This window comes from Saimiri boliviensis, chromosome 13 (genome assembly GCF_048565385.1).
Source record: "Saimiri boliviensis isolate mSaiBol1 chromosome 13, mSaiBol1.pri, whole genome shotgun sequence".
In the NCBI taxonomy this organism is placed as follows: Eukaryota; Metazoa; Chordata; class Mammalia; order Primates; family Cebidae; genus Saimiri; species Saimiri boliviensis.
Window position 1 is genome coordinate 102,147,590 of NC_133461.1, and position 72,089 is coordinate 102,219,678.

Here is a 72,089-nt window from a genome sequence, read left to right on the forward strand (position 1 = left end):
CAAATTGTCTCTATTTGCAGACAACATGATTGTATATTTAGAAGACCCCATCATCTCAGCCCAAAATCTCCTGAAACTGATAAGCATCTTCAGCAAAGTCTCGGGATACAAAACTAATGTGCAGAAATCACGAGCATTCCTATACGCCAATAACAGGCAAACAGAGCCAAATCAAGAGTGAACTCTGATTCACAATTGCTACAAAGAGAATAAAATACCTAGGAATAAAACTAGCAAAGGATGTGAAGGAGCTCTTCAAGGAGAACTACAAACCACTGCTCAAGGAAATGAGAGAGGACACAAACAGATGGAAAAACATTCTATGCTCATAGTTAGGAAGAATCAATATTGTGAAAATAGCCATACTGCCCAAAGTAATTTATAAATTCAACACTGTTTCCATCAAACTACCAATGACCTTCTTCACTTTCATTCTTGATTATATTTTCACTGGATATAGAATTCTGGGTTGCAGTTTTTAATTTTTTTATTCTCCACTTAAAAAGTGTTGATCCACTGTCTTCCAGCCTTATGATTTTTTTTTATAAATCAACCACTAATTGAATCATTGGTCCCTTGTTTGTAATACATCAAGATTTATTCCTTTGTCTTTCAACAATCCGATTATATGGTGTTCTTTAACATGGACTTCATTGTATTTTGTTTTGCTTGGTATTTATTTAGCATTTATGTCTACACATATCTGTTTTTCATAAATTCAGACAATCTTTAGACTTTCCTCAGCTGGGATCCTTTGCAGCTCTTCCACACATACATGCTTCAGGGGTTAGTCAGAGATTTGGCAGAGAGAGAGATTGGGGATCCCCTGTCTGGCTTGTTCCCCTACAGGATTCCCCCACTCTCTTCAGCTTTCACAATTTTATATTTTCTCTTTTTTGGTTGACAGGACAGAAAGAACATAGTTTTTTCCACATGAGCTCCTGCCTGTGTTTTGTGCTTTGTGTAGATTAAACTTAGTCTTGGGCTAAAAGCCTGAGGAATGGAAATTTACTCACATATATTTCTCTAAAAACATACAAATATTTTTAGAAATGTAGTGTAACCTAAGTGTAGTGTTTGTAAAGTCTGTAGTAGTGTACAGTTATGTCCTAGGCCTTTACATTCACTCACGCCTCACCCACTGGCCCCCTAGAGTAGCTTCCAGTCCTGCAAGCTCTGTTCATACCAGGTTCCCTAGACAGGTGTACCATGTTTTATCTTTTGTGTTGTATTTTTACTGTGGTTAGATGCACAAATACTTCCCATTGTATTACAGTTGCCTATAGTATTCAGTATAGTGACATTCTATACGGGTTTGTAGCCTACAAGCAATAGACTATATCATGGAGCCTTGGTGAGTAGTAGGCTATACCACCTAGGTTTGTTAAGTACACTCCATGATGTTCACACAGTGATAAAATTGCCTAATGATGCATTTCTCATCATATATCTCCATTGTTAAGTGATGCAGGACTGTACTCTGCACTCAGCAAACATTTTATCTGCTTAGTGTTTTTTATGTTAAGAAATGACTTAATATTTATTCCCCCAAAATCTGAATCCTTAAGAGTCCTTTGTGTATGAGTTTGCTAAGGTCTTATGTTGAATTTTACTAATGGAGGTGCCTTAGATTTCCCATAGTAATAATAATGAATGACAGTCATACGAGTGCGAGGAAAATGATAGTTTGCTCCCATTATGTAGTAATAATCTGATTTCCCTTCACAATGATGACCAATCACTCTAGCCAACATCTAATATCCCCTTTTCCCAAAAAGTTTCTTGTTTCTTGAGTAGTCTCAAATGACCAGTTTAACCCCTTGTTGAATGGAAATATGTGTGGCCCCAAAAGGAATATTCTCTCTTGGAGACAAAGACTCTTAGCGTATGAGGAGAAAATATTTTGCAAGTGATCTATTGAGATCATAACAAGAAATGCCATTTTATCTTTAATTTGGGGTTTACTATATCCAAGTATTTTGGCTGTCAGAAAAATATCCTATAGATTTCTTGTTCAAAATATATACTGTGTGCTATAGAAAACTATGTCTCAGCATTATAATGTATTATCTGTATTATGTCAGTCAAGTATTATCTGAGACCATTCAACTCTACTCTAGAGTAAGCTGATTTTGGTAAATGGGAAGACCAGAAAATCTCATGAATGTAAGGCTATTGTGTTACCTCTTTCCTATAAAATATCTTCCTTTTTCAAAGCAGTGTTGTGTGAAATGCCATGATGATGATCAAGGTATTCAGTAAATCCTTATGTTACTAGTGGCAGGAACATCATGTGCAGTGAAGGCAAATATGCAGCCAGGATATGTGTCTAGTCCAGTAAGGGCAAATCATAGTCCCCTCCATCATAGAAGGGGTATGATATGCTTAACCTGCCACCAGGTGGAGGATCACTCCCCTGAAGGTATAATGTGCCAATCAGGATTGGCTACTGGTCCTGACAAGTTGGTCCCTGGGCAATGGTGGTCAGGATGGCCTTGGAAAAGGGGAAATATATTGTTACACATGACATTAGTAATGTGCCCTTAACCACTGGACACACTGCAAGACATCACTGCATGGAACAGAAAACCAAATTTTGCACATTCTTACTTTTAAGTGGGAGCTAAACACTGCATTCACATGGACATAGACGGGAACAATAGACAATGGAGACTACTAGAGGCAGGAGGAAGGGAGAGGAAAAGGAGTTTAATAACTGCCTGTTAGTTACTATGCCCACTACCTGGGTGATGAGATTATTTCCCTCCTAAACCTCAGCACCACGTGATATACCCATGTAACAAACCTGCACATGTAACCCCCCAGTATCTAAAATAAAAGTAAAAATAATTTTAAAAAGACTTCAGCAGACTGAGACTCCACTTCAAAAAATAAAATAAAATAAAAGACTCCATTTCATTGCAAAGCCATAACATTGTTATGTTTTTCATCCTCAGCTATACACATCTTTAAGAGGCATGTAAGTACCTGCTCTTTTCTGCTCTCAGGTTCCATCATCATGTCATTCCTGTCACAGAAGGCCAGGGTGATGTTCAGGCATGATGATGAGATGGTCAAGGCTCCTAGAATTTGTATTGTGATACAGAACTGAAAATTGCCCTAAAAGACATCAAAGAGTAATAGTGGGGTCCTGATTTTTTTCTTGTAAGAGCAAGCTTTTTCTGGGTTCTCTGCATATTGGTATTGAAAAAACAGAGACAAAAATTTAAAAGCTTATGAGTAGCTGCGTACAATTGTTAGGAGCTACAATTGCTGCTGTCACCTGATTTACCTTGCCATAATCTGTCATCTTCTAAGATGCTTCCATATTCTTCACAGGTCAGTTGGTGAGTTTAGATGTAAATATGATACCACGCACTATCCTTGCAACTTTCAAGTCTTTGGTGGTGACACTGATCTTGACAACTTTACCCGTTTGCAAAGAAACTTTAGATTTACGATTTTGGAGGACAAAAAGAGTTCCACGGGTTCTTATTTGGCTATTTCTATCATAATAGGCCCTACTCAGTGGATCAGTGAGCCAGGCACTTTTCTCTAGTCATGCACACAGGAACCGGGAAGGACAGCCTTGGAGTTCTACTCTCCTCATAAGGTAGACTCCAGGCAAAATGACATTTCTCAGATGGCCTCCATAGCAAAGTTGGTAGACTATAGTGATGTCATGGGTTCCCAGACTTGTTGCACCAGTGTTCAATAATCTCTAAAACAACTAGGTGTTTTTCTTTATTATTGCATGGGCTCCCTAGTAAAAGGGCTCAGGTCTCTTTGGGGGAAGGGTAGGAAGAACAGTGACCACATGTACTTGTGATGTTGTCAGGACTCCAATCACCTCTTCATTCAAAGGGCTATGAGTTTCTGAGCTGATTCAAATGCAGGAATTGGGTAAGAGGCTGTTACTCTCTCTTTGATGCTAAAACCAGACCTTTGTTTATCCATCCTGAACTTTTCTATTACACAGATCTAATAGGACATTTGTAAACTATCCGTGAATTTTGTGTCCAGAGACTTTACTATCCCCTAACAAGCAGTAAAGATCCCTCTTTGTTGAAGCATGTTCTTCCCACTGTGGCCCTGCTGCCTAATATTTGGTCCTCACCCATCTTATCTCTGACAGTTGGATGCTGCTATTTGACCTCTAGAAAGACCATGTCAGTGGTAGTAGCATCTTCTACTCATAATACCAGCCTAAAGAAAGCCAGTTACAGAGATTTTTATAGATGTTGATACTCCTCTCCCATATGCAGTTATCTACATCCTGGTAGGAGCCTTGTCTTCCAGGTTCATTGGGAGATAGGATTAGTGGACAGTTCACAGTCCAGTCTTCTACATTCTTATCTCTCTAGGACTTTGTTATCTTTCCTGCTCATTACACTGAGGAATTTCTGGCATATCAATTTCTCTTAGAGAAGGCCACCACTGAGTTCAGTTTCCTTCTGTCAAAAGAGCAGGTTGCTAGAGGCACTTCAGGGTGGTCAAGCTACCTCATTTAACCTAGACTACCTTTGAAGAGCACGCCTAGGGAAATATTTAGCCTAATCCAAAACTGTGTCCAGCCCTCACTAGCCCAACTCCCTCAGAATCTGTAAATTGCTATTTGGGGCTTATGCTGGGCCCTGTTGGCCAGTGCAGGTTGTCAGGTTTAGTCTGGTAGGACAAGACACTGGCACAAGTGAGGCCAAGCAACTTTATTACTCACATGTAGACACAAGGATCAACACAAGACTCAGGTCCTCGGTGAGCCAGGCTTTCAGTGCTAAGGAAAGCGGTACGAAGCAGATGGAATCTCATCTGCCTGTGTTCCACGTTCCACTGCAGCTGAGGGACCCTGAAAATGCTTCATTCTGGGTTTTATACCCTGGGTGCAACTCGGATTGCTAAACCTAAGTACTGCAGAACTTCCTAGTCTGGTAAGAAGAAAGATGCAGCCTGGGATGTTCTGGATATTTCCTTATCTCAGGATGTTGCATTGCAAGCAAGAGGGTAAAGAGCTCGGCCAGCCAAGGCCGTCCCAGGACCTGTCCCCCTGCAGTCGGTACTAAAGCTTTCTCAGTTACATAGACTTAATGGGACCTTAGAGAACCATCCATTATATATTTTTTCCCCCTAAAGACTTTACTGTCCTTTAAAAGTCTGTGTGAAACATACATCTTTGAAAGTTTCTGTTAATGGGCAGTTCTTACAAATCGTTGGTGTGTAAACCTTTTCCCAGATACAATTTGTGTTTTGCGTTTCCAGGGTCCTCAAGGCTCTGCATCTAGTTATAGGTTAGAGACAATTTTGGGGAGGGGTGGGAAAAAGGCCTGGAGGACCTTTTAAGAGGTTAATGCTATGAATGGAGCCATTAAGAGGTCTTTAAGCCAGGCAGGAAGAGGATCATCAGATTGGGAAGGAGGGGTGTTTCCCATTATTCACTGAGCCCCAGGTCTTTGAGGGTTAGGAGTATAAGGCCCTCAGATCTTTGGTTCCAATTCCCATATTCAAGATTATAGTCATTCCTCTTTGGTGCCTTAATATCCACCGATTAAATCAGGCAATACTGTGACTTCCTCTGACTCTGAATTTTGGCAGCCCTCAGACTCAAACCTTGAATTTGATTTTTGGCTACAGCAGCCCTTTGTCTGCTGTAAAGATAAGTGATTCTTTCAGCACAGCCGTAGAAATCAAAGAAAGTCCCTGGTTTTCTGACCATGCCTTGGGCTAACAAATAAAGACTTGGGAAATTGTTTTCTTTCTTTAAGCTCTTCAGCTCAGATGCAGCCAGCTTATCTTACCATCTTTGCATTCTATTTATTTGAAGGCTTGGTGACAGCAGACACTTCTAGAATCAATTACTCCACCCATTGGGGTTCTAAGTTGCAAAGAGCAGAACTCACTGGAGCTAGTTCAAGCAGCAAACTAATTTATTAAGTATATGAGAGGCTCCTGGAGGCTGCAGATGGGCCAGAGAGCAGCTTGAACAATGGCATAGACAGCTTGCTCCAGGGGAAATCTGACCGGTGCCTCCATGCACAGTGTCCTGGCCTGCACCATGATGCTGGGGGAGGGGGTGCCACCACTGGGACCTCGTCCTGTTATGTCTCAGCCAAGACCCACTGGCCTCCCTGAAATGGTTTGAGGGCATCACCCCCTTCACCTCACCCTTTTCTGAGCTGGAGTCTCCAGTGGGTGCACTGGATTGGCAGAGTTTATGTCACATGCCTGCACTCTACTCTCAACGAGGCTAGGAAAGCAAGGTGTTCCTTTGACTGTGGATGAGGGCACAAGGTGAGAAATTCTGCAAACTTTAATTGGGATTTGAAAGGTATTATGAATACTTTACAAATGTGAAGGCAGCTGTGGACGTTAACCAATGCCCACTGCAAAGAGCCAGCTCCAAATGTTACCTGCCCCAAATGCTGTCTCCTATCGCCCAATCTAAATTGGCTCACACCCAGCTTACCCTCCATGCCTATTCACATCTTTTAAGGCATATATCGTATTTTGCAACTATCTTGCTGATGTATTTATTTGCTCTTTTTCTGTCTCTCACCTAATTAAAATGTAAAGCTCTAGAAGAGCTTAGCACAGTTCCTGGCAGATGGTTGGTACTCTGTAAATATTTGTTGAATTAATGTAGCTGTAAAATAAGATGTTTCTGAATAATGATTGCAGTGCTGGTTTTCAAACTGTCTGACACTTTTTCCCCAAGGTGCTGCTGGACGGCCACCCACGTGGGGGGTCCCCATCTGGGGCTGGGCTCTGATCTGACCCTGCCCCTGCATCATCCCAAGAAGTTTAATTTCTTCATTGTCAGTGAAATGATAAACATTAGGGTTTTAAAAATTACTTATTTACCAGATTTTTTTTTTTTTTTTTAGTCAGAGTTTCACTCCTGTTGCCCAGGCTGGAGTGCAATGGCATGATCTTGGCTTACCACAACTTCTGCCTCCCAGGTTCAAGCAATTCTTTTGCCTCAGACTCCTCAGTAGATGGGATTATAGGCAGGTGCTACCATACCTGGATAATTTTGTATTTTTAGTAGAGACGGGGTTTCTCCATGTTGGTTAGGCTAGTCTTGAACACCCAACCTCAGGTGATCTGCCCGCCTCAGCCTCCCAAAGTGCTGAGATTACAGGCATGAACCACCATGCCTGGTCAACAGTGATTTTTTTTTTTTGACACCACAAATTGTAAAGTATTTCCTCCCTGAGTTAAGTCATTTATATAGGAATGCTTGGTTTGCTGCAGTAAAGTGATATAGGTGGCCTTAATGATTTTGTATTCCTGAAATCTTTACCCTGAATTGAAAACCTACTAGGTTTTTTGTCTGTCCGGAACTCTACAAGAGCTTGCCATTCCCTGGAATACCAACTCCCCCCAGCACTCAGAGCCCCCGACAACTTGCTGTCCCCTTTCTTCCCATCTTTGTTTTCTTTCTGTCCTGCACACTGAGCTCACATTTTAATCCATGCGTGATGAACACACTCTCAGAATGCCAGAACTGAAAAGGACTCCAAAAGCAATCTTGTCAAACCTCTTGTTTTAAAACAGGAAAATGCTAAACCCCAGAGAGGTTAGCTGATAGTAACATAGTACACACTAAATATTTCATGGACTGAGTAAATTTCCAAAGATCATACTCCTACATAGTGGAATAGCTGAACTTTAAAAGCAGCCTCTGAGCATTTTTATCCAGTGTTTAAGTTTTTGTTGTGGTCCTTTTAATAGATGACATTTACTGAGGACTTACTAAGTGCCAGTTATATATAGGAGCACGTATAATCCTTGCAATATCCTTATGGAGAAGGTTACTATTGTTATCCCACTTCACAGTTGAGAAAACTGAGGCACAGTAAAAGTTATGTAATTTAATCATAGCTGCCTAGTTGATAGGTGCCAGAGTGGGGATTTGGACTCCAGAGCCTGTGTGCATAATGACTGGGTGATGCTGCCTGCTGTGGGCTGAACTATCTTTCCTCAGAATTTGTGTGTTAATTTTCTAACCCACAGGAACTCGTAATGTGATTAAGTTGAACTTTGACAGGATCTTTAGAGAGCTAATGACAGTAAAATTAGGTCACTGGGATGGACCCTAATCCAATAGGACTGATGTCTTATAAGGAGAAGAGATTAGGACACAGGCATGCACAAAGGGAAGACCATGTGAGGACACAGGGAGAAGGTGGCCATCCAGAAGCCAAGGAGAGAGGCTTAGGAGAAACCTATCCTGCTGACATCTTGATCTCAGACTTCCAGCCTCCAGAACAGTGAGAACATAAATTGCTGTTGTTTAAACCAGGGGGTCCCCAGTCCTCAGACCACGGACCTGTATTGCTCCGTGGCCTGTTAGGTGAGTGACTGCCGATCAGCGAGGGTTATGGCCTGAGCTCCGCCTGCTGTCAGATCAGCAACAGCATTAGATTCTCACAGAAGCAAAAACCCTACTGTGAACTGCACATGCGAGGGATCTAGGTTGCATGCTCCTTGTGAGAATCTAACTAATGGCTGATGATCGGAGGTGGAACAGTTTCATCTTAAAACCATCATTCCCCCCTCTACACCACCCCCACACCCCGCCATCTGTGGAAAAATCGTCTTCCATGAAACCTGTCTCTGATGTCAAAAAGGTTGGGTGGGGGCCGCTGGTTTAAACCACTCAGCCTATGACACTTTGTCACAGCAGCCTGAGCAAACTAAGACACTGACTGCCCTCACATGGATACTGACTCCCACATCCCCCAAAGCCTTGGCATCTTCTTTCGTGTCATTCCCTCCATCTCCAATGTTCTTTGTCCCACTTTTTACCTCCCTTCTTTCATACCTCCACCATGTCCCTATTGTATCTGAACCACCTTAGTTACTGTCTCCTCCATGAAGTTTTAAAAAATTAACCCCTAAAGTACACAGTTGCTGTATTCTTGGAATTCCTAAACCTTCTCTGTCTCTCTATGGTGGGCTTAATACATTCTGCCTTGATTTATGATGAATCTGTGCAACTGCTTTATACCTCTGTACTAGATAATGAGTTATCTAAAGACAATGGCTAGGAGGAATTTGTCTTTGTTCAGTCCAAGTTGTATTTACAAGGCTCCTGCTGGATGCACCCAGCACTATGCCAGGAGGTCAGAGCACAAGGCTAAGGCATGGTCTGTGTCCTGAGGCACCCACTGTCTAGTAAAGGAAGCTTTAAGTTCTTAGCAATACCCATACTACCTCACATTTATTTATTATCTAATATGGCTTGGTTGCATTTAATTGAAAATTGATTTACCCCAAAGAAGATAAAGATGTAAATGAGAGCAGATTGTTTTATAAAATAGCACCAGCCTCTGAGGCAAGAGATCTTTATTCCTGGTTGATAAGCTGGGTGTGGCCATCCAGGGAAGGTGGCCACAGACACCCCAGGTAACTCCTTGGCAAGTGCATCTGAAGCCTGGGATATCACTGTCAGACTAACATAAAATCCAGAGATCTCCTTGAAACGACTGTGTAGCAGAGGCTTTCATTAGACAAACTTGGATCTGACGACTTATGCAATGACCAAGCAAGCTGGAGACTCCTATATCAGAGCACAAAGCCCCTGCCTTGTGGTAGGCAGCTGAGGCTGGATCAATGTGTGTGTCCGATCATCTCAGACTCCGTAAGACCCGACCTTCCTCTTTGATGCCACCTCAAGATGAATGCTGATGGCAGACAGACTTCTGTGTCAATTATGAAAGACTGATTTCATTATATCTACTCAGAAGTCACCTGTCTCTGGTACCCAGGTATAGGGTGGTGTAGGACAAGTGAAGGGATGGAAAGAGCTCCTGTGTGCTTCATATTTGACCTTGCTTGTGGTTTTGTTACAAAAGCCTGGACATTATGAGTCAATAATAAAATCTATTCCATCCTTGTTAGGGAGAATATTATATTCCCATTTATTTCATGAGAGCTATATAATGTTTTATTAATGACTCCAATCTAGCCTAACATCATTCCAAAACAGGTTAAAAGCACTCTTGAAATTGCTGCAAACTAAAAATGTAAGGTAGGCATGGCCAACAAAGTTCCAAATATTCTACGTGCTTGGACCTTGAAGTGAGAGTAGTGGGAAGGAAGGATAAAGAGAAGTGGAGGAAGACAAGATAGGGAAGAGGGGAGGGGACGTAGAGGAGAAGGTCTGGTCAGGTGTGGTGGGATCACACCTGTAATCCCAGCACTTTGGGAGGCTGGGATAAAGGGTCACTTGAGCTCAGGAGTTCAAGACCAGCCTGGGCAATGTAAGAAGACTCTATGTCTACAAAAAATAAATTAGTCAGATGTGGTGGCACACACCTGTGGTCCCAGCTACTCAGGAGGCGGAGGCAGGAGGATCTCTTGAGCCCAGGAGGTCAAGGCTGCAATAAGTCATGATTACACCACTGCACTCCAGCCTGGGAAACAGAGTGAGATCCCTTCTTTAAAAAAAAAAAAAAAGAGAGGCTGGATCATTCTCACTTAAGGAGATTCTCCTGCCCTTTTTCAGAATCTTCACACTGAAGGTTAGATTGGATCTCTTTCTTCTATTTATACCTCTGTATCAGGACCCTTCTCACTGGCTTTTGAAGATGGTCCTTCACTTACATCCACTCCATGGAGTCCTGAGTCCATTTATAGACTCCAAGTAGAGAAGTTGATGAAAAATTTGGGATAAACTTCAGAGAGGGAGGAGGGTTGCCCTGTCTGCTGTGGAGAAACAGAAGCGGTGGCTGAGCAGGTGGTGGAGGGAATGTCAACTTTGTTCTGACAAGATTATGCGGGTAATAACACCCTGTAGGGAACACGGAATTTGGGTGATGTATTTTTAAAGCACATTAACCGTTACACACACACACAATGAAACGAACGGGTATATGCAAACGGTAATCTCAAGATGGGTTAATCCAGTTGTGGCCTCAATCATCAAACCTAAAACTTTCTGTTGTTTTATTGAAAGCAACCAATAATTAGGGATTCTTGATTACAGAAATACTTGCTAAAAAGAGGCAGAATGAAATCATTGTTAAACCTTACATTTTAAAGTTATATTGATGCTGGTTTTTTTTTTTTTTTTTACAAAGAAGCTGATGAAAGTGAGGTACTCCCCATTCCACCCTAAACCAGTATTTTTCTTGTTCCCTTTGGCATTGGCCTGTATCCTTAGTCTAATACTATCAGGATCTTCACAGGCTTTGGGCTCGTTAACTTTTTACTCTCAGAATCCTGTAGCTGATCCTCAGGAGGTGCATGTTGTCTGCCTCAGGCAAGCTCAGAGCTTCTGCAGACACTTTGTAAGCCAACCTGGCAGCCTTTTCCCATTAGCAGCAGGGCCTGGGTTTATACCTACCGCCTCCATGACTGATTTTATATCCTCTTTCCCACGTGTTCTGTCTTTGCTTCAGAGAACAGGGATCTGGCATGATCTTGGCTTCTCTAATGAGGTTATTCCATAGGCAGGCAGCCCTGAGTTGACTATGAACATGTACCTCGGTTACCTATGCACTGAAGTCATTTCTGTACACATTAAAGAATGGAAAGAGACAGGAGAAATAATCCAGTCCCATGATTCTCAATGTCCTAGTCTGTTCCAGCTGCTATAACTAAATACTTCAAACTGAGTGGTTTAAATAGCAAACTTATTTTTCACAGTTCTCAAGACTGGGAAGTCCAAGGTTAAGGTAGTATCTAGAGATTCAGTGTCTGGCAAGGGTTCTCTTCCTGGTTTGCATATGGCCACCTTCTTGTTGAAATTTCACATGGGAGAGAGAAAGGAAGTGTTTCTTCTTAGAGCACTGATGGCAGGCTCTATCCTGTGACTTAACTGTATCCCAGAGGCCCCACCTCCAGGTACTATCACATTGGAGATTAGGGCTTCAACATCTGAATTTGCGGGGAGGGGTGGAACACAAACTTCCAACATTCAGCCTATAGGATTCAATAAAGAAAAGCTGCCCACCTCCCCAGAAAGTGTGTTGGAAATTTGTGGAGACCTTTTTGGTTATAGAGGTTGGGGGTAGCACCAGCACTTAGTGGACATCTGCGACATTCTGCAATATACAACCTGGGGAAGCTTTCTCCCAGGCTGAGAGAAAACTACGTACTCTACAACTTTTTGAAATGCTCTACTGGACCTTCTTAGGACTTTTTATAATTATCCAAGCCTTGATTCTAGTTTACCTAAAAAGATAAAATATGTTTTATCTATACATGTGAATGAATTTGTCAGTTATAGAAACTGAGCGAGGAAAGTACTTAGCTTTCTTTTCAACTTCCTTGGATGTAGCAATATGCATTGATCTGTGTAGCTGCTATATTCACAGAGGTTCTGTGGATAGTTTCCCGGACTATGCTATTATATCATCCATCGCAGCTGGGTCTGAACATTTACACATGAAAATAACATTTTATAATTAATTATAAATTATATTTTTATATTATGGTTGGGACACTTAATTTTTTTAAATTATGTCTGGGCATCAATTACATTATTAATGAATTTCATTGCAAAGGGGCATTGCAAAATGTGTGTTAATAAAGGATACAACAGTTCAGATTCCATTCATGAATGTTTCAGCATTTATTTAACTAGTCTTTCATGGATGCACACTTGGGCTATTTCTAATGTTTTAATTTTACAAATTATGTTGCAGTGAAGAACTTCATAGATATTATTTCATAGGTTCACAGTGTTTGAATTTTATTAGTTAATAAGGTTAACAATCCAGGAAAATTTTCACATCAAGGTTTGGGTTTCTGCTTTCTGATAACAGTGAAATTCTAGCAATCCTGGAGCTTTCGTTTCTGCCTGGTAATGTCTGGGACTGAGAAGTAGGTGCCCACTTTTGACAAGCTGTGTTAGTCGGCTCAGGCTGCCGTAACAAAATATCACACACTGGGTGGCTTAAACAACAGAAAGTTATTTCTCACAGTTTTGGAGGCTAGAAAGTCCAAGTCAAGGTTCTAGCAAGGTAGGTTTTATTCTGAAGGCTCTTATCTTGGCTTGCAGGTGGCCATCACCTTGCTGTGTTCTCATATGACCTCTCCTTTGTGCACTCTCAAGGATAGAAAGGGAGACAGAGAGAGAGTGAGTTATCTAGTGTCTCATTTTATAAGGTTACCCATCTTATCAGAGTAAGGCCTCACCTTTATGAACTCATTGAACCTATCTCCAAATACAGTCACACTGGGAGTTAGGGCTTCAATATATGGATTTGGAATGGGAGGAACACAACGTATTCTATAGCACAAGGCACATCCCCTCCAGTTGCCATAGCGTCCATCACTCCTTATTATTTTCTTAACACTGGCTACAATCAGTTCCCATTCATTGTAACACATGGGCTGCTGTATTTCTTTTTTTGTTAGAAATTTCTTTATTATTACTTATTCTTATTAAATGCCAGCTTAATATTGCCAAAAATTTCACATCACCCCTGATAACCCACTTTCTTTTCTCCTACTCAAATTCTTGTTCAACAGTTTTTCAAGTAAAGACATGCTCTTCTCTCTTCTGTATAAAACTTTATGAAATAAAAGCAAAAGATTGTGTATATCTTGCTGAAAAATGCTGCCCAGGGCTCTGGAGGTGGTGGCTGCCTGAGCTCCCTTCACTGTCCAGATCCTGAAAGACTCTTGTTTGTGAACTGTCTCTTCACAAAGCAAGTCCACCACTTGCTGAGTTTATCATTCTGAGGATCGAAAACTTTCTCACAAAGTCTAAGTCCAGTCTCTTGCCTTAGCTATTGTAAACAGGCTGTCATCACTTCATCTTCCTGTTTGTTTGCAGGTTTGATGTAAATCACATTAAGTGGAAAACCAGGCTCTCCAGGAATGGGAAAATTAGTGATTCCCAGTGTTTACATTTCTTTCTCACCTTGGCTTTTGGATTGCACTTCAGGAGTTTCTTCAGACACTCAGAAATGTAGAGTTATATATATCAAGGTCCTATCAGCTTCATTCTTAATTTCATAGTTCTTGAAGAAGACATTGGCCTTGAAGTAATAGATGGCTTCATCCACAATATCTGTATCTTTTGTCTCTCTGGGGGCAGGTCCTTTGAATTGACTTCTGATAGGTAACAGTACCATGTTTCCAATGAGTTTGTTGTCAGGATCAATGAAAGAAGAGTGGTAAGCCAGCATCTTGGCAGCACCCGGGTTTCAACCCAGAAGAGCAGGATTGAGTTACAGCGGTGCACTCCCAGTCTGGCAGCAGGTTGGGCTGCTGTATTTCTTATAACAAAAACCAGAGGCAGGCCAAGGGCGGTGGCTCAAGTCTGCAATCTCAACACTTTGGGAGGCCAAGGTGGGAGAATTGCTGGAGTCCGGGAGTTGAAGACCAGCCTAGGCAACAAGTAAAACCCCGTCTCAAAAACAAATTAACAAACAAATAAAAAGAAGAAATTATGTCACTATTATGTCTATGGCTCTATCAAAAAGTTAGAAAATTCAAGAGAACCTATAATAGCCATGAGTTTCAAACAAAATGGGGGATACGTATTTAGTGGAAGTAAATATTTTTATGTGTATATTCAAACAGGATGTGGTTTTCGTCAAAGAATAAGACTTCAGGTGCCATTGTGATACAAACCAGCAGAAAAGCATGATCTTAGTCTGAATCACATAACTGGGTCATCTTGGTCCTATATACATCTGAGTTTGGGACCTCTGCATGATTCTATTTTGACTCCTAAAATATCTGCCTCCATTTATACTGCATTTCACATATCATGGAAATAACAAATATTGAGAAAAAACCAACAGAACAGATACTCCCCAGCCTCAGACACAGCAGCAAAATTCTAGCATGGATTCATTGTTTTTTGCTGTTGTCGTTGTTTTCATTTTTTGCTTTTGTTTTTGTTTTGAGGCAGAGTCTCACTTGGTTGCCCAAGCTGGAATGCAGTGTCATGGTCTCAAATCACTGCAACCTCCACCTCCCAGGTTCAAGGGGTTCTCTTGCCTCAGCTTCCCAAGTAGATGGGATAACAGGCATTCACCACCATGCCCAGCTAATTTTTGTATTGTTGGAAGAGACAGGATTTCACCATGTTGGCCAGGTTCTTTGCCAGGAGTTGGCCAAACTCCTGACTTCAAGTGATCTGCTCACCTTGGCCTCCCAAAGTGCTGGGATTACAGGTGTGAGCCACCATATCCAGCCTTTTCTTTTCTTTTTCTTTCTTTCTTTTTTTTTAAATGCTCTTAGAAATTTCTTGAAGTCTGTGGAACTGCCAGTCTTTGAGAAATGGATTGCTACGTTCTCTTTCCCTGTGCACTGCAGACATCATTTAATCGGTTTTCCAGTCTCATAAATACACTGGCATGTGAAGGATGGAAGCCATGTCCCTGTGCTGCTGCAGACTCAAGCTGAGCTGGCTGAGCTACTTGCCTTGTTCAGCTCCTCAGCTCAGAAGGAAGCCAGGTTATTTGTGTTTGTTCATTTCCTCTCCGAAACATGAGCTTGCTGCTTGCTGCAGTACAACAGGCTATGAATTCAAAATAGGATAGAGCTGTCCAGTGGGTTACATTTCAAATGCATGTTCAGTCTTGACCATGGCCTCAGATTATCTAAGCCACAAAATGGGGGAAGGGAGCAGCACACAGAGGAAAACAGGTTCCTGTAGAATTTCCAGATTTTCTTGAGCTTAATGGGGGCAGACGTTCTAAGGCGAATAATCTTTCTAGAGGCAAATCAACCCTCTTTTCAAGGTAAATAAAAGCGATGCTTGTTACAGTCTATGCAAATGCCATAAGCAACAGTTTCAAAGCAAAAACAAGGTGAACTAACATGTTTCCTATTTTCCAAGTCCTAGATTTCTTTTTTAGTCTCTGCATGTGGGACACAACAAATAACCCTTCTTTGTTGGAGTTGATCTGCAACTTCAACTTTAGTGAAGCTTGCCTTTTGTTCTGAAAGAAAAAGTTTTCCCCTTACTGGTGTCATTTTGATGTTGTAACAATCACAGTGCCACACCCCTGAGAACGTTTGCCACAAGTCTGAAAGAAAAAGGCATCAGCCAGGGAAGAAATTATTGCATGTTGGCTGTACATTACAAGGCATAGTACTACTGTTTCTGGTAGTGTTTATGAAGCCTGAAGAAAATAGGGCCATCATCTCAAAGCGGGGCAATTATTGAACATTTATATATAGTTTATCAAGTGCTTTATACACTTTTATCTCATTTAATCCTCCAACAGTTTAATAAAAATGGAAGCCATGAGAGATAAGTAATTATCCCAACTTTCTCGAGCTGCAGGTGGCAGAACTGAAATTCTGAGTCCAGTCTCTTTGTTCATTCATTCATTCATCCATTCATTCATTCCATTGCATTCAACAAAAATCGAGTTCATAATGTTTGTCTAACCCCAAAGCTTATGCTCTTTACCCTGAGGTCTTATGATTCCTTTAAAAAATCAAACTATGTCAAAAATAATATTTTACAAGGCTGTTGTGGTGTCAGAGAAGTGAGAGCTGGTGGAGTCATCGGGGCCAAAAGTCATCAACTATGAAGCAATCTTGACAGGTCAGGCTAGGAAAATCCTTTAACCCAGACTCTCAGTCCATCTGTGGGGAGTGGTAGATCATCTGAATAAATACAGATCGCTCTTAAACATACCACGGGATAATGCCTGTTTGTCCTGTAGGGTCCTTTGGCCCACTTACAGATTACAAGAGAGAAGGCAAGGCTAGCCAAGAGAAAGATGCTAATAAACTTGATACAGGTTGCTGCTGGATGTTGTTTGGATCTATTTTGGTTTTTTAAAAGCTGTCATCTACTTCAGTGGGCCAAAACAGTGAAGAGAAATTCAACATAAAATAAGAAATGGGTAAAAACTTGTGGTTCTTATCATAAGAACCAAAAGGACATTTTTTAAGTAATAAGATAGAGCTTACATTGGCCTTAAACCTGCTTATTTTCTTTAGCAAAAAGAAAACAAAGAGACTTAGAGTACAATAAATTCTTTCTTCGTTTGTTGCCATCTAAATATTCCATACACGTAGATATTTCTTTGTATTTTTTATGAATGACTTTTAAGATTTCCTTCAAGAAGATTAGGTTAAAATTAAAATTAATCCTCTGTCAATAGTGAAAGCAGATGATCTTACAGAAGAAAATCTATCTGATGGAATATTAGGCTGACAGGCACACTTTAATATTACAATTACAAAAGATAAATTCTTTTCCTTGCTTGGTATGGAAACAATGGAAGCCATAAAGTATCTGGATTCTTTTTGCATTACAGGAGTAATTAGAAAATGGACCAAAAAAAATCTCTCCTCTGTGGCAGTACAGCCTGGATTCTGAACATCAGGCATGTGCACGCCAGGCAGAAAGCACAGGAGACTTGACTTGACTGCTGAGATAATTCATTTTTTATTTCTGGCAAGTCTTACGTTTAAACACGAGGCTCAACCACACTGTTTCAGACAACATACCAAATGGCATGTCCAATATTTTGATTAAAAAAAAAAAAAAGCAGTTCTCAGTAATCACTGCCCCCCACCCCTTTTTTTTTTTTTTTTTTTGAGACAGGGTCTCTCTGTGTCACTGAGGCTGGAGTGCCATCTTGAACTCCTGGGTTCAAGTTATCCTCTCACCTCATCCTCCTGAGTAGCTGGGACTAGGCACCTGTCAGCATGTCTGGCTAATTTTTTAATTTTTTGTCTTGCTATGTTGCTCTGGCTGGCTGGCCTTAAACTCCTGGCCTCCACAGATTGTTGCACCTCAGCCTCCTGAAATGCGGGGATTACAGCTTTGAGACAGTGTGCCCAGCACATCACTGACTTTGTTATTTTTGATGCAACACGAAAGAAGGTGGAACAGAATCCCCCTCCCAGAAAAGACGATAGTTCCCATTTCTTCGTATTTGAATTTCCTGCCTTACTTTGGAAGAGGAACAGACGGCAAGGATAAAAGGAAAAGGTGATTAGAAGATAAATTAATTTGAAAATAAAAAAAAAAGTAAAAAATTTGTCTTCCAGTTGATGCAGCCACCAGGAAAGGCTGATGAAACAGCAGGTAGAGCCTTGGGGTTACCATTCTTAGACCTCAGTGAACAGGCAGAGCTGTGGGCAGCCAGAGCTCTGCCCACCAAAGGGCATCTGCTGTATCACTCTGCAAGCTTTAGCACAGGACAGTGTTAACTCAGGGCCTCCTGGGGAGTCTCAGGAAGGGTTGGAAATGTCTGAGATCAATTAAAAAACAATATTCACCTTCCAGAGTTAACTACAATTTTCCATGTTGGTTCTTTCCTGTAGTCTCTTCCTTTTGCAGAGTTATTTGCATTTTTAATACATTTTTAAGATTACTTCCATTTTTGTGATTGTTTCAAAACTAACATGCGTGAGTTATAGAGTTTATAAAAAACAGAGAAACAAATAAAAACAATTCACTTTTCAACCACACAGAAGAAATGCCCACAGTTAATGTGTGCAGGTGGTATTAATTTTTTCATGCTGTATATTGAGTGCCATTTTGGACAAAAAGAAACTGAAGTTCAAAAATTTCAGGCTTAAAAATGAACAAGGTTGGTATAGGAGATGGGGCAAAGCAAAAACAAAAACAAACTGGCTGATTTTTTCTTCTGTTCTCTCAACATTCGATACAAGACTGCTCTGTGACTAGATGTGTGTGGTTTTCTCCACATATGGAACAATTAATTCTCCAGCAGACTCCAGGCTCGACGTCCTAACGTGTAACTCAGTTCTGACACTGTCTATGCGGAGATAGTGTTGGATCCCACAGGCTAAGGTTTTTATATCATCAACGCAGTTTTCATGTTTCCTATTAAATAGTTCATCCTTTCTCCCACTTATCTGAATTTCCAGAAAAATTGTATAATAAATCTTGATTTATACATGCATCTATTTCTAGATGTTCTAACCTGGCCCATTGAGCAGTCTTTATTTCTGTGTTAACATACAGGAAATCTTTATGATTCGCAAATATAACCCTTAATATTGTCTTTCTTTCTTTCTTTCTTTTTTTTTTTTTTTTTTTTGAGTCAGAGTCTTAGTCTGTTGCCCAGGCTGGAGTGCAATGGCGCGATCTTGGCTCACGGCAAGCTCTGCTTCTCAGGTTCAGGTGATTCTCTTGCCTCAGCCTTCAGAGAGTGGCTGGGACTACAGGCATGTCTCACCACGCCTAACTAATTTTTGCATTTTTAGTAGAGGCACGGTTTCACCATGTTGGCCAGGCTGGTCTCGAACTCCTGACCCCAAGTGATCCACCTGCCTCAACCTTCCAAAGTGCTGGGATTGCAGGTTGCCGTGCCTGGCCAATGCTTAATATTTTCTTGAGGTTTTTATCCTCTTCCAACACATGTGGCCAGTCATGTGCACTGTCCCCCACTAGCACATTGGGACAGTTGGGCCTACATGAGCCAGTTGGCACTCCTATACTTCAAGTCTCAGAAAATGGTTCTAGAATTGTGATGTGACCCAAACTGGGCCTCAGGAGTTTTCAGCTGGAGCAGATGAGGAAGACTGCCCTGGCATTTGCAGTCTGGGTACTGGAGGGAAGTGATACCTTTCCAGCCACATGGAGGAAGCCCATCTGCAAAGAAGGGAGGAAGTGAGAACAAAGAGCAGGAGTGCTAAGCCAAATAAAAGAAGCAAAATACCTAGGCTGCATGGAGTCGGATTCAGTCTGGATTCTGTCATCTGATTTTTCTAGTTATAGGAATCAGTGAATTCCCTTATTTTTGGATGAGACTGGTTTGAGTTTCTGCCTTAGCTGATAACATCTGTCTAAGTGTTTCATACACAATAAGGGGCAATACAAATTTGAGATAGTGGTAACATCTGAGAAAAATAATCATTTCTTCTCATGTTAGTCATCCAAAAACTCTTAGTCCAAGTTTCTTCATATAGTGTAAACCACAGTTTAAACTCTACCTATATTGTAGAAGTATTTTATAGATAAATGAAAAATATATATGAAATCTAAAAACTGAAGCGATCAAAGTATTTTAATCAGGGGCATATTTTCCTTAACTTTGCCCATCTTATTTGAGAGAAATTACTTTCATGTCTTTATCTATGCTATAGCTTCCTAATAGGTTCATTATGGTTTTAAAGGTAAATTATAATTAGATGTCTATAAGGTCAACACTATTTGGAAATATTGGGAAAGAGCTGATTTGTATTATCTGCTTCTGTTCATGTAAAATTCACCACAAGAAGAAAGATGATTTTATTTTTCACTAAAAGCTGCCTAGTCTAAGCATAATCAATGGAGAAATGTCTCAGATAAATGGTACCTGCAGCTGTCACATCAAACAAGATAATAACAAAATCTCCATATACACCAAGGTGTCTAAATGTTCAATATATTCAAAGACTGCTTTCATTCCCAAAGTAGCTTTTACAGTGGTTCAAAACCCCAATTTATTTTTTGAGACAGGGTCTCACTCTGTCATGCACATTGGAGTGCAGTGGTGTGATCTCAGCTCACTGCAAACTACCTCCTGGGCTCAAGTGATCCCCCTACTTTAGCCTCCTGAGTAGCTGGAGGCATGCACCCTCATGCTTAGCTGATTTTTTAATTTTTTCGTGGTAATGGAGTCTTCCAGGATAAGCCCCATATTTCTCAAAGAACAGCACAATTAATGAGAAATGATTGTTAAATTATTTAATTGTCCCACACTGTAAAATAATTGATGTGTATAAGAATTTCTGTTAGTTGATTGAAGCAGGCAGAAAAATGATGTTTCTTTGTGTATAGTTTTGTTTTATCACCATGAGATACACTGGTTCTGCTTTATTCTCTTGAAAAAATTTTTGTTTGAGTCATAACATCTTTCTGAAGAACACCATGATATTTTAATGTAACAGGAATTAATTAATCTTTAAACCTCTAAAATTAATTCCATCTTTCCTGAGGAAAAACAAATGGAAATGGTCAGGATTCCCACAATGAAACACACAGGAATCCCAGCCCGATCCTTGCCTCTGGTTTTATCTGTTTAATTGGTTGGTTGTTTGTCTTAATTCTGAGATTATATATTCTTATACATAATCTTTTTAAAACCTCAAAACCATATTCCAGGGGAGAAAATAAGGTTTATCTCATAAACCTTATTTATGGAGAAAACCAGTTTCTGTGTCTTTTTATCTCTGCTGTGGTTGGTCGCTAAGGAGATGTAATTAGTCAATATCTTTGACTGGCCTGCTGTATTCATATTGAACAAAGGTTTTTCAGAACAACCATTGTGTGTCTAATGACTTGTTTTCACTCATTTTATCTTAATTTTGACAACAACCTTATGAAATGAGTATTTCATTTTAAGTGAAGAACCTTTAGGTTTAGAGCAATTTGTCCAAATAACCAGTAGTGAGATAACATCATTTGTTCAAGTTGCACAACTAAAGAGAGTCAGAATTTCAAATCAGGTCTTTCCAATCTATGTCGTGTACATTTTTGACCCTCTTTCCTCTGTGAGCTAAACTTTGAATAATTGAAAGTATCATGGATGATAAGTCTAATTTTGAGATTTGATGACTCTCAAATGCATTATGCTAAGCAAAAGAAGCCAGATACACAAAAGAGTATATACTATCTAAAGCCATGTATATGAAATCCAAATATAGACAAAACTAAGACATATAGATTGAACACAGACAGTGGTTGACACTTGCACAATGAATGCTCAGCAGGGTAGAGTAGACTGAAAGAAACACAGGGGAATTATTTTATGGGGGATGGAAGTGTTCTATATCTTGTTACTTGGATACACACAACTGTCAAAACTCTTTGAATGACTGAACACCTAAAACCTGTACTTTTCATTGTGCATGAATCACATCTCAGTTTTTTTTTAAAGAGAATATTCCACTTAAATGACCTGAAATGCAGTTTCAGGTACCTTTACTCTGGTAGTCTTCAAAGTTAATATATAGAAATTTCTACTTTGAAATAGAAAACAAAAAATAATGCTTTTAATGTCAACAATGTCTTTCACTACAAATTTGGTCATAATCACTGACTTAGGTTTAGTGAGAAGATTCAGGAGAAATTTGGGCTACGAGGCACAATCACCAGGAATTCTTACTTTTATCAAGCTTCTAAGTAATAATTGTATTAATGTTATTAAGCATTAACTGAACATTTTCTGAGCACCAGAAGTTAAATGCTTCACTGCCTCTTCTCACTTCATCCACACATCAATTTAATGAGGCAAGTAACATTATAATCACTACCCTCTGAAAGATAAACTCTCCGAGACTTAGAGAAGTCAGATGGCACATCCAAGATCCCAAAAGTAGGTGATGGGCTGGAAACTTGCCGAAGAGAATCTGAATCTTAGCTCTATTTCGTATACTACTTAATATTGCTTTCAATGACAGCGCTAACGAAAAATTCAAGGGAATGAAGAAAAATGTTGAATGGTTAGCATTAACTTTTGCCTTTTTCTACTCTTGTATTTTCTAGGTATTCTTCATTAAGTATGGGTTACTTTTTTAGGTAATAAACTAGTCTAAAATGTTAGCTAATAGAATTTAAGTGTGGGGTTGAACCTCAAAATATTTTGCAAGTTAAAAAATGAACTCTCATACAGACAATGTAAATATTCTGTTTCAGTGCTGTGGACTAAAGCTACATTTTTGCATTTCTCTGTGGCATCAGAAAGCTTATTATAAGTACATCACACAAAAGTATTATTTTTCTGGCTTGAAGAAAAATATCCAATGGTACCCCTATCGTGTAAAATTTAAAAATGAAGGATGAAGCCACATTATGATGACCCTGCCTGTGTGACATTTTCACCTTAGGACTGATGTCTTGTGTTTGAAACCTGATTCAATCTGATTAACAGATATAGTGATGGCTTACAATGATTTAGGGAATGATCCTCACAGAGGAAATTGATAACTCTACAATGCAAATCTTTATACTAATGGGTTAAGATGAAATACTATGAGGTTTCCTCAGCACTTACTATGCTTAGAATTTAGATAAGGGAGAAAGGAAGTCAGACATCTACAGCTGATGTCAATTCCAGCTACCGTGGCCCTAACATGATGGTATTTTTTTTTTTTTTTTTTTGCAGAAGTGTAAGGTTATTCTCTAGATTTACAAATCTAAAAATTATCAAAATGTTAAGGATTTTAAAACTAAATTACAGCCACCAGCCCATATTGTTCTTCCCTTTTGTTCCATCTGCCTGTCCATTGAATTCTCACTTTCAAGTCAATCTAATGCACTCAAGTTTTGGGAACCATGAACCTAGCATCATGACGAAAAATACGAAAGTATTTCAAAAGTACAGAAATGCTACATTGCTGATTCCCATCACACTAGTCATTTTCAGTTCTTATCCAGTTATTCTACCTTGGCCTTCCTCTGGTATGCTGGTGCGGTGGCTCAAGCCTGTAATCCCAGCACTTTGGGAGGCCGAGGTGGGTGGATCACGAGGTCAAGAGATCGAGACCATCCTGGTCAACATGGTGAAACCCCATCTCTACTAAAAATACAAAAAATTAGCTGGGCATGGTGGCGCGTGCCTGTAATCGCAGCTACTCAGGAGGCTGAGGCAGGAGAATTGCCTGAACCCGGGAGGCAGAAGTTGCGGTGAGCTGAGATCGCGCCATTGCACTCCAGCCTGGGAAACAAGAGTGAAACTCTGTCTCAAAAAAAAAAATAAAAAATAAAAAATAAATAAAACCACAAATAGTCTTTGGTTATTTACTCATCTTTACTTCCTCTGTACAGTAGATTTCTTTGTGCCTCCTGGGTGCATTCTTGTTTGCTGGAATATTTCCTCCAAGAGTGATTTCAAAGACAGTCTCTGTGTTCATCCTTCTGAGGCAATTGTATACTTGAGAATGTTTTTATTGCACTTAATAGCTCAACTGGGTGAAAATATTCTAGGTTCAATTTTATTTTTTTCTTTAGCATGTTAAAAAATATTAGCCTAGTGTCATCCAATATCATTGGTGAAAATTCTAACATCGATTTGATTTTTGTTTCTTTTTCTCAGGAAGCACTTCTTTTACTTTGATGGTCTTAAATTTAGTAAAGTGTGAGTTTTTCTTATCTATTCTGTTACTTTCACATTCTGTGATCTTTCTTTCATAATAAAACATTCTCAATCTTTATTTCTTTAAATATATTTTCCCCTTTATTCATTTACATATTTGTCTATCAATTCATTTGTTTATTTAAGACAGGGTCTTGCCCTGTCACCCAGGCTGGAGTACAGTGGAATGATCATGGCTCACTGCAGCCTTGAGTTCCTGGGCTCAAGTGATTCTCCCGCCTCAGCCTCTCAAATAGCTGGCACTACAGGCATACACCACCATGCCTGACTAATTTTTGTATTTTTAGTGGAGATGGGGTTTTGCATGTTACTGAGGCTGGTCTTGAACTCATGGGCTCACTGATCCTCCTGCTTTGGCCTCCCAAAGTGCTGGGATTACAGGTGTGAGCCACCATGCCTGACCTCCTTTTCATTTATTGTATTTTCTTCTGAAGCTTCTTTTACTCTTCCTATTAACATGTCTTTTATATTTTAGGCTTTTTAATACATACTTGATTGTTTCCCAGAAGGATTCCCTTACATGTTTTTCTTCAGTTTGCTGGCTCGCTCCAAAGCAAAGATTATGTTGCACTATTGCACTCCAGCCTGGGCAATAGAGCAAGATCCTGTCCCCCCAAAAGAAAAAAGTAATAATAAGATAAAAATTTTAATATATTACATTGATTATTTTAAACTTTTTTCCAGAAAAAAAGACCTTAAGAATTTTTAAGCCAAAGATATAAACACAACACTTAATAAAGGAAAAAATACAAAATTACAGCGCAAGAAAGGGGAGAATGCAGACACACTAAGATAAGGGCTAGAATAGTTGCTATATTTGAGAATTTAGTAGTGGTCTGACTGAAAGCTCATTAAACCTATTCATTTTTGGGAAAAGGATCAGAGTCACTGGAGGAATCACATTTTGATGCACAGAAGGCCACTTGATATGGTTTGTCTATGTCCCCACCCAAATCACTTCCTGAATTCCCATGTTTGTGGGAGGGACCCATGGGAGGTAATTGAATTATTGGAGCAGGTCTTCCCTCTGCTGTTCTCCTGATAGTAAGTCTCATGAGATCTGATTTTTTTTTTAAAAAAGAAGAGTTTCCTTGTGCAAGCTCTTTCTTTTCCTGCTATCATCCATGTAAGACATGACTTGCTCCTCCTTTCCTTCCGCCATGATTGTGAGGCCTCCCTAGCTATGTGGAACTGTAAGTCCATTAAAACTCTTTTTCTTCCCAGTCTTGGTTATGTCTTTATCAGCAGTGTGAAAACAAACTAATACACCACTTGGCATGCTATTTACTTAAATGCAAAGTAAATCCACTTACTTTCCATTGAGCTCATCCACCATAAAGAAGGCCTGCAGTTTCACGGAATGGTTCCATAATATCCCAGCAGTGTGGGATAATGCCTTTTAAGGCTTGAAATAAGAGCTAGGAGCAAAACAGAGCAAGAAAGATCCAGAACTAATTTAATGTGCTTGGTTTTGAGAATTAGTTTAAGGCACCCTGTGTCTTCATAGTCATATATCTGCAGCATAACTTAGCTGTCCACACACTGTGAAATAATTTTAAAATTTGTAGCCTTGATTTTCAGTAGGAAGAGGCATTACTTTCTTGTTTATCGGACAAAACAACTGGCATTTAGGCTGACTAGAATGTTTTAAATGACTAATGAAACAACTGCCATTATTATTTCAATCTTCTATTAGATATTTGCAATATTTGCAAATGGTCCTAAAGAGGTAAAATGTCTGATTTAGAGTACTATATAAATAATATCCCACAATAAAATATCGCTTTCTAAGTCTATAGCTATACTTTCTTCTTCTTTTTTTTTTTTAAATCACTTTGAGAATTATATATACATTGTGGAAAAGCTATACTTTTTTCAGTGTCCTTTATTTTGCTGCAGAGAAAAACTAAGAGAAAATTCAACTTCAGACACAGTTTAATATTTTTAAACTCATTAAAATTATCTTTCAGTTTTGGAGAGGGCCTTGACTGTGTGTTCGTGTTAGGGGTAAATTTAAAGTAGGTAGCTTTGTGCATTCATTCACCCCACCTACAGATTTTCAGCCCCTTAAGCCACCTTGCAAATATTTATTGACAACTTACTATGTGCCAGGCATTGTGTTAGGTGTTGGGAACACATGGTGGAAGGAAAGAATGAGTCTTTGCAGTCATGGAATTTGTGATGCAGGTGTAAATAAATAGATGCACAATAACCCAATGACCATTTTGCTAAGTATCATAAAATAAAAGCACAGGGTGCCAAGAAGCCATATAGGGGTATCTAACTGATGCAAGTTTGAGGGAGGGTGTTTCTAGGGAAGAGTCATGTTGATTGAGAACACATATCTGTGTGGGAGTTATGGAGGGGAGGTGGGCAGCAGGAAGCATGTTTTGGGTAGAGGATATGCATATGAAACCTGGGAAGTGGGAAGAAACTTGGCCTGTCTGACAGCTAAAAAACAAAAGAAAAGAAAAAGACAAAACTGCTGGAGTTTAGAAAACCAGGAAGAGAGGTAAGCCATATTAAGTTAAGAAGCAGGTGAGAAAAAAATCACACAGGCCCTTGCCAACCACATGAAGAATTTTGGATTTTATCCTAAGTGATGTAGAAGGGTGATATGATCAGATTTGCCTTTCAGAAAGATCCCCTGACTGCCTTGCAGAGAATGGATTGAGCAGATTAGCTAGAGGCCACTTGGTCATATTGCCAAGGATGGCAATGGCTGGGTGGAGCAAGTTTTGTGGCAAGGAAGAGGAAGTGAAATGGATGGCTTGGAATTAGGAAGAAGAGCCAGTGTGATCTGGTGAGCACTGAGGGCTTCGACCAGGTAGCTGTCCCAGGGGCTGGCAGCACAGATTTAGCTACCAGCTCATTTAGATATGAGCTCATATTTAGTCAGTAAAGGAGGCTTGCAAGTGATGCAGGATAGAGTAGCCCCCAAATTGTGGCTTAGTCAGGGAGGGTTCTTGGCTTTGCCCAGGAAATAACTCAAGGATAAGCCATGAATGTTAGAGAGCAATCTTTTTTTTTTTTTTTAAGACAATCTTGCTCCATCACGTAGGCTGGAGCACAGTGGCATGGTCTCCTCCTCCTCCTCCCAGGTTCAAGTGATCTTCTGGCCTCAGCCTCCTGAGTAGCTGGAATTATAGGCATGCACCACCACACCCAGCTAATTTTTGTATTTTTACAAGATGGGGTTTCACCATGTTGGCCAGGCCTATCTCAAACTCCTGACCTCAAGTGATTGACCCCGCTCGGCCTCCCAAAGTGCTGGTATTACAGGTGTGAGCCACTGGGCCTGCTACAGCAATCTTTTATTGAATGGTCCTACTCCTTGCAGAGCAGGGCTAACTCATAGGTAATACAGGCAGAGTAATTATATTTATGCCCACTTCGTGCTTTGGCAATTATATTTATGCCCACTTTCAAATTGCATGCAAATAAAGGGGTGGGTTAATGTAAATTGAGGGGAAGTTTATTTAGAACTTTCTAGGAAAAGGGTGGTAACTTCTGGGTCATTGCCACAGAAAGGGGTGGTAACTTCCCAGTTGTTGCCACAGTGTTTGTAAACTGTCATGGCACTGGTGGGAGTGTCTTATGCTAATGAGAAATGAGTGCAGCTAGGGATTGCTTTCCTCACCATCTGCTGGTTCCCATCAGTTTCTTCACTTCATCCTAACCGGACTAGAAAATAAGCCTGGCAGGTCTCCGACTTCATGAGGGCATGGAGGGAGGCAATGTGGATTTAGAGGAATGTGGGCAGCAAGTGTCACTGGATCTTCACCATGGCTTTGCGAAGAAGCTCAGAAGCTGTGATGGGGGCTGGTGTTCTGTGTGTTTGTGATCACCATGTGTGGGCAGAGGCAGCAGGCAGGAAGCACCAGACACCAGGCCCTGCTCGGGATGGCAGACAGGGTCTGATATGGGCTATGCATGGAAACAGTGACCACCGTGGTCCCAGAGCCTTTCCCTCAATGACTTGGCAGCAGGCTGACAGCTGGCACTTTCTCTCCCAGCACAGGAGTCTTCTGGGTCTGCTTTGTTAACAGAGGTGCCTCTGTTGCATCTTTGCTGAGTGTAGAGTTTGAAGGTTGTTGTCTTAAGCCATATCCCAAGAGGGAAGACAGCTACAGAACTAAATAAGGATGCAAAGAAACAAGGATTGGAACAAACAGATTATGAAAACATCACAGTAGAACATCTTTTCCCAGAACTACCTTTTCTCATGTTTACATTCTTTGAAAAAAGAAATACTGTTATTTGTTCAGCAGCTCAGAAAATAAAAAGATCAAATAAAGCATCAGAGTCAGATTCTACTCCTGGGTGTCTGACTGTGGCCCATGGTTTTCCCTCGACCTCTGGGCACTCCGCTTCAGTCACACAGACGTCCAAGTCGCTCCTGCCCCAGGGACTGTGCTTTTGCACTTTTTCTGCCTAAACGTCTTTAACCCTGAAATTCACACTGAGCTCCCCTTTTCTTTGGCCCTTTCTTTGAAGCACACCCAAGATGTCTTTCCCCCACTCTGCCACCCCATCTCGCTTCTCTGCCTTTTCTCATAGTAATTATAACCATCTCATGTAATTAGTTTTTTGGTTTGTTTGGAGACAGGCTTTTGCTCTGTTGCCCAAGCTGGACAGTGAGCAATCATAGCACACTTCAGCCTCAACATCCAGGGCTCAGGTAACCTTTCTACCTCAGTCTCCCAAGTAGCCAAGACTACAGGCACATGCCACAACACCTGGTTAGTTTTTGTATTTTTTTTTATTTGTAGAAACAGAGTTTCGCCATGTTGCCTAGGCTGGTCTCAAACTCCTGAGCTCAAGCGATCTGTCTGCCTTGGCCTCCCAAAGTGCTGGGATTACTGGTGTGAGCCACTGTGCCTGACCACATAATTAATTGTTTTTATTCATTTGCTTATCTTTTTCCATTTAAACACAAGTTCTATAAAGGTGGATAGTATGGTTTGGCTCTGTATCCCCACCCAAATCTCATCTTGAGTTGTAATCCCCATGTGTCGAAGGAAGGAGGGATTCAATCTTGGGAGTGATTTCTCCCATGCTGTTTTCATGATAGTGAGTGAGTTCTCACAAGGTCTGGTGGTTTTATACATGTTTGGTAGCTCCTTTCTTGCTTGTTATCTCTCCTGCCACCTTGTGAAGAGGTGCCTGGTCCCCCTTTGCCTTCTGCCATGATTGTAAGTTTCACAGGGCCTCCCCAGCCGTGTGAAACTCTGAGTCAATTAAACCTCTTTTGTTTATAAATTACCCAGTCTCAGGTAGTATCTTTACAGCAGTGTAAAAACGACTAATACAATGGAGTTTTAGTTTTCTATTTCCCTAGCTCTTAGAACAGAGCCTTTCACAAAGAGGACCATTTGTAAGTATTTGTTGAATGAATGAATAATCTTTTACGATATGGTAGCTTTTAAGAAGTTGACTGGAGCCTCTCTCAGACACATCATGAGCCCAAATAAATTCCAGTAAATTAAAATTTTGCTGTAGCTGGGCATGGTGACTCACACCTGTAATCCCAGCACTTTGAGAGGCCAAAGTAGATGGATCACTTGAGGCCAGAAGTTCGAGAGCAGCCTAGCCAACATGGCAAAACTGTCTCTGTGAAAAAATGGCAAAAATTAACTAGGTGTGTTGGTGCACACCTATAGTCCCATTTTTGAGGCTGAGGCACAAGAATGGCTTGAACCCAGGAACTGGAGGTTGCAGTGAGCTGAGATCGTACACTGCACTCCAGCCTGGGCAACGGAGTGAGATCCTGTCTCAAAGAAAAAAACAAAAAAATTCTGCTATAAAAAATAAAACTGTGAACTATTGGCAAAAGCTTATGCAAGGATGTGGGAAATTAACCTTCTCATATATAAATATTAAAAAATATTATAATAATCAGGCTTGTTGTTCTAGGACTTCCACTTCTAGTTACTTATCCTAAGAAAGAAAAGAAAGATGTGTACAAACATTTAAGGGCAACAATAGCCATATTATTGTGTATATTAATAATAATCAGGAACAACTAGAGACTGTTAAAAATTCAACAATAAAAGTTTAGTGGAGTAATTTTACCATTTTATGTTTTATGTAGAGTTAATTTACCTCTACAATGGAATACTATATAGTCATTCAGTATTATGCTACGAAGAAATGTCTGATGTAAAGAAATATGTTCAATGTATGTAGTTGAGTGAAAAAATTACAAAGATATATGTACACAGTAGTCTTCCCTTATCCAGAGTTTTTATTTTGGTGATTTCAGTTACCGGAAGTCCATGTCAGTCCATATCAAATGGAAAATTCCAGATATAAACAATTCCTAAGTTACAAATTGCTATCTGTTCTGAGTAGCAAAGTGACATCTCGGCCATGCTGCCTCCTCTTACCCAGGAAGTGAATCATCCCTTTGTCCAGTGTGACCACACTGTCTACAGCGCATGCCCTTTAGTCTCTTAGCAGTGGTGTTATCAGATTGACTGTCAAGGTATCAGAGTTTGTTTTCAAGGCACTCTTATTGTACTTAATAATGGCCACATAGTGCAAGAATAGTGATACTGGCAATGCAGACATGCCAAAGATGAGCCATAAAGTGCTTCCTTTAAGTGAAAAGGTGAAAGTTCTCTACTTCGTAAAGAAAGAAAAAAAATTGTAAATGGAGGTTGTAAGATCTAATATTTGTTCTATCGCAAGAACAAATATTCTATCTGTGAAATTGTGTAGAAGGAAAAACTAACTTGTACATATTATATATGGAGTTTGGTACTATCCAAGGTTTCAGATATCACTAGGGGTCTTAGAACATAATCCCGTTTTCTGAGAAGCCTATGTATAGGTTAATAAAAAAGATACCAGGCAAAAGATTAACAGTGTTTATCACTATTGGCCTATATATTTTTCCAAAGCATTAAAAATGTATTTCAGTTGTCTGTCTGTATACGTGGGGTACTGGTTCTGGGACTGTCCTTGTGTGCTCAAATTTGCACATACCAAGTTCTGCACTAGGCCCTGCGGAACCCATGGACAGGAGAAGTCGTCCGTCTGCATATGCAGATTTCACATTCCTCCAATTGGATGTTTTCACTCTGTTTGGTTGAAAAAGCAAGCTGCAGATAAGTGGACCTGTGCAGTGCATATCTACTGTTCATGGACTTATCCCTTAAAAGAATAGGGAGACTCTAAAACGTTAGCGGCATTTAAAGTGCAGGTAGTATAAGGCCTGGAACCCATTGGGTAACTTTGTAGAGATGGGGGCATTTCATATGACTTTTGAGGATCACAGGGTTTTTTCATGTTGGGAAGGAGGGAAGAGTTATGAGAGTAAAATCTGTTCAGGGAACAGTGAGAAATATGGTGTGTTGGGAGATGAGGGTGGAAAGTAAGACTAGCAACTTATTCCAAGTGATATGTGATATTAAGAAACCTGAACTCTTTCTTTTGAATAATGAAGAGCCAATGAAGGTATCAACTGAGGGAGGTAATGCGAGCAGATTTGAATATGTCAGCAAATATCCCAGAACCTCCTGGGTTTCCTGGCTTCTCTCTGCTTTCAGGAGAGCTCATACTCAAATTCGACATTGTATTTTATTATTGAATGTGGTTTTCCTTGAGACATTTACAATAGGAATGTTATTCATGTGCCTGTCATTCTTATAAATTTTTAAGTTACGTGTTTAGACCTGTAAGTACTTTAGCATAAATACTTTCACATGTGTACACATAGAAGAACCTTTGCATAAATCCATTAATATGATTATACCAAATAAGCTTTTTAGAGCATTTTTGTAACAAATGTGATTCTATCCATAGTTTTTTTTCCCCATGCACACTAAGTATATAGTGGCATATACACACCCACACAGAGACATATGTAAGGTGCCTGTCATCATTTGCTTTCAGAAAAATGGATTTAGACTGTACACACTTTACTGACTGTTTACCTTTCTCACATCAATAAGTGGAATTATTTCCAAATTGACTGGTACTGTTCCAAGTTCTTCTTTTTATCAACTGCAATGTATCTCACTCGTGCCGTGTAGTCTTCTTTTCAGTCATTTTTTTTAACCGATAGATTAACATTGTTTCCAGCTTTTCATCACTACCATGCAATAAGCGTTCTCATATATTATGTTTGTATTAAATAAACCCCCAAAGCAGGGCTGCTGGGTCAAAGTTTATAGGGAATTATAATTGGAATAAGCAGGGGCCTGATTACTTTCCAAAAACACTACATCTGCAATGGCATGAGGAAGATACATTCTTTTGTCCAAATCCTTGCCAGCGATAGATATTATAACACTTTTTGATGTTATGCTGCCTGTCTGATGGGTATAAGGTGATATTTAGGATTCTTTTAATTTGCATTTCTCTTACCACTTGTGAATTTCAGCAACTTTTCACATGGTATCTTCACATATTGGATTTGTACTCTGTGGATTATTATTCTATTCTCTTTTCTAGATTAGAGTCTCTTTATAATCTTTCTAGCTATCTGGCTAGCTGACTGGTCAACTTTCATGGCCTTCATCAACACAGAGTCCATGAGTACTGTGAGAATTCGCATTTTTAAAATGTGAACTAATTTCTCTGTACACGCTAATACTCAAGCCAGATAAACTCCAGGCAGGAGGACCCAGCTCATTCATTTGCATTCCTTTTCTGTGGCAAAATGGGTGAAGAGAACACAAATCCCAGACTCTTGGAATACGTAAATCAGTCAGGTGCTTTATGGAGAAATGCAGATCTGTAGCAGTGGGATAAGGTCTCTCCAGCTGTGTCAAACGCCACCTTGGAAACGTAAACTAACCTGCAAATAAAGCAGCCCTGGGCACAACAGGAATCAGGATGACAGATGTGACTCTGGCGGTCCCGAAGGACGCTCCGATAGGGTGGCATATTTCTCTTTCCTTGATTAATCAGTCCAAGCTCGCCATTCTAATCTATTCCAGCCAGCTGCATGCAGCAGATTATTACCAAGTCAATACGGATCACAGCCAGCTGCTGGAGGGGCTTGGCTGTTACACCATCCTGCAGTGCAGTCAGCGAGACCAACTCCTTCCCCTGGGGCCCTTTAATAAATTAAAATGATGTAGATTGATTGGTCTCCTTGTCACTATGATGGAAAAAAATCAAGAGAACCCAGCCCTGTGTTTATGACTAAACATCGGGTGATTTTCTGAGGAGAGGTTGCTGGTGGGTTTATGCCTGCTGAGAATTATCTGCCACCAGCCGCCACCCAAAATTATCCATCTGTCCGTCACATTCTCCTCCAGCGTTAGTGGAGGGCAGGGTCCACTCCAACCGGTTCTAACCCACTTTCTCCAAAGTAGTTGTTTAAAGAAGAAATTTCTAATCTCTCTGTTTCTTATTTCAAAGCAGTAACCTCTTCCATGGAAAAGAAAAGAAGAAGAAGAACAAGAGGAAGAAAGAATAAAGAGGAGAAGGAGGAGGAAAGAATTATATGGCCACAGACATAAAAGAGGAAAAAGCCATCCCTGTATGTTTGACAGAGACTGTAAATAAAATCAAGAGAGATTAAATGATTCATCCAATTACAACTTGTTCAGTGGCTTGATCAAGACTCTTAACACATATACCCTGACTATAAGGTGAGTATTATAACAGAATGTTCATGGGTGGTTTTCAGGAAACCTGTGAGTGTTGACTTGCTATCTTGCTATCTTTAGTGGCCAGTGCTTAGCCCTGGATAAGGATGGAGTTGCATCTCCTGGTGCTGCTATGAGAAGCCTCTCTGCAGCTGCTACCTGAGGACAGTGACCTCACTGTGAGCCTGATTGCCTCTCAGATAGTGCTGGGTATGTTGCAGAGCCCATAAAAGATTTTTTTTTTTGGATGAACCTCTAAACAGCAGAGTATATTATGCTAGAAATATTGTCATGATTATTTCTCCTTTAAAATACAGGACTACAAACTATAGAAAGGAGAATCCACGAGTATATGCAGAAATTCCGTTGCTAAGTGATATCTTTGTTCCTACAGTAGACTGCTTACCTCTCCCCATAGAATGCTAGGAACTTCTCTTTTTCTTCCACTAGGTGAAAACTGAAATCACTGATTAGGTGAAACAAACAGAACGGCAATTACCACTTCCTGTGATTGTCAGATTCAAATCAGTAGAAGGCAATGAAAAGCTACAAATCTTTTTTTCTGACCTTTTCTCTTTTTTTCAGACAATTTTCTCATGCAATCATTTTTAATAAATCATCATTCAATTTGTTCCCTTTCCAGAGTAATTGTTGGCACTTCATGTGCAGACCCATTGCCAAAGCCACAGTGTGGTCTGCACCTCAGTGACCTCATGACTCATGCAGCATCTTCCCCTCTGCGCTGTGGGATACCGCCAGGAGTGGTTTTGCTAACACACAACAAAACAACTCCTCAGAAAGTTTCTGCGATTGTTGTCGTCAATGACATTTGTTCCTGCAGAATTTGTTGATAATATCAGAATTTTTGAGTATTTAGTATATCCCAGGTATTGAATTCAAGACCTCAAATACATAATTGCATTTAATTATGCCAATAAACTATGATGTGAACATAGACGTTTCCTTTTTCCAAATGAGGCAACCAAGGTTTAGCCTCTGATTTGCCCAAGGTTACTCAGACGGTATTTTAGTTGGCCCAGGTTGCCGTAACAACATAGCACAGACTGAATGGCTTAGACCATAGACATCAATTTCTAACAATTCTGGAGGCTGGGAAGTCCAAGATTAAGGAACTGGCAGATTCAGTGTCTGGTGAGGACTCTCTTCCTGGCTTGCAGACAGCCTCCATCCTTCTGTGTCCTTACATGGTGAAGAGAGAGAGCTTCAGTTAAATGGCATCTCTTCTTATAAGGACACTAATTCCATCATGAGACCCCTACTTCCATGACCTCATCTAACTCCAATTACCTTCTAATGGCCTCATCTCCAAATATCATTACATTAGAAATTAGGGCTTCAACATAGGAATTCTGGGGAGACACACATTTGGTTCATAGCAGGTGGTGAGAAATGAGTGGATTTGAAGGCCCTACTTGACCTGGCTTCTACTTTCATGTACTGGGCTCCAGCCAAACTAACTTTCTCTTTGTTTCTCAAAACCTTTACTTGCCCTGCTACAGCATGCTTTGTGCTCTCTGCCTCCAGATCTTGACCCACCTGAATCCTACTGTCATGTAGGTTCAGTTCAAGCACCACCTCCTCTGAGTCTGTCCTTCACCACCAATTTAAAGTCCAGCCCCCACTCTGACCCAGTCTCTCTCTCAGGTCATACAGTTTTAGCTTCCTTATACTGTGTGGTGTTCCTCAACGTTTGTTCATACATAAATTTCCTTGCCTATTTTCTTTTCCTTCTCTAGAGTGTAAGCTTCATCAGAGCAGGAAGTGGGACTTTCTTGTTTGCTTCTGTGTCTCCATAAGCTTGAAGAGTACTGATACAGCTTGGATCTCTGTGTCTGCCCAAATCTCATGTTCAATTATAATTCTCAATGTTAAAGGTGAGGCCTGGTGGGAGGTAATTGGATCATGGGGGTGGATCCTTCATAAATGATTTAGCACCATCCCTTTGGTGCTGTTCTCATGACAGTTCTCAGAAGATCTGGTTGTTTAAAAGTGTCCCCAACTCTTCCTCCTGTTCTGGCCATGTGAAGATGTGTCTGCTTCCCCTTCACCTTCCACCATGATTATAAGTGTCCTGAGGCTTCCCCAGTCATGCTTCCTATACAGCCTGTACCATGAGCCAGTTAAACCTCTTTGCTTTACAAATTAGTCTCAGGTACTTCTTTAGAGCAGTGCAAGAACAGACTAATACACATAACTGGTACATAATCAATGGAGGATGCATGAATGAATATCCACTCCAACACCACCCCTCTTCAGCACCAAGTTATCTTGGTGGATTCAGTGCTTTGCCTTCAGTTGAAGGGGACATGTGGGTCAAAGGGGAACATGCACATTGGCTGACACCTGGAGCCCTCCACAGGGAATATCAAGAGGACTCTAGGACATGTCACTTAGGAAGTTAGAATACTCCTTTCTCTGAACCCTCACTGTACTAGTCTATTTTTATGCTGCTGATAAAGACATACCTGAGACTGGATAATTTATAAAGAAAAAGAGATTTAATGGACTCACAGTTTCACATGGCTGGAGAGGCCTCACAATCAAGGCTGAAGGCGAAAGACACTTCTCACATGGTGGCAGCTAGACAGAATGTGAGCCCATTGAAAGCAGTTTCTCCTTATAAAGCCATCAGATCTCATGAAACTTATGCGCCAGCACAAGAACAGTATGGGGGAAACTGCCCCATGATTCAATTATCTCCCACCAGGCCCCTCCCATAACATGGGAATTATGGGAGCTACAATTCAAGATGAGATTTGAGTGGGGACACAGCCAAGCCATATCACTCACCTAGGGCAATTCAAATTCCTTCCTTTAATCCCAGCTATGAACTGAATGTTTATGTCCCCTGCAAAATTTATATGTTGAAGCCCTAACCCCCAATGTGATGGTATTTGGAGGTGGGGCCTTTGGAAGGTGATTAGGTTTAGATGAGGTCATGAAGGTGGGACCCCCAAGATGACATTTGTGTCCTTATAAAAGGAGGAAAAGATACCAGAGCTTTCTCTCTGCCACGTGAGCCCACGGCATCCATAACAAGAAGTCGGCTATCTGCAAGTCAGGGAAAGAGCCCTTACCAGGAACCAAATCTATTGGCATCTTCATCTTGGACTTTTAGCCTCCAAAACTATGAGAAATAAATGTCTATTCTTTAACACACCCAGTCTATGGTATTTTGTTATGGCAGGAGAAGCTGACCAAGGCAATACCCACGTCATTCCACCTTATGTCACGCACCCCTGGAGACTTAGGAAATTACCTTTCCACTATTGATTGCTAACTTACCACCCACCCAGCCCCCCAGTTCATGTCTTCTCTGTGGCCCTTCCCTGGGAATATGACTCATTATCTCATGGTCTGTCTTTCCTAGAGGTTGCATGTGAGTGAGTCGAGTCTCTTTTTGCCTTTAGGCTGAGCCACTGCTCCTTCACTGCAGGCTGCCATCTCACCTGTTGATGTCCTCTGGCCAGCACAACCATCCCAGACGGATTCGGGCAGTTGACTGGCATAGCCTGTGGCTGGTTTCACAGGAGATGCACTGTGGACCCACCCTACCTTCCCCTCATCTGTCCAGCCCCAGCATTCCTGGTCTCCTCTGTGCTGCTCTGGCACTGGAAGACATCTACAGAGACTGGTGCTCACCTCTGTTCCGAGAAGGAGTGTGTTTCTCCTATCACCACGAAAAGGTGAGACTCCTCTGATTTTGTTCCTTTTCTCTCTGGGCAAGATCTCTTTCATCCCATCCAAAATTTCCCTTGCTAGCTTTGCTAATTAATTTTCTCTACGTTCCATTGAGAATGTCAATATATTCCCTAAGATGCTCCACATCTTTTTATAGGTTTTCGTATTTGGGGGTTTCCATTTTTGTTTTGCTACAACTAAAGATATTAAACCAAATTTTCTATGTCTTCAGTGCAGCTCCTGTTGAGCAGAATGCTTTACAAATATATGTTTACCACCTAAACAAACAAACAAAAATAGTAAAAGCCTTCTATTTGCCAGGCATTATCCTAGGTGTTTTGTTAGTGACTGGGTAACTCAATGCATTAAAATGACAAACATTTTGCAAACCTCTGTAGTAATAAAACATAAATGACTGCCTGTTGGCATTCTTAGGTACTCTGTTTTTTTGGAAACCAGCTCTGTTTGGTTTTTTTAATTAACTTACATCTTTATTGCCTAGGGAATGCTGAGACAGTTGGGTCAGTCTTCCAAATGCCAAGTGAGACTATTTGAATTTGGGAAACAAACAAACAAACCAAAAATGCCAGGTCAGAGGCATGAAACCAGAATCTCAAAGTGACTGTTCATCATTGTGTGACAAGTTTCAGAATGAAAAAGAAGGATGTTGAGAAACTGACTTAGGACTGCATTTTTCATTGGCACCATGACAACAAACACAAAGTCAGGAACCAGGAAAATCAGAACTGAACTATTCATTTATTTGAGTGTTTAGTTTATATTAGGTTGAAAATCTTGCAAATCATATAAAGACACAAACTTTGCTTAACTCAGGTGTCAGGTAAATGCCTCTGACAGGTAAATGTGTCTGTTTCCTACTCTTACATAGTCCAGATGACAGTTCTTAGCTGATATAATCACCAGAAGGTCTCCTGGTCTAATCCATGAATAATTGGCTCACTCCCAAGATGAAAACTGGTCACAAGTCATTAATTCAATTACTTAAGGAACATCTATCAAGCACTTAATCTAGACTAGACATTAAGTTAGATGCTTGTACTATCCCGGAGAACTTAGAGTTTGTTATTTTTAAAAGTTGATATCCATATAGATATGGAGGCAAAGCCTTCAGTGTCTGAGGGATAGTGACTAGGAGACCCATGGAAACAAGGAGTGGTGGGCCCTGGTGGTGAGAGGCAGAGAGAAATGGCCTGACTTTCAAATAAGCAGGAGTTCAGAAGAGACTTGGGAAGAGGAGGAGAATACTATCTCCATCTCCCAACCTTGAAGCACCTTTATTTCTAACACTCTAGGTGATTCTGGTGCAGGTGTGTGTGTTTTTTTTTTTTTTTTTTGTGACAAAGAATAGCATCCCACCTGTGAGAGTCTTTAGGGTGGATTTTAGTTAAGCCATGGAAGAGAAAGAAATAGCGAATCCAGGCCAGGCACAGTGGCTCATGCCTGTCATCCCAGCACTTTGGGAGGCCAAGGTGAGCAGATCACTTGAGGCCATGCATTCAAGGTCAGCCTAGGCAACATGGTGAAGCCACGTCTCTACTAAAAATACAAAAATTAGCCGGGCATGTTAGTGCATGCCTGTGGTCTCAGCTACTCAGGAGGTTGAGGCACGAGAATCGCTAGAACCCAGGAGTTGAAGGTTGCAGTGAGCCAACATCATGCCACTGCACTCCAGCCTGGATGACAGAGCAACACTCTGTCTCAAAAATAAATAAATACATACATACATAAATAAGCCTGGATACGGTGGCTCACACCTGTAGTCCCAGCACTTTGGGATGTATCACGAGGTCAGGAGTTCGAGACCAGCCTGGCCAAGATGGTGAAACCCCGTCTGTACTAAAAATACAAAAATTGGCTGGACTTGGTGACAGGTACCTGTAATCCCAGCTACTCCGAAGGCTGAGGCAGGAGAATTGCTTGAACCAGAGTGGCAGAGGTTGCAGCGAGCTGAGATCGCACCATTGTACTCTAGCCTGGGTGACAAGAGTGAGACTTTGTCTCAAAATAAATAGATAGATAGATAGATAGATAGATAGATAGATAGATAGGATACTGAATCAGTCCCAAAACATTTGACGGATAGCTGTTGAACCTCCTTTGTAGGCTAAAAACTCTTGTAGGCATTAGGGTTGCAGTGAAGAATAGTTCCCTAATCTTATGGTGCTTCTAGTTTGGCGTAATAGGAGAATAAACATGTAAACAAGTAAATAATAGAATGTTGTGGAGTAATCAGTGCTAGGAGAAACAGTGGAAGCATGGGAAAGGGACAGTGAGTGATGGGGTGTCAGGGTGGTTGGCCATGACCTTACTGAGGAGGTGATACTTGAACAGAGAAAGGCATGAAAGGTATGAAGTACAGGAGCAAGGCATGCAGGTAGAGCATTCTAGGCATGGGGAGCAGAAAGTGCAAAGACCCTGAGCTGGGAAAGTGCTGTGTGTTCAAAGCACAGCAAAGAGGCCAGGGTAGCAGAGGCAGAGTGAACATGGTAAGTGCTCTGTAGGAGCCAGCCTACGCTGGTTTGCAGAGCCAATTGTTAAGTTTCAGGAATTTTGCCAACCAGTTGCTAAACACAGCCATTATTGAACGTTAAATCATATTAGCTTACAACTGAACATACCATATTAAAACCAAAACTCATCACTTCCTAATTAGTTTGCTATGTTTTTATTGTTATCTATGTTCTTGAAGTTGTGCGTATCTGAGTGTCTGTAAGGTGGAATTACCATGGAATGCTGCCTTCCTTTTCATCTCTTCTCAACTCCAAGTTCAGTGGTGTTGACCTGTTAGCTTGAAATCAGCCACTGTGGGAGAATTACGTGATGGAAATGTGCAAATGCTGCAAATCAAGGCTTACTTTAATTTTTGTTGATTGTCAAGACTTAAGAAAGAGGTGGAGAAAATGTTAATAATTCAGATTCAACGTTGAAGTGTTTCATGTTACATTTGAATAGCACAAAAAATTGAGAAACTGTTCTTGCAGTATTCAAAAACTGTTATCCAATTTGGCAAAGAAGGTCTTCATGTTGTTGACACGTGGGTGAAATTCCAACACAGTCTTTGTTCTCTTACTCTTGTCTTACTTGTTAACATGTATGAAAATATCAACCAACATTCGTGCCAGGATGACATGTGGCGAGCCAGGTGTTAATCATTTATCATCACATAGATGTGGTCAGAAAAAAAGCTGAGAATCAGATTAGATAGGCTTTATATGTCAAGGTAAGGATTTAAAAATGTTTAATTGTGAAATGGAAAGCTGTGGAGAGTTTAAAACAGAAGAATATGATGCTCTGAATTTTGTTTTAAAAGGATATTTTCAGTAGCTGGAAACAGAATAGAGCATAGGTGAACAAGAAAAGAAAAGGCAGGGCTGAGTTAGGAGAACATACTGCAGCTTCCTCTGGGTAGTTGTGGAGGTGATGAGAAGCAGTTCCATTTGAGCTGTATTTTTCAAGGTGATGTCAACAGGACTTGCTGATGACTTCGATGTGAGTTAGACGAGAAGAAAGAAAGCATGGATGACTCCAAAGATTTTGGCCTGAGCAGCTGGAAGAATGGTGTAACTTTTCAGGAATAGGAAGCCAAGTGAAGCATAAATAGATTGGGGAAAGGATCGGAGCAGAATAAAGAATTCTAGGGCAGCGCAGTGGCTCATGCCTATAATCCCAGTGCTTTTTGAGACCGAGGAGGGCAGATAGTTGAGGAGTCCGAGACCAGCCTGGTCAATGTGACAAGACTCCATCTCTACTAAAAATACAAAAATTAGCCAGGCATGGTGGTGCATGCCTGTAATCCCAACTACTGAAGTGAGGCAGGAGAATCACTCGAAACAGGGAAGTGGATGCTGCAGTGAGCTGAGATTGCGCCACTGCACTCCGGCCTGGATGGCAGAGTAAGAACCTGTATCAAAAAAAGAAAAAAAAAAAGGAATTTCGGTTTCGGTATTTTAAATTTGAGATGTCTATTGTGTATACAAGTGGAGATGTTCAGGGTGAAATTGTAGGGATTGTGTTTTTCATAGCATGGGGATTCTAGAGGACCTAATAGTAAAAGGACAGGTAGGAGCATCTCAGAGGAGAGGATGGGACTGGAAGAATCCAGCTGGCCAGTGCAACTTATGTTTTGGGTTGTGTCTGAGGATGACAAGAGGTGATGCCTTGTTGGTGAAACTGACTATAAAAAAAAAAAAGTCGCAGAAGTCCCCAGTAAATGAAAAAATGTAGGTCTCCCTGAATGAAGTTAGCCATAGTGTGGATTGATTGTTCTGCTGAAGAGAGCTTGGGAGGCTGAGGCTGAAGAATAGCTCAAACATGGGAGGTGGAGGTTGCAGTGAGCCTAGATCGCGCCATTGAACTCCAGCCTGGTTGACAAGAGCGAAACTCTGTCTCAAACAAACAAAAAGTCACCTGGTCAATGATGGGAATATAAATATATTTTCCCCGAATTCGTCCTTTTTTCTTTCGATTTCCCATTTATTTTATTTATTTTGAGTGTGATTTAGTTTGTACAACAGTAAGAGGGATGGAAAATAGACAAGAAGTGATGATAGCAAGTATTAGGTTGGTACAAAAGTAATCGCTGTGTTTGCCATTAATGTAAAGTAATTAAAGTAATGGCCAAAACGGCAATTACTTTTGCACCGACCTAATGGCTTTGGTAGATGGAACAATGAAGGCTCACAAATTCAGCTTTAAATTTTTTCTGGTACTCTTGCCACAAAAAGCAGGGGGCAGAGGAAACTTTTGGAGGTCATGGATATGTTTATCAGTTTGTGATGATATCAAGGATGTATACTATACCCAAGCTCATCAAATTGTACACATGAAATACATGCCAGGTTTTTCTGTCTGTCAATTTAGACCTTGATAAAGCTGAACCTGGAAACCATCATTCTCAGCAAACTGACACAAGAGCAGAAACTCAAACACCGCATGTTCTCACTCATAGGCGGGTGTTGAACCATGAGAACACATGACACGGGGAGGGGAGCACTACACATTGGGGTCCGTTGGGGGAAATGGGGGAGGGATAGAGGGGTGGGGAGGTGGGGAGAGATAGTAAGAGGAGAAATGACAGATACACGTGAGGGGAAGGAAGGCAGCAAATCACACTGCCCTGTGTGTACCTATGCAACAATCTTGCATGTTCTTCACATGTACCCTAAAACCTAAAATGCAATAAAAAAAAGTTGTAGTTAAATAATTAAAAAAAAAAGTCAGAAGTGAGCTCAAATTTTAAACTGCCTTTATTCTTTAATTGAACAAATATTTATGAAGGGCTCGCCACATGCCAGCTCTGTGTGAGATATTGATATGACTATGGGAAGGCAAGCATTATTCCTAACCCTGCACATCTATCAGGGAGAACAGAAGCAATTGCAATCATGGGCTAGGACAGGGAAGTTTGGCACCATGGGAACGTGTAGTGGGGGCAGTCCTGGTCCGGGTCAGGATTGTAATTCCCAAATTGGAGACTGACTCATACAGCTATCAGTGACAGGCAGGACAACCTCCACAGACTTCAGTCAGAGGAGGGGAGCCGTCCATTTTCTTTTATATCACTGTTTTATTCACACATCAGCATTCTCTCATTCCAATCCACTTATTCCTGAAGGCAGGCCTTTTTTGAGGCTCCAATCATAGTGATTAAACAAAGGGGATTCTAGAAGGGCAGACAAAGCATTAGAGACAGCTTCATTTTATATAAATGCCAAATTTTCTGCATCAGTAAGGTTGCAGCTGTGACAAGAATTAGGCTGCTTTCTAGGTCATATATTTTCTAAAGTACCAGGCAAAAAAAAAAAATTAATACATCAGGGGAAAAGAAATAAATAGACTCGATTGCTTTAAAACCTTATGCATAGACCATTTTTAAAAAATAACACAATGAGTACTGCTTATTGAATAAACAAAGAAAATTATTTCATTAATATAAAATAGAGCCACATTCTCTGGATTAATCTGTGAACGTATAAAAAATTAAGTTCTCAATTCAATCTCTTCTGCACAAGATTCTAAATGAAAGTCAGATTAATTGGCATATAATGAAGCTAATATTATTTTCTATATAGTAAGAATTGTATACATGTTTGGAAATTTATAAGTTGTAATTCTATGAATCTCAATTTTTTAAAGTTAACTATAAATAAACTGTCTCTGTAAATGAGATATATGGGTAGGAGACTGCCTGCATAGTTATGGCTAAAGCACAAATTTTAGCTCATAATGAAGACATCTGATTCATGTCAGAATTAATCAGCCTGGGCTGGATAATATTTAGTCACAGATGAGACACAGATAAGTAAATTAACACCACATTGGCAATTAAACGTGCTTCCTGGATATGAATGACACCTCTGAATGCTGCATGAAATAATTCCTTTTGTATTCTGCTCCACGTTTTCTTTCATCTTGTGTTTGGACATTAGCCACAGAGGAATTGATGTTTACTGCAAAGAGCCTGGAGTCAGAAGATCTATATTCTGGTCTCAGTGCTCCTAGAAGTTAACTGTTAGATTTTAGGAAAAATAAGTTCTAATCTTCTGTTGAGTTTGCACATCTGCAAAATGAAGATACTTTTTAAAGCAAAATTGAGAAAGAAATAGCACAAAATTATTCATGCAAAAGTACCATAAACATTTTTAGTTAATGCAATTATCAAATATTCAAATAGCCTATGCACAAATGTATTTATATATCACAATAACAATGTAAGCTAAATTATAATTGAAGGAATATCAAAAATAGAATTATCATATTGAAACAAAAGCCAACAAGATTGGATATGTGTACCTGTGCATGTATGTTTTAAGTGGTGAGATACTTCTAGATATTATTTTTTTAACATATTACTGAATCATTTAACTCATATATGCATATAGTTTTTGGTAATATGAAACTGTGCAAAGAAGGAGATGATCAGTAATTTATTTGGCTGTCTAGTACATGTTGAGTCACCTCTCCATATAAAAAATTAATTAAAAAAAGCTACTACATGGGCTCCTCACATGAGGGCTAAAGACAAAGATAGATGGAGATGCTTTGCTCCTGAAACCTCTAGTTTGGAATATGTTATAGTCATGAGACAGTCATTCACAATTAATTCCAATTGTAAGTCTCAGTTGGGGGCTGGGGAGAGCGAAGGAAGACTGATACACCATAGATGGTTTGCCATAAATGTGCCTAATCTATAAAAGATTCAGCACATTAAAAGATATTCTTTTCTGAACACTATGCTTATTTCTCAGATTATTTGGGGATTATCTAGTGTGATAAAATACAGAAAATAACTTACTACATTTGTAAAACCTTTTTAGAAATCAATTTCTAAGTGTTTGGCAAAACGTCATAATAAGACTTCTAGTACTGACAAGATGTCATAGACCTCTGGTATAGACACAGCAGTCTGAACAAACACAGAAATAAGAGGGGCACCTTAAAATCTCAAGTCAAATGGACTGGTAAAAACCTTCTATGCAATTCCAGTCAACTAAGAAGTAGGTTTTTACCTAAGGTACAAAAACCGATACTGAAAATCAAGGAAAAGAAGAAATAGGAACAAAACAAAGAATAACAAAATAAATCTCCAGAAACATACCTGAATGAAGTGGAGTTTTGTGATTTACCTGACAGAAAATTCAAAATAATGGTCATAAGAATGCTCACAGATGTCAAGACAGCAATTCAAGACCAAGCTGAGAACTTCAACAAAGGTACAGTATAAAAAAGTATCACATGGAAATCATAGATCTGAAAAATGCTATAACTGAACAAAATATTCAATAGCAGGGTTCAATAACAAACTCAGACAATCAGGGGAGAAAATTGTGAACTTCAAGACAGATCACTGGAAATCATTCAGTCTGACAGGCAAAAACAAAAAAGAATAAAAAGGGGTAATTATAGATTAAGAGACCAATGGGACACTATTAAGCAGAACAATTTATGCATTATTTGTGTGCCAGAAGGAAAAGAAAGAGAGAAAAGGATATAAGACATATTTAAGGAAATAAAACAGAATACTTCCGAAGTCTCATGAACACAATAGAAAGCCAGATCCAGGAAACCCATAGGACATCAAGGATGGCAAATCATAGTTAAATTGTCAAAAATTAAAGACTAAATGAAAGAAATCAAAGTGCTAAATGGAAAACCATACTGAGTTTAAGATTCAACATAGTAGAGATGTCATTCTGGCCAAATTGTCTGTATGCTAAATGCAATTTCTATCAAAATCCCACCAAAGTTTATATAGTTAGTGGGATTTTGTAAAGTTTATGTATTGGTCTCTAGAATCTATATGAAAAGTCTGAGACCCTAGAATAGCTAAAGTAATCCTAACAAACAAGAATAAAATATAGGAATTACTCTACTGATAATTAATATGTGACTGTATGGCCAGAGTAATCAAGACAATCAAGACACTGTGGTATTGGCAAAGGAGGAAGCACTAGATCAATGGGAAAAAAAAATCAGAATACAGACTCCTACAGACATGCTCACCTAATTTTTGACATAAATCTAAAGCAGTTCAATAGAGAAAGGATAGCTTTTTCAACAAATGGCATTGGAACAACTGACCATCCACAGGCTTGAACCTCAACGTCAACCTCACACATTATACAAATATTCACTCAAAATGAATCAGGGACAAAATATAAAAGGTACAATTTTAAAGCTCTTGGGGGAAAAAATAGAGGAGAGGACCTACAATTAACCAAAAAGCCTCAGACTTGACACAAAAAGCACGATCCGTAAGAGAAAACATTGATCAATTCGACTTAATCAAAATTCAGCTTGCTATGCAAAAGCTCATGTGCAGACAGCGAAAAGACTAGCTACATCCTAGGAGAAAATATTTGCAAATGATTCCAAAAAAGGACCAATTTTAGAATATATTTCTAAAACTTTCAAAACCAACAGTAAGAAGAAAAATCTATCCAATTGGAAAATGGGCAAAAGCATGTGAACACTAAAGAGGATATAAAGATGGCAAATACGCATATAACACAATACTCAACATCACTTCTCACCAAGGAGATGCGACCTTAGACTATAACTAGGAGTCATCACGTACTTATCAGAAAGGTTTGAATAAAAGAATAGTGACATCAAACGCTGGTGAGAATGTGGAAAAGATGGATCAGTTATATATTGCTGATGAGAATGTATTATGTAAAAATGGCACAGTAACTCCAGAAAACAGTTTGGCAGTTTCTTACAAGACTGAAAATGAAATTACCGTATTACATGGCAATGGCAGCCTTGGGACATTTATCCCAGAGAAATGAAAATATATGTTTACACAAAACCTGTACATAAATATTCATAGCAGCTTATTCATGATCGCCAAAAGCTGGAATCAGTCCAGATGTACTTGAGCAAATAACTGTTAAGATAAAAATACCCAACACTGTGGTATCTCCAAACCATAAAATACTACTCAACAATAGACAGAATGAACTATTGAAACACATGGCCACCTAAAAAATCTCCAGGGTATTATGCCAAGGGAAAGCCTATCCAAAAAGGTAAATTACTATATGATTCCATTTATACAACACTTTTGAAATGATAACTTTTTAGATATGGAGAACGGTTTCTAAACATATGGGACAAGGAGTGGGTGGTGGCAGAAGGGAGGCGAGTGTTGCTAAAAAAAAAAAAAAAAAGCAGCGTGAGGAATCCTCTTGGTGATGGTTTAGTATTTTGACAGTGGTTGTGAATACACAAAACTGAATTTATGGTAAAACTGTATATGTGAATACACATATGCACAAATAAGTACAAGTTAAACTAGGGAAACCTGAAGAAGATCAGCAAATTGTGTCAAAGTCAATATCGTGGTGGTGATGCTATTTTGTTTTACAAAAATGTTACTGTTACAGAAAATTAGATAAAGTGTGATTTTTGTATGATTTATTGCAATTCGGGTGCTCTGTAATTATCCCAACAAAAATTTCAGTTAAAAATAAAAGTGCTGGCTGGGCTCGGTCGCTCACACCTGTAATCCCAGCACTATGGGAGGCTGAGGTGGACAGGTCACAAGGTCAAGAGAATACAATAATCCTGGCCAGCATGGTGAAACCCTGTCGCTACTAAAAATACAAAAAATTAGCTGGGCATAGTGGCTGTAATCCCAGCTGCTTGGGAGACTGAGGCAGGAGAATCACTTGAACCTGGGAGGAGGAGGTTGCAGTGAGCCAAGTTAGTGCCACTGCACTCCAGCTGGGGCAACAAATAAGTAAATAAATAAACAAATGAATAAATAAATATTAAAATATGATAAACATTTTGGGAGAATATAAAGAAAATTAAAAGGTTGTCTGCCATCAGCTAGCTTAAGTCTTCAGAAAGAAATGTTTGTGCCAGGCACAGTGGTTCACACCTGTAATCCCAGCACTTTGGGAGACCAAGGTCTTGGATTGCCTGCGCTCAGGTGTTCAGTACCAGCCTGAGTAACATGGCAAAACCCTGCCTCTACTAAAAATACAAACTTAGCTGGGTGTGGAGGCACGCGTCTATAATCCCGGCTACTGGGGAGGCTGAGGCAGCAGAATCACTTGAACCCAGGAGGAAGAGTTTTCAGTGAGCAGAGATCGCGCCACTGCACTCCAGCCTGGGCGACAGAGCGAGACTCTGTCTCAAAAATAAAAAAATAAAAAAAGGAAAGAGGTGTTTGTGAATTAAATTTAAACAAATTCAACATTTAATGTGCCCAAATTGCACTAGATAACAAAGGAGTATTATTTCTGTCCTGAAGGAGGCCCTCTCCACCAATGGTTCTGTCCCTTGTGTCTTTATGCTTCCCTTTTAACTTTCCAAACAGTCATCTGCTCTTGGATCTGTACACCCTTGTGTGTTCAGACCTCCACGCACTCCCAACAGACTTCTACTCTCTCCACTCTTCTGAAATGTCTCTGGGAGAAATAACCATGGTGACCTAATAGCCAAATCTGAAGATTCAATGATGTCATGTGAAAAAGCCTGGAATATTTGTGAAAGCATTTTCCTGAAGGCATTACGGGCAATTTTTATGTGTCCTAGTTTTTGCTTCTTCCCCAACTTTGTAACAAGTGAATAAAGAGGATGAAGTGTTGGAAGGAGAAGGAGGAGGAGAAAACTATTCATAATATACGTATGCATAAGCTTTTTCAAATTCAAATAGGCCACATACCTATTTTGTATTTCCAAAATGAGATCATACAATAAATACATTTGTAACCTGCCTTTTTATATATCAATACATCATTATGTCCTTTCCTTTCCCATAAATATTTTCTGCCATATATTGTAATAGCTGTCTAACCCATTAATTTACTTTAGCATAATTAAATCAGCTGATCCCCATTTATTTCACATTCAGGTTATTTATTATTTTTAGCTGTAGTAAATACCTTTTAGCTAAATCTTTGGCACATATAATTACTTTCTTGTATACCATTTTTATGACTTTCATTACTTATTTTTGATGTTACCCAAAGATGGTGAGAGAGCCTGTTTTCTTAAAATTGTGCCAACCTTGAACTTATAACTAAAGAAGAAAACCTTTGCTAATTTAAAAATAAAACAAGGTTGTCACCATGTCTTTAGTCCACATTTATTTGTTTGCAGGTGAAGCTGATTTTTTAAAAAATATGCTTTTGGGCTTTTTGTGTGTCTGATCCACCATTGGAGCCTTCCACTCTTTCTTTCTCAAAGCATTACAGAAAATGTTTTTATATTAAAGACACTAATGTCTCTCATATGTGTTACAGATATGTTTCCCAGTTTTCACTTTAAGTACTCTTCATTATGGGTTTTGAAATATAAAATTTTAAAAAATTGTCAAAGCTACATAACATGTTTCATCTGGTGGAATTACAGGTGATTCTTTTTCTGTCTTGATTTTTATTCTCATTTTTCTACAGATAATACACCCCTTCTTACATGTTATGAAAAAAATCACAATGAGAATACCATATATGAAAAATTAAATGCTGTGGATAAATTGTATTAAGAAAAGACTTGACAGCTTTTTCCGCTTTTCTTATTAAACCTGAATTAATAAATGCAAGTTAAGTGGGCATTCAACTCAACAAGTTGAAGTAAATAAAATAGGAATCTGGTGAAGCAGGAGAAAACACTGATAATAATTACTGTAAACTTTTTAAAAAATAGAAAAATTAATTTGAAATAAAGCAAATTCAAACCCAGGTTCTTGGGAGATCTAATCAAGAAAAGAGACAAATCACAGCAATAGAAAGTTAAATAAGGGAATACAAAAAGAGATCAGGGAATATTTTCTAAACTATGAGATAATTTTACATACAGCTTCAGTATTAAAAATTTCACTGAAATAGGTAATTTTCTCAGGAAATACAAATGCCCAAAGTGGAATACAAGCACATTTTGTAAAAGCCTGACTGGACATTCATCGGAGAATAAATTGCAAGAGTTTTATCAAAGAATAACTCCCTGTGAAAGCAGCAGATCCAGACAGGTTTATAGATAACATTTTTCAAACTGTCAGGGAGCAGATAATTCTTACGTTATTTTGACTGCTTGACAGTATAGTGATGACAAAGATTTAAAAAAAAAATAAAACTATAGCCAATCTCATTTGTGACTATAAGTGCAAAAATATTGAAGAAGACATTAGCAGCTTAAAGCCTGAGTATATTAAAATAAATAATTCTCCACATAAATTCAGGAAAAACTTAAACTAGGAATTCCAGGAGAGTTCAAGTTTAAGTAATAACTTGATATATATGATTATATTAATATGACAAGATGGATAAATCAAGCAGTCATTTTGAGGGATGGAAAAAACATACTTGATATAAAGGCAACATCTATTAGATGAGATTATAAGAAAGTTTTCAGGATAGCACAGAGAGAAAGTTACTGACAATACAGGATAATAGATCTGTCTTAAACTAACAGCAATGTCAAGGCTACAGGTGAAATAATAAACATATCCCTATTATTATCAATTAGAGAAACAAGATAAGGATGCCTACAAATATAATTTTTATTTAATATTGTTCCAAACAGGCTAGCCAATACAAGGAAACTGAAACGAGAGTTATTAATATGAGAAAGGAGGAGACAGAAAAACCTAAGACAATTAACTAGGAAACTATTAGATCTAACCAGAACAGTGATGGATTGGTGAAGAATGTGTTGAAATATGATGCTCATAAAAGTGTACTGAAAACTGGACATGGTTGTGTGCACCTGTGATCCCAGCTACTCAGGAGACTGAGGCAGGAGGATTGCTTGAGCCCAGGAGTTTGAGGCTGCAATTAGCTAAGATTGCATCTGTGAATAGCCACTACAGTCCAGCCTAAGCAAAGTAGCCAGATAGTATTAAAAAAAAAAAAAAAAAAAAAAAAGGTCTACTGTAATCCAAGCAAGTTATTTTGTGGATATCAACAAACTGATTCTAAAGTTTTAATGGAAAAGCAAAAGACAGAAAACCCGACCCAACACTGAAAAAGAACAAAATCAGAGGACTGACACTACTGGACTTCAAAACTTACTATAAAGCTATAATAATCAAAACAGTGTGGTATTAGTGAAAGCATAGACTAAGAGATCAGTGAAGCAGAGGAGAGAATCCAGAAATAAACCCACACAAATATAGTCAACTGGTCTTGGATAAAGGAGCAAAGGTAATTCAAAGGAGAAAGAGTAGTATTTTCAACAAATAATGCTAGAACAAGTGGACAGCCACATGCAAAAACAAAGAAACCACAAATCTAGATACTGACCCTACAACTTTCACAAAAATTAACTTAAATGATAGATTGTATACCTAAATGTAAAATTAAAACCTATAAACTTCTAGAAGATAATATGGAAGACAATCTAGGTGACCTTGGGTTTGGCAATGAGTTTTTACATAAACACTGCAGTAAGTTCAAGAATTTGACTGTTGATTGAGGAAGAGACAGGATCATGAGAGGCAGTAACATGCAACAAGCTTTGCTGAGCAGCTCTTAGACAGAATTGCATGGGAGGAGAAGTTCCTCCCAGCAAGACACCTTTCAAAGAAGACAAAGACTATTAGCACCATCCAGAAGGGGAATAGGGCAAGGAACTTCCTGGAGGAAAAAGGGGATATTTAAGAGGAAGATATGTTTCTAGGAGATGTCCTGTAGCAACAAGGTGGGGAGTTTTGAGTAAGAGAGCTCCAAAAAGAAGCAGTGGTTTATAGTATTTTATATGTACAAAGTAGTTCTCATTTATGGTTAGCAGATGTTGAACACAGTTTTACAGGGTATGCAAAGTAGACAGGCTTTTTGAAAATATGTTTATATTGACTATATTTAAAGCAACTGGAAGTGTAAGAATTTGAGCTTAGTGCCTGTGGGGTTTCAGCTAAAAATCCTAGCCTGATATGAAGAAGTAACAACTTGGAGGTATTTAAATCCAATAAACAGTGGCCATCTTTAGCTCATTTATATAAGAAAAAGCACAAGAACAATCTAAGAAAGAAAAATTAATAATTTGGACCTCATTTTAAAATTAAAACTTCTGCTTTGCAAAAGGCACTGTTAAAAGAATGAAAAGCTACAAGCCAGAGGCTGGAAGAAAATATTTGCAAAACACATCTGATAAATGACTTGTATCCAAAATATATAAAAACGAAACAGCTCTCAAAACTCAACATAAGAAAACAAAAACCCAATTTTAAAATGGTCAAACTATCAGAACAGATACATAACCATATAGTATATATAAATGGCAGCTAAAGCATGTGAAAAGCTATTCAATAGCATTTGTCAATAGGAAATTGCAAATTAAAATGATGAGATACCACTGCACATCTGTTAGAATGGCTAAAACTCAAAACACTGACAACACCCAATGCTGATGAGGATGTGGAGCAATAGAAACTCTTAGTCATTGCTAGTGAAAATAGAAAATAGTACAGTCACTTTGAAAGACACTTTGGGAGTTTCTTACAAAGCTAAACATAGTCTTACCATATGGTCCAGCAATTGTGCTCCCTGATATTTAACCAAATAAGTTGAAAACTTTTGTTTTCACAAAGACCTGTGCACAATATTTATAATAGCTTTTATTCATAATTGCCAAGACTTAGAAGTAAGCAGAGTGCCTTTGAAATTATTTTTTATTCTGATTTTGTATGAAGATGTAATACTTATACATATTTATGGGATACATGTAATATTTTGAAATATACACACAATGTCTGATTATCAAATCTGGGTAATAGGATATCTATTGCCTCAAATACATATTATTGCTTTGTGTTGGGAATGTACCAAATTTACTTATAATTATTTAAAAACACACAATAAATTATTGTTAACTACCATTGTCCTACTGTGCTATAGGACACTAGAATTTATCCTCCTATCTCCCTGTAATTTTATACCGATTATGTCTCTCTTCCCACTATGCTTCTCAGCCTCTGGTAACAGCCATTCTTTTCACTGCCTTCCTGAGATCAATTTTTTAGCTCCCATGTATGAGTGAGAACATGTGACATTTATCTTTGTGTGCCTGGCTTATTTCACTTAACGTAATGTCCTTTAGTTTTATCTGTGTTTTTCGAAGTACAGGATTTTATTTTTTTATGGTGGAATAATATTTTATTGTATGCATATATCATATTTTCTTTATCTCATCATCTCTGATGGACCTTTAGGTTGATTTCGTATCATGGCTATTGTGAAAAGTGCTGAAATAAGCATGGGAGTTCAGATACCTCTTCAATATACTAATTTCCTTTCTTTCGGATGTATACCCAATGGTGTAATTGCTGAATTACCTGGTATTTCTAGTTTTAGTTTTGGAGAAACCCCCATACCATAGTGGCTGTACTAATTTACATTTCTGTCAACAACATATGAATATTCCCCTTTCTCTACATCCTCATTAGCATTTGTTGTTTTCTGTCTTTTTGGGAATAGCCATTTTAACTTGGGTGAGTGATATTTATTTGTGGTTTTGACTTGCATTTCCCTGAAGATTAGTGATTTTGGGCGTTTTTTCATATACTTGTTGGCCATTTGTATGGCTTCTTTTTAGAAATATCTTTCAAATCTTTTGCCATTTTTAATTGAATTATTTGTGTTTTTGCTATTGAGTTGTTCGAGTTTCTTATTATTCTAGTTACCAATCCCTTGTCAGTTAAATAGTATGCAAATATTCTCCCATTCTGTAGGTTGTCTCTTTGCTTTGCTGATTGATTTCTTTGCCGTGTAGAAGCTTTTAAGGAAGAGGCAAAATTGTCTTTCTTTGTAGACAGTATAATCTTACATTCAGGAAAACTTAAAGACTCTACCAAAGAACTATTAGAACTGATAAATGAATTCAGTGAAGTTGCAAGATATAAAATCAACATATGAAAATGAGTAGCATTTTAATATGCCAACAGCAAGCAATCTGAAAACAAAATCAAGAAAGCAATCCTATTTACAATAGCTATAGAAAAAAAATACTTAGGAGAAGACTTAACTAAAGAAGCACTCCAATATAAAAATCGACAAAGGATGTGAATAAGCTATTTATAAAAAATAAGCATAATAAATATAAAATATTAATTAAAACATAAAGTGTAATCTTGTTGGTAATCGAAGGGATACTGGTTAAAAGTACTAGACACTAGACAGCAATCCGCCCCTTTCTTTAGCATTTGCAAGAACTGAGACACTGATCGTTTCCACAGTCACTGAGAGTGTCTTCCTTCAGTTTGGACCCTGCTGCTATATATCCAATAGAAATTCACCAAAGATTGTAGTGTATTTCCAACATGGGTGCTCAAATCACCATTCATGCTTAAATTCTGCCTCTTGTTTGTAATTTACGCCGTTTCCCTTGTGGATTTTGGAGCAGCACTATTTACAAGCCACTATTTGGAAAACGCTAGCCTACATGTGGTACAGGTTTCCCATTTCTTACAAGTCTTACTCCGTGCTCGGTACTCTAGGTATGATACATTCTGGCTCCAGGGACTCATACCGTTTCTAGGCTTTTATCTGGAATCCTTCTCATTCATCTCCTGCCTCACCAATGTGTGAGAAGAATTTCTCTACTTTTCCCTACCTTCCACACTCATGTGCATGGGCAAGAGAATTCAGATTATACAACTCACTAATGTCCTTTTATTTAGTCTTACTTTCCAACTTGAAGAATTTTCTAAAGACTCTGACTTCTGGAATAACATATTGACCTCAACATTTAGCTGAGATCTTATTCGCTTTGTGCAATCCATACCCTGATTCCTCAAAGGCCTGGCTTTATTATTAAGTCACTTGTAATTTTCAGATTCAAGTCTGCTGTTTCCAGAGGAAAAAAAAAAAACTCCAGGATTTTATGTGCTGATGGAATATAGGAAAAAAAGCTAACATTGTTAGATGTTCCAACTATAAAGTTTCTTGATATTTAAATCTGGAGTATGCTGTGAAGATGAGGATGCTTATGGAACAGAAACTTAGGAGAAAAGGAATGCATTCCCACTTTTTAAAAAGTGATTGAATTGATTGAATTAGTAAATTTTTTTAGAAACAGTAAAAGGAAAAAACATTTGTTACCAATATGGTGGAAAGAGTGGGGACTTGTTGATATGGATTCAAGTGTTGCCTCCGCTCTTTGTAAGAAATACTCTGGTGAATTTCTCAACTTTGATTTTCTTCTCTTTTAAATAAAAATATTAGAATCATAGCTGGGCATGGTGGCTCAAGCCTGTAATCCCAGCACTTTGGCAGGCTGAGGTGGAAGGATCACTTGAGCTCAGGAGTTTGAGACCAGCTTGGGCCACATAGTGAGACCTTGTCTCAATAAAACATCAAAAAATTATATGGATGTGAAGGCTCACACCTGTAGTCCCAGCTACTTGGGAGGCTGAGGTGGCAGGATCACTTGAGTCTGGGAGGTTGAGTCTGCAGTGAGCCATTACTGATGGCATTACTGCACTCTAGTCCAAGCAACAGAGTGAGACCCTGCCTTAAAAAAACAAACCAACAAACAAATAGCGAATATTAGGATTATTATAAGTTCTCAATAGAATCATCTCCTCAGAAAGTCTTAGCCCCACTCCACCTAGATTAGGGATTCTTCTTGCTTTTTTCTTGACACAGCACACGTACTTTTCATCTAAGGCACTGTATTTTAATGACCTGTTCCTGTCTATTACTGCCCATCCCACAGGACAATAACCCACTTTGATGAGTTTTCTCAGACACCTTCGTATTTTCAATGCCTGTTGCAAAGTTTGGAAGATCATAGGTTTTTAGATATGTTAGCAAACTTAAAATAAACGGATAGAAGGAGGAGCCCTCTGTAAACTGCAAGCACCATGAGAAAGAAGAGCTGTATTATTTTCCTCCTTTAACTGAAATCACAGTAGCATTGCATTCCTAAATCCAGCGACCTTATGATTTTTATTGCCGATGGCATATGTTTAAAGATGTGAATTTTTTTATCTCTTCATGGAAACTGCAGCCCATATTTCAGAACATATTTACATCCCAGATTTTAGTGTTAGAAAAAAGTGTATGTAAGATTAGTTTTAAGAGAAGCAATACATTGAATTCAGGGTAATATATAATTCTGTATTTCAAAGAATAATTGTCCTTATTAGGACTTTTACTAAACTGGATTCAAAAAAGTTACAAACCACCATCATACAGAGGGAGAACCACCTTTATTTCTAGGGGTTTCTTGGTTGACACAGCTGTAAATGGTTACCACAAACAATTCCTATTCCTAGATACCAATAACCAGAAACCACTTTCTTCTTGAGCAAGTCCTCTACTAAGGGTTCAATTATTCCCTGTTCAGTACAGTGATTTCAATGTTCAAAATGTAAAGCCTCTCACAGGGTTTTCGTCAAAAGTTCGCCTCTGGGCACCAGCAGTCAGTGTTCAATGTTCAGAATTCTACCACCTTGTACATTTGGGATGATGCCCAAGACTGATTCTCCACACAAAATTGATAAAATTTTCCAGGCTAAGGGTTATTTCAAGGACCCCTCAGAGTTGCCATGGGAGCTCTGGGAATCAGGATGGAGAGGGCACTGCCATGTACCCTTCCACCCGCACCCCAGCCAGGACACAAGTGGTTAATCAGCTGCTGGCCAGGTCAGCCTTTTTGCTTTAGCTTGTATTTTGGTTTCCTAGGGGCTCTCTGAGGAACTTCCTCCTTGGCACTGGTTCTCTGGGGAGGCTAATAGCACCAGTCACAAGTCTAAGCCGCAGCCGCTGAGCACTGGTCCCTTCCCATGTATGACTGGTGACTTGATGACAAGTATTTGGCAGGGTCTGCGCCCAGTGGAGCCGAGCGGACTCCATGTCGGCTCCTCGGCTGTTGCTATTTCAGGGGCTTTCCACAGAACTTTTCCCTACTATTGAATATGCAGAGCCAAGGGGAGAGACGCAGAACGAGATAGGACAAAAGCCAGGAACCCCAGCATCGTGGCAGGGAGACTTTCCTGAAGGAGACGTGCTGCAAATGTTTCTGAATCATTCTGGAAATCATAGGACTGCAAACAAGAAGAGATCTGAGAGATTTCATGCTGACTCCCTTGTAGGGATCAGAGATGCTGCCTGGTATATTTAAGATCCCACAACCAGTTAGCAGCACTGCCGAGCTGGAACTCTGGGCTTCTGGCTCCAGCGAAGTCTCCTTTCTGTTCTCTTTGCTGAATGAAAAGTTTAAATGTTGCTCTCTATCTGCCTAAAGTGAGACAGCATTCTAGAAATGCACGCCTTTCAAAAACCAGCGTAACAAATATGAAAACATGGTACTGTTATAGCTCAGTTTTTCTCATATTAAGATAAGTCTGGCCAGTATGGTGGCTCATGCTTGTAATTCCAGCACTTGGGGAGGTGGAGACCGGAGGATCTCCTGAGGCTAGGGGGGTTTGAGACCAATCTGGGCAATATAGCAAGAACCTGTGTCTACAAAAGAGGATCGTTTAAGTTGGATGTGATGGTGCACACCTGTAATCTAAGGTACTTGGGAGGCTAAGGTGGGAGAATCAGTTGACAAGGTTACAGTGAGCTATGATCACTGTACTCCAAACTTTCAAGACCCTGTCTCTGAAAATTAAAAGAATTAAAAATATTTTAAAAAGATGAGACTGTCCTTGCAATAGGAACACAGGAAAGAAAAGTTAAAGACCATCCTCACTATGGCCCTTGTACAGTAACTCTAAATCTTCCAGATTCTCCTGGGTGCCATCCACAGTGTGCCTGAGAAAAATTATCAACTGCAAGAAAAATGCCTCCCTATTGAATTTATCTTACTATTTTTCTAAACGGGGTGCCACATAGTCCTTCACAGGAAAGTTAATGCTACCTTGCTTCTCCTTCAGCTGTGTAATTCCCCCTTTAAAAAAAAAATAGCGTGATGTGTGTGTGCTATGTTTCTGATGTTAGAAGTAGATGACCTCTGATTCCATTGCCCAGTTTTATTTACAATGTGTGCCGCCTTTTCTCAGGAACTTTAAGAATATGATAGATTTGGGGCTTTGATAATAGGGCCAAAGACTAGGAGGTTTCTATAGAATCAGTTTTTTTGTTGTTGTTTTTTTGTTTTTTTGTTTTTTTTTTTGTCTGTTCTTTAAGGTACTGAAAAAAGTTGAAAGAGGCAGGGTTGCCAGATTTAGCAAGTAAAAATAAAGAATACAAAGTTAAATTTAATTTTTATTAAACAAGGGATAATTTTTAGTATACATGTGTCCTGTGCAATATTTGGTACATTCTTTTACTAAGAAATTATTCATTACTTATCTGAAATTAAAATGTAATTGAGTGTCCTGAATTTTATCTGGCAACCCGAGAGGGAGGGAGAGAAAAAGAGACAGAGAGAGCGAGAGAGAAGGAAGAACAAGGATGGAGAGGAGGAGGAGGAAGAGGAGAAGGAAGAAGAATTAACATCAATGACAATATCATTCAGAGAGAAAAATCAGCATCAAATTACAAGATCAGTTCCCAGTATTGTGGCTTGTGCACGTGACAAAGATGCAGAAGAAAACGCTTTTTTTTCCCACCAGCGTGGTGCTCAGGTAATGCATGATTAAAAAACAAAACAAAACAGAAAAAAAAAAAAACCCCACAGATCCCACTTGACATTTTGTTCCATTCTTCTCCATGAATTCATTCAATATCACTTTTTTATTATCTGGCAGGGCATAGGTTAGTAGGTGGTGAGTAAGGACTTTTAAAAGATAATTAATTTTCTGCTCTCCCAAAGCTCACCCATCCTAAGTGCCATGAGAAAAATAAAAGCAGCCTGCCACAGGTCTAGGACACAAGGAAGACACACCTAGTCAGAGGGAACAGGAATGTTTACCTAGAAGACACACCTGCCAGCTGGGCACAGTGGCTCTCGCCTGTTATCCGAGGCCAAGGTGGGCAAATCATGAGGTCAGGAATTCAAGACCAGCCTGGCCAACATGGTGAAACCCCATCTCTACTAAAAAAAAAAAAAAAAAAAGAAAAAGAAAGAAAAAATTAGGCTGGCATGGTGGCAGGTGCCTGGAATCCCCGCTACTTGGGAGGCTGAAGCAGGAGAATCACTAGAACCGGGAGGCAGAGGTTGTAGTGAGCCGAGACTGAGCTACTTCACTCAAGCCCAGGTGACAGAGTGCGACTCAGTCTCAAAAAAATTTAAAAAAAAAAAGAGACACACCTGCCATCCACCTTGAAAGACTGTGCTGCATCCAAGCCATTGCCATATGAGGTCATTTCTGATCTTTCTAAATGTTGGCTTTATAGAGGAGCTGCTTGGGGACAGGGGTCCTCCAGGATCCTCCCATCAGGGGCAGCTGGCAGGAGGCAGAAGCGCTCATGGGAAGAGCAGGTTACCAGCCAGTGGCCATCCGGGGTGAGAAGGTGGGAGGGCATGGTCAGGTCATTGTCACCTGGTATTTGAGGGCAACCCTGAACATTGACTATGCTTACATCAGCTTGTATCACTCCAGAAACGGTATTCTTTAAATTACCTGCCTATATTTATAGTTCATGACTTAGCCATTTTCACATGAACATACATATTAACTGTTTGGGATTAAAGGCAAGAGAGAAATCACTAATTATTCAGAGTATCTGGCTAGTGGTTTAAATTTTGTTTTCCAGGAATAACTCCCCCATTTTATTGAATATGTAATAAGTATTATATATATTAAATATTATGATAGTCTTATATATAATAAATAACAGATATAGCCAATTTTTATATACTATGTATAGTGAATAATATAGTAAACATATAAAAATGTTTACTATATTATATGCGATAATATTTTATTATACACTATAGCATACAATAGTCTTCATAGTAAATAAAATTAGGAAATTTTCTTCCTACAGTAATATATATTATATGAAACATTATTAAATATAATATATGTATGCACACACTTGTAAGTAAAATTGATACAGTCAGAGGTGACTTCTATAAATCAGGTAATATTATCTCTCCAAGTCCATCAGCTCTATTCTCTTAAATAGAACCCATTCTTGCAGAGAGTATCTGGTAAATTTCAAATATGGAAGAAAACAGAAGTCTCATGTAAAAATGTATACAGATAATTTCTGGTTCTTATCATTGTCTGTCTTTCCTTCTTAAAGAAAACCAGATCTTTATTATTGCTCACAAAAGCAGCCATTCCCAGGCCTTCAATGATATAATGAAATCAAGAATTTGACATCTTGTTCATACAAAGATCCCAAAATACCAAAGAGGTCTCATATTTCCAGAGGCTAAAAAGATTTAAAAATGAATCCTTCTCAAGAAATATATAGTATCATAGCAATTTTAGGCCAGAAACACAAAATGCATGCTAAAAATGAAAAACAGAAATCAATTCTTAATAATATACTGAGAATAAAAAGGCAATTATCAGATGTTATACACTCCAAGTAAAAAACAAATGGGAGGGGCCGAAGAGACTGGTTTATACTTTAACTCTCTATAGATTTTAGGCATAGATGGAAGAAACTGACGTTTTTATGAAAATGGTCACAGTAAACAGAAAAGCTTGCACAATCCTTATTTATTTGTGTAACCCAAATGACCTTGGACATCCGCAGGCTCCAAGTGCATGCAACATGGATGTCCAAATGGAATCAGCTCCAAGCCTTCCCCAACCAAGGCAGGGCTTCAACCTCTGCCATCTCCAGGGAGACGCCCTGCTGGTGCTCCTGCCCTTGTCCAGCTCCATGCCTGCTCATATATCCCACCGACGGAGCTGCCTTGGAGAACCTCTGCACTGTGCTGTTTGCAACAGGCATTCAGGAAAGTCTGGTCTTGATGTCCAACAGTACCACCTTCCCATGCTCAGAGCTGCTGCTTTTTGAAGTGCTCCCAGTGGCTCTGGAGCAGAAATGAAAGAGTTGGCCAGGTCTAGGCAGCACATGTGGGCCTGGAAGCCAGGAGTGTCACCAGATCTGCTCTGCTCACTGGCTGACCCCAAAGCAGACTTCTCAGTCCCCAGAGTAGGCAACCTCCCCTGCCCCCCCTCCACCTTCTTCCCCCTCCAAACGCTCTGCTCTTTTCCTTTGTAAAAATGGTATAAACTCTATAGCATCCCTATCTTGATTAGGCCTCTTCCCTGATGCCTAGCACAATGCATGGCAGAAATCAGTCATCTGAAGAATGTTTAGAGAACAAATAAATGAATGTTTTTCCTGGGGACAAGTCCCTATATTTTTACAGCTCAATTCTTTCTTATAACAGCAACAATTGTAAACTCGTTCTTTCTATGTGTTGGCACTTCTCCCAGTCTTTATATTTACTCACATATTCCTCAGTAAACTCCTATGGAACAGATACTTTCATTTTCTCTACTTTTACAGAGGAGGGAACTGAGGAACACAGAGGTTAAGAAACTTGCCCATAGTCATCCATGTAGTGAGTCACAGACTTGAAATTCTGAACCGCAACAATCTAGTTTCTGAATTGGTGGTCTTCCCATTAAATCCCATATTTTGGAGAAGTCCAAGAGGTCAGGTGGAGAACTTCAGCCCCTTCGTCTCCATCCTCTCTCTGCTTCAAGTAACTTCACCAGAAAGTAAATCATACAGAGAGAAACTCAATGACAATAATAACTCCATGTCTTCCTTTCTTCCTCCTTCCCTGTCTTCCTTCTTTCCTTCCTCTCTCCCTTTGCCCACCCACCTACCTGCCCACTCGCCCTTCCGCCCTTCCTTCCTTCCTTCCTTCCTTCCTTCCTTCCTCCCTCCCTCCCTCCCTCCCTTCCTTCTTTCCTTCACTTTAATAGAGCAGTCCTATTCACCATGCCTGGCCCACCCCAGACACCAGAACCACAAAAGTGATTACAAATTTGCCCCTGCCGTGGAATCATAATCTGGAGGGAAAAACAGAGGTGCAGCAGCATTAACAATTTAACCTGGATAAACAAGGCCCCATGGAAGCACCTAGTAAACCCCAATGCAGATAATTCTGGCCAGAAAGAGCCAGAGGCCAGCAGGAGACTGACTGAGTTCATCAACAAATTAGGAAAATATATCTCGGCCTAAGTCAAGACCGATTACTTGCTCCTAAGGCTGCAAGGAAGAAGCCTGGTGTACACAGCTCACAGGTAGGGAATAAATCACTGCCAGCTGTTCCTAAGGAAGAAGTGAAAAAGCCTCCAAATTGCCAGGTTTCAAGTGTACTTCATCAGGCTTTACAGAAAGGACAGGAACAGAGAAGAGTGAATCACTCAAGCAAATAACTAAAGGGGAGGATGTTAGCATTACACCAAGCAGTGTAATGTATCATTCTTTGGGAAGGAATATTTTTTAAGGGCAAAACTTAAAGATGCTATCTTGATCTGGTTTTTGATTAGTGGCATTTGTTTTGTGCATGGGTTTGCTTTAAGAAAGGCCGGATGATACGTATAAGAATAAACCATTAGTTGAAAGCTGGAAATGCATGATCCCGATGAGAGGTCAAACCAAAGCCTGGGAAATACTTAACGGAGGAAAGTGGAACATCCCACTTCTCGTTCAGAGAAAGCTGTATTAGGTCAGAGAGCAAGGTCTTTGAAATCACACAGCTTGTTAAGACAGACTCTGCGATTTACCAACTATGGGACCATGGGTCAGTTTACAACCTTTTGAAAACTCAACTTTTTCCATCTGTAGAATAGAAATGATAAGAATATTTTCTTGGTAGGTTTTTCTGTAATGGTTAAATGAGATCATGTCTGTAAACAGACTTCCTGGAGTTGGGTCCATGATGGTGCCAGTTATCCGTGGTTGTGATGGTGACGGTGGTAGTTGAAGCAAAGTATATATGAAAGGGAAAAGGGGTGGTTCTTTACTGCTGATTTCCACTGCTATTGTCTTCATCTTTCCATTTAAATATGTGCAATAATTCACTCTAACTAAAAACAAAACAAAACAAAAAAACATTCTGGGACCCTTTAGACATAAATACATTTCCAAATTCCATTCTGTATATCAAAACCACAACCCATATATCTGTCTTTGGCAAGATCTGTGGGAGTTACTTCCCATAATGTTGATTTAAAAGCTTTGATGACATGGCCCAAATATCTCCAATCTCTTCTTAATAAGGTTAGGCACTATATTTAAACCCTCACTGAATTCATTGATATTTTCTGCTTGTCAGGATAAGGCATTCTTTATGTTTTCTGCCTGTAAGTACACAGGAAATGTTGGTTTTCATTTCTGGGACTGCTAAGTCCAGGAATGTGGAGCTCTGTCTTGGGGTTACTGGATAAACTACAATCAGATAGCCTTCCGGGGACTTACAAAGGCAGGGATGGTGTGTACTCACTGCCAGGTGTGTGTGTGATGGCAGTGTGCCAGCTGGGATCTTCCAATCAGCTCAGCTGTCTGATTCTCCCATCCCTGTTAGGGATGTCAGTGCCCTTGCTTTCACCATCATCCCCCAACACACACACCCATCCAGGCACCACTAGGAAGAGCTGCAGTGACCACCAGCCAGGCTGTGCAGAGCTAGCAACTGCAGCATTATTTCAGCTATGTCATTCTCCCTGAAATCACTTGAACCGAAACCGTAGTGACGGGAAGAAGAAATTCAGGAAGAAGCCAGGTTTGAGGAAAGAAATCAAAAACGGGGAAGAGGGTAAACATTTAGAGGATTCAATCTCATGCCTTCCTGAGCAAGGAAGTAGCAAACTTCTTAATGAGCAAATGCTATCAACATTCTCTTTAAATCTGACACCCTAATTCAACACGACGCAGGACATTTGGCATGGGCTATACTTCCTGTCATCATTTATTTTGGAGTTCTAAGATGTCTCTGACTCAAAAAATAACTGAAAACCTATTTCTCTGCTGTCATAAATCAAATTACCCCACCCATCTCAGCAGAACTTGGGCCCGATCCGGGAGATGCATACAAAACAGAGAGAGATGAACGGCTTTTCAGAAGGGAAGCTATCTGCTGCAATAGCAGCAGGAGTGAGGACACACATTTTCCCAAATGATGGAGTCAATTCGCAGAGCCTGGGGATGGCCTTTGAGTTTATATGACAGACTTATTTCCCATTTCAACCTTCTTTGAGAGTCTGGCCAGAAGATCTGCCTGCCAGTGGAGTAAATTAAGACACCCCGATTGCTTTGCCAGGCCGACAGACACTCTTCTTGTGGATCACTGAGATCCAAAGCACACTGAAGGAAGAGGGCAATCTTATGTGCATTGTGGATGCCTTCACAGACCCAGCAGAATGGTGAGCTTTGAGTGTCTTGAGGGATGAACGCATAGCACTCAGGAGAGTTCTGGTACGGGGGCAGAACTCCGTGAATGCATGGTGATTGACTGACTCATCACACCTGCTCAACGTCCATTGTTAAACTTCACTTCTGCACGTTTCTTATTTATCCATCAGCTGCTGTTACTATTAAGGCACATGTTTGAAGACTGTTAAATTTTCCTCAACTTGGTTACTGCGAAGTCACATTTTTCACAAAGCCACCAGCACATCCCCCGGGCTTTTGTGACACCCCATATTTATACTGCTTCTCACACAGTTGTGTTGCTTATCTCTACCACCCTACAAACTGTGAACTCCTTGTGAGGGGAGAGAAAGGACTTGGTCTTCTTATCATTGTTACCCCAGTGCCTAGGGTAGTTGACAGCATTTCAGAAGTGTCCAGCAAATACTCCTTTATATAAAGTCCACCCCCAAAGTTAAGGCATTTCTGAAAGTTAAGGCATTTCTGAAGCATTTCAAATGACATTGATCAATTCTAAGACTTCAGGAAAAGAGAGGTTTTTTTTTCCCCTCCATCATGAATCAGAATTGGATTGTGCAATTTGCGTGAGACAAACAACACTTTAATGCTTACCTTCACTTTCTATTATGTACTGTTCTCCTTCATGCTAATTTTGCTGTCAGAGGTCCAGGGGGAGACTGAAACACTTTAATTATGTCTCCTTTGCAAAAATTTAACACAGAAGCAAGATTTTAAAAGCATATGCTTTTATTCAGTTGCTTTTTTCTGTTGCTTTTTTTTTTTTTTTTTAAGTGGCTACCATTTCCTCGTTAAAAGTTAAGCAGAGCACTTCGGTCTTACTGTGCAAGAAAGCATAATATCTTCCTTTAACATTCTGCAAATATTTGTTGAGTTCCTATTGTTCTATTATTGCAGGACACTGTGCCAGGAGCTAATGAGACAAATGAAAAAACAAAGTTGCTGTTCTCATTGAGCTTAAATTCGAGTGAAGGGGACATAAGCACTAAGCAAATAAACAAGAAAATTTCAGGACATGGAAAATGTTCTAAAGAAAATAAAAGAGGGGTGTGATGGAGAGGCTGCATTGGACCACTGTAGAATGGACAATCATGGAAAGGCAGTGTCAAAGGGTGATATTTAATCTGAGAACTGACTTAGCCACAGAGGTTGGTCCCTAGACCTGAGGGAAGAGCATTCTTGGACTCTTGGCATGAGTCCAAGCTGGGAACAAGCCTGGCTTGTCATAACAGCATCTCCTTCTGCTGTGGGAATCTGCTGGCCTGCAGGCTGCAGTGAGGTAACCCTTATGGAGCTGACTCCCATGTTTGTATTGCCAAGTCTAGCTCTTTGTATTTTTGCAGGAAATCCTGGCTCCATCAAAGACCCCGTGACAAGGATGATTAAACATAGTCACCCAGCCAACCTGTACTTAATAGGCATTAGGCATAAACCAAACTTATTATCCCCCCAAGATCATCAATAAACTTTGTGTGTTTTCTGTTCTGGCTACCCTGATGCTAGAATTACCATATTCTTCGTTTCTTACATGTTTTTGCATGCATACACACATAGGTTTAGAAGGGCATGATTTGGGGGAGGATTCTGTTAAATTACGTATTTATGGCCCATGATTTATGTAATAGGCAAAGAGGTCCCTGGACTGTCCCCTACCCTGGCACACATGCACACACACGTTCTACATATGTATATTAACTTAAACCCCTTATGCCTCATCAGTCCAACCAGAAGATTTTCTCATAAGTGAATTTCCATGGGAAGCAGTGGCAAGTCTGCAGTCCCAAAGGTAAACAGAGTTGATGTGCGCCCTCTCCCCTTTCCCTCTCTGAGCCCCATGGGACTTGTTCTCTCTGAGCATGAGGGGCCTGCCCCACAGAGCAAGGCATTGTGGGCAGGCTGGTCCATTCCTCAAGGAAACGTACATCTACTGGAGTTGAGCATTATTAAGAGGTCAAGTTTTTGCTTCTCAACCTAAGCCTCCCCAATAAAGGCCAGTGGAGGGCTTTTTTTGTTTTAACTAGAGAGTTTATCAGTGCTTACAAGATGCAAGGGACTATTGGTGGCACTTTCCCATGTTTCCTCATGCAATTCTTGCAGTCCTCCTAGAGGCAGGGATTGCCCTTGCTTTGTAAAAAAGGAGACTGAAGCTCAGGGAGGGTGTGCAAAAGTGCCTCTGCCACACAGCTGATGATTTTTTGTTGGGCTGGGATTTGAACTGAACTCTAACACTGAAGTCCACTTCTTCTTCCTTTGGGATGTGCCACGAGCTTCCTAAAAAGCCTTGTCTGGGCTATGTGTGTGCTTCCACAGAGGCATGGAGCACGGTTTAGTTCTTGGTTGGCGGAAATTCCTTTACTCTGAAATTTCTGTAATTTGATTCCCTAGGAGGTTTATTGACTCAATGAAAATAAATGATAGGAAAAGAGAGTGAATGAGAAATAGGGGGGTGAAGGCAGAGAGGGGCAAGGAAGAAGAAGGAAGAAGAAAAGCAAAGCATACAAGTATGTAGGCCCTGCTGTGTCCTAGATACTGTGCTGGCCTCTTCACTTATATGCCATCCTCTTAGAATTCTCCATTCCTGAACCTTTAACTCCTAATGTTACACTAATGACCCAGCAATTTAAGAACTGCTAGTCCATGGAAAGCCCCAGATACCAACTTGAAACAAACAGCAACTCAATGATGTTTTTATTTTGTAATGCCAGAGATTAAAATTCCTGGGAAAACAGGCATGCTGCCCTTGGGCACCTCCCTGTGGCCACCTGCAAAGGCACATCCAGGAATTTGGGACTTTGAAGCAACTATTAAAATATGGAGGGCATACTCAGTGAAATAAGCCAGAATAAGGACAAATTTGGAATGGTTCTACTTATATGTAAAAACTGAAAGCTTCAAACTCATAGAAGCAGAGAATAAAGTCGTGGTTGCCAGGCACTGGAGGGAGAGGGAAGTGGAGAGATGTTACTCAATGGGCAAAATGTCTCAGTTGTGCAAGATAAAAAAAAGTTCTAGCAACCTGCTGCATGACATTATGCCTACGGGAAACAATCCAGCATTGCACACTTCAAAATTTGTTAAGAAGCTACATCTTAGGGTTATTATCTCAAAAAATACAAAAAGATGACAACAAACAAACAAAAGCCCAGAAAGAGACACAAGGAAACTTCTTAAGGTAATGGACATAACCACCTTGACTGGCATCATATAAGTTCGATATGTCAAACTTATCAAATTGTCAAACTGTATACATTATACATGTGCAGTCCTACTGTACCTCAACTATACCTCAGTAAAGTGAATTAACAATTCTATTGCCTGGCAAAAGCCAGCTCAAATAACAAAACAAAACAAAAATGCGTTGTTGATCTGCTCAGCAGAGCAATAAATCCTTGTTTTGTTTTGTTTTGTTTTTCTTATCCCTCAGTTCTGCTTTCTGTCACATTAGGAATGTAAATAGATGATGAAAACGTATTTCTTAAATATTAATGTCTTTCCTCGGAGTGTTTTCCAGCAGAAGTATCTGGGGAGAGGCTTTGGAATCGTAAAGAGTCTGAATTAAAATACTGCTTCACTTGAAAACAGTTCCACCCTCCACCCCTTGCCCAGCTCCAAAGCTGCTTACACATTTTTAGGTTTTTGTTATACCGACATTTCAATCTTGGTACCAGTTTTTATCTTAGTCTGTTTGTGCTTCTATAACAGAACACCTAAGACTTGGTAATTTATAAAACACAGAAATTTATTTCTCACAGTTCTGGAAACTAGGAAGTCCAAGATCAAGGTCCTGGCAGGCTTGATGTTTGGTGAAGGCTGCTCTCTGCTTCCAAGATGGTGCCTTGAATGCTACATCTTTTAGAGGGGAGGAATGCTGTGTTTTCACATGTGAAAAGTGAGAATGCACAAAAGCCAAATGCTGCATGAAGTCTCTTTTATAAGGATCTTCATTCCATTCAAGAGAGATCATCTATCATGATCTAATCATATCTTCAAGGCCTCACCTCTTCATACCATCACATTGGCCATTACATTTCAATACTTGAATTTTGGAGGGGACGCATGCAATCCTTAGTAATCCCAAGCCAGTCTTGTGTCTGACCTCAGTGCCTTTGCTTACATGATTCCTTTGGCCCCTATTTTTTTTTTCCTCTGTACTCTGCCCTGACCTTCTTTTATCCCTTGGCCAGCTGGACAGCATCCAGGGTTCAGCCAGTGTTTCCTCATCCATGAAGCCTTGCCAGGCATTTCCTGACAGACCTGTCAGCCATTCTCTTGGCACAGTGTACCTACATTTATGGTAAAGTCTACAGCACTTTATTGCTCTGAATTGTCCACATATCTGTCTTCCCCTCCAAAAGTGCCGAAACTGTACTGCATGCACCTCTATCTTAACACCTCGCAAAGTGACTGCACCATAATATGTGCTCAATAAATGTTGACTACAAAGTGAATCATTTCATCTAAATCCTGTTTTGTGCATACCTTTAGGGTATATTGGCATCAATGTCTTGCAGTCTGAACATCTGGTTATTGGGAAAGTTTGAGTCAAATTATAGGTGTAAATCAACATCACTAGCATCATAGGGATAACCAAAGTAAAAATAACAAAGTAAATTACTAATATTGGAGTTAAACAATTTATAAATAAATAGCAAGCTAAACAATTTATAAATAAAAAGCAAGTAACTAAAAACAATGATTATATCAAAATGATATTTTTATTTGTAAGGCATTGTTGCCCTAAATGGAAAGAATTCAAACCCTATCTGTGAATATGTGCATAGGAGGAGTGTTCTGACATTATTGAGTGTTGTTTGGTAGCTGGAATTATTATTGGTAGGGTCAATCTATTTACATTAAAATTTTATGAAACTTTTTTTTAATTGTGATGATAAAAATCCTACCCCAAATCAATCAAGACAGTATCTCTAGGGATTCAGAGTTGGAATTGAGAGTTATTTACCTGTGAAATGGAGGAAAGTTCTTGTATTTTTAAATAATTAAAGTTCATTAAGGCAAGTCTCCATTAGCATACTACTATAAAATTCATCCAAACTAGGATTCTCCTGAATGAATCGGGACATATGCTCACCCTAGCTGTGAACCATATTTGGGGTTCATGCTTTAGGTACATAATTAAGAATAGGCCAAGAACAATTAGTTGTTTCCTGTCTCAAATGATATAGAGCCAATGAGTGATTCCACTCTTTCTTGGAATCCTTAGAAATTTTATACCAAAAGAATTTGCTGTCTTGGTGGTCTCAAAAGAACAGGAATGAGAGTTTGGAAATGGGTAGAAAACTGACAGCTAAAAAAAAATTTAATACTTAGATACTGGAGATAAAATATGTTCATATATTCTGTTTCTCTCCAGGGAAGTGGTTACCCAAACATCTGATACCAGAGGCAAAAATAAGAATAGTAGAGTGTTACGAGATCGTTCTAACATCACTTCTTATTCTGTATTGGTGATAGTCCTTCTGTATTAGTCTGTTCTCATGCTGCTAATAAAGACATACTCAAGACTGGGAAATCTATTTTTTTTTTTTTAAAAAAGAGGTTTAATGAACTCATAGTTCCATATGGCTGGGAAGGCCTCAGAATCACGGCAGAAGGTGGAAGGCATGGCTTATACATGAGAGCAGGCAAGAGAAGAAGTGCCAACAGGAAAAATGCTAGATGCTTATAAAACTATCAGATCTTGTGGCAACTTACTATCACAGTATCAGGGAGACTGTGCCCTCGATTGAGTTATTTTCACCTGGCCCTGCCCTTCACACTTGGGGATTATTACAATTCAAGGTGAGATTTGGGTGGGGACACAGAACCAAATGGTATCACCTTTCCTTTTAAAACTGCTCAGTATTATCACCCTTCCTAGTCTCCTAAACGTTTAGGCCTTTTCCAGTGAAAAACCTGAACCAGACTAAAAAGAGCTTGGCACATGAATGCTGACTAAAATAAAAAATATTAGAAAGGTTAGTCAAAGAGGAAAGGTAGCTGCGAATATTGAAGAGAACTAAGGGTGAGCTATTCTGAATTTAAATCGTGTAACCCAAACTGTCTGAGACATAGCATTCTCATCTAATATCCTATTTTGAAGAGTGTTGCAGGAATTAAAGAAGATAAAGAACTCAAAAGATGCTTAGAGGTGTACCACCTGGTTCATGGTTAACTTGCTAACTTGTGGTACTGTACATGTTAGCCTGCACTTAACAGTGGGCCAGAGGACTCACTCAGGATCTCCCTCTCTCTGCAGGAGAGAGCTTTTCTCTTTCTTTCACCTACTAAACCTCTGTTCTCAACCTTATTCCTTGTGTGTCCATGTCCTTGATTTCCTTGGCATGGGACAATAAACCTTGAGTATTACTCCAGAAGTACACCACCACTTCAATAAGACACATAGATACCTGGTAAAACCATATTTGTGAGTGTGTCCATAAGGATGTTTCCAGAAAAGATCAGGATTTACACTGGTGAACTGAGTAAAGCCGATGGTTCTCCCCAGTAAAGGTGGGCATCATTCAATTCATTGAGAGTCTGCATAGAACAAGAAGGTGGAGAAAGGGCTAGCTTATTCTCTGTGCTTAAGCTGTGACATCCACGTTCTCCTGCCCTTGGATATCCACACTTCTGGTTCGCAGGCTTTTGAACGCAGACCTAGACTTACACTACCACTCTCTGATTCCCAGGCGCTTGGATGTGGGCAGAATTATACCACTGGCTTCTCTTGTTCTTCAACTTGCAGACAAGATTGTAGGAATTCTTGGCTTTCATAATCATGTGATCTAATTCCTATAACAAATCTCCCTTTATATATCTGTCTTGGTCTGTCTGGGCTCCTCTAATGAAATATCATTGACTGGGTAGATTATAAATAACAAACATTTATTTCTCACTTTTCTGGAGGCTGGAAGGTCCAAGGTCAAGGCACTGGCAGATTGGTGTCTGATGAGGGCCTGCTTTGTCATAGACAGCACCTTCTTGCTGTGTTCTCACATAGTGGAAGGGGCAGGGCTGCTGTTTGGGGCTATTTTATAAGGGTACTAATCTACTCTTCCCATTGATAAGGACTGCCCTCATGACCTAATCACTCTGCAAAGGTCATACCTCCTAATACCTTCACATGTGATCAGGATTTTACATATGAATTTGGGGAATACAATTATTCACACCATAGCTATAAATACACACACACACACACACACACACACACACACACACACACACACGAATTCTCAGAGGTTCTCTGAGAATCCTAACAGACCATCATAGCAATCTAACTAACTGTTCATCATAGCAATCTGTATAAATCATTATGTTGCACCCTATGTGACAATGCAATGGAGTATCTCTTCATGTATTTAATTTAGTTTAATTTTCTTCAACTTTTATTTTAAGTTCAGAGGTATATGTGCGGGGTGTGCAGATTTGTTACCTCGGTAAACATATGCCATGTGGTTTGCTGCACAGATGATCTCATCACCTAGGTGTTAAGTCCAGCGTCCATTAGCTCTTCTTCCTGAGGCTCTCCCACCCCCCAGGCTCTCTCTGCAACAGAACCCAGTGTTGTTTTTCCCCCCATGTGTCCATGTGTTCTCATCATTCAGCTCCCACTTATAAGTGAGAACATGTGGCGCTTGGTTTTCTGTCCTTGCACTAGTTTGCTGAGGATGATGTCTTCCAACTCCATCCATGTTCCTCCAAAGGATACTATCTCATTCCTTTGTATAGCTGCATAGTATTCCATGGTGTATACGTACCACAGTTTCTTTCTTTCTTTCTTTCTTTCTTTTCTTGAGATGAAATTTCACTCTCTTGCCCAGGCTAGAGCACAGTGTTGTGATTTCTCAGCTCACTGCAGCCTCTGCCTCCTGGGTTCAAATGATTCTCCTGCCTCAGCCTCCTGAGTAGTTGGGACTACAGCCTCATGCCACCATGCCCAGCTAATTTTAATATTTTTAGTGGAGACAGGGTTTCTCCATGTTAGCCAGGCTGATCTCGAACTT

At 39.7% G+C, this 72,089-nt stretch overlaps 1 pseudogene; it reads right to left on the bottom strand.

Moving 5' to 3' along the window:
• Positions 1–13,607: 13,607 nt before the first annotated feature.
• On the bottom strand, positions 13,608–14,141 carry LOC101030563 (actin-related protein 2/3 complex subunit 3 pseudogene; annotated as a pseudogene).
• Between the last annotated feature and the right edge of the window lie 57,948 nt (positions 14,142–72,089).